The sequence below is a fragment of the Salvelinus alpinus genome, chromosome 19 (genome assembly GCF_045679555.1).
Source record: "Salvelinus alpinus chromosome 19, SLU_Salpinus.1, whole genome shotgun sequence".
NCBI classification, from domain to species: Eukaryota; Metazoa; Chordata; class Actinopteri; order Salmoniformes; family Salmonidae; genus Salvelinus; species Salvelinus alpinus.
Genome location: NC_092104.1, coordinates 35,643,625 through 35,695,935, shown reverse-complemented (window position 1 = coordinate 35,695,935; position 52,311 = coordinate 35,643,625). Strand labels below are relative to the sequence as shown.

The following is a 52,311-nucleotide window of genomic DNA, read 5'->3' as shown; positions in this document are numbered from 1 at the left end:
GTAGTATGATTCAATCTTAGTCCTGTATTGACGCTTTGCCTGTTTGATGGTTCATCTGAGGGCATAGCCGGATTTCTTATAAGCGTCCAGGTTAGAGTCCCGCTCCTTGAAAGCGGCAGCTCTACCCTTTAGCTCAGCGCGAATGTTGCCTGTAATCCATGGCTTCTGCTTGAAGTATGTACGTACGGTCACTGTGGGGACGACATCATCGATGCACTTATTAATGAAGCCAGTGACTGGTGTGGTGTACTCCTCAATGCCATCGGAATAATCGCAAAACATATTCCAGTCTGTGCTAGCAAAACTGTCCTCATGATAAACTGTAGACCATACTATTTACCTAGAGAGTTTTCATCTATATTTTTCATAGCTGTCTATTTACCACCACAAACCAATGCTGGCACTAAGACCGCACTCAACGAGCTGTATAGGGCCATAAGCAAACAAGAAAATGCTCACCCAGAGGTGACTCCCCTAGTGGCTGGTGACTTTAATGCAGGAAAACTAAAATCTGTTTTACCTCATTTTTACCAGCATGTCACTAGTGCAACTAGAGATGATTAAACTCTAGATCAACTTTACTCCACACACAGAGAAACATACAAAGCTCTCCCTCAATTTGACAAATCTGACCATAACTCTATCTTCCTGATTCCTGCTTACAAGCAAAAACTCAAACAGGAAGTACCATGTTAAACACTATTATTGAGTCCATGCAACTTACTTTGTGACTTGATCAGGACATTTTTACTCCTGAACTTAATTAGGCTTGCCATACAAAGGGGTTGAACACTTATTGACTCAAGACATTTCAGCTTTGAATTTTGTATTAATTTGTAAACATTTTGAAAAACACAATTCCTTTTTGGCATTATTGGGTATTGTGTATAGGTCAGTGAGAAAAAACATCTACATTTAATCTATTTTAAATTCAGGCTGTAACACAACAAAATGTGGATTAAGTCAAGGGGTGTGAATACATTCTGAAGGCACTGTACATAATTTACACACACAAGTCAGCTCTGGGTGGGGAACGACCAATGGGTGGGTATCCCTGTGGCTCTTGCTTTTATTTCACATCCATGGGCTTATTAACACTAAAGATAACAATTACATTATTAATACTACCTTCTCTTTTTCAAAAACAATGGCAATGGTAGCTATTCTATCTTGGAATTTGAAAGGCCTAAATTCACCTATTAAAAGTTCCAGCTGTCTTGATATCCCAGCAAGAAACCATGTTGATACAGCAATGCTCCAAGAAACACACCTGCTCCAAAATAACTCACATAGAACAGAGAACCATTTGTACAAACTGGGTGCTGTTTCATCAACCCCAAACAAAACTAAAGGCGTAATCATAATGATACATAAGAAACTCTGAATTACCATGTTGGGTAAAGGCTAAGACCAAGAAGGCCGAATCACTTCCCTTAAGTGTATCCATAATGGAAAGATTGTGAATGCTCCAAATTCATATGATTCTAGGTTTTTTGATTGTCTGAAGAGGACATTGTTAGAATTAACTCAATTCCATCTGGTTATTGGGACATATATCTATGCAATTTTGGACATGCATAATGACCAATTACAATGCGGTCGATAACCCCCCGGAGTCTATGGGATGCCACCAAATGTTTTATAAAAAATAGGCCAGGGGTTATCTTTGTATGCATTTATTTGATTGTTTTTGTACCTGTAACCCCCCCTCTGAAAAAGAAAAATGACAAAACGAAATGAAAAGTTGGTCAACCCAACAACAACAAAAACATGTGACACCAATCAAGCCAATTCAGCCATTAGGCAACACAGCCCAATCGAAGGATAACATTGGTCCCGTTCCTCTACTTAGACGTTGGATGCATCAACCAATGGTTGCATGCCACATTATCGACTGTGCCGTTGTGCACAAGATTGCTATACCATATGATGTGGTTAACTGATACTTCAAATAAGATCTGGAAGATCTGGAATGCGTTAGCAACATCTGAGCAGAGGAACACGACCATTGTGATGCCATCATGTTTTATTTTACTGTACTACTGATATTGATTACTACATTGTTGGGAAGATCTTGCATGAAAGGCATTTCAATTTACTTGTGTAAAAAGTATGTACTGTACTTACTTTTTACCCCTTTTTCGTGATATCCAATTGGTAGTTACAGTCTTGTCCCATTGCTGTAACTCCCTTACGGACTCGGGAGAGGCAAAGGTCGAGAGCCATGCGTCCTCCGAAACACGACCCTGCCAAGCCGCACTGTTTCTTGACAAACTGCTCGCTTAACCCGGAAACCAGCCGCACTAATGTGTCAGAGGAAACACTGTACAGCTGCCGACCGAAGTCAGCGTGCATGCGCCTGGCCCGCCACAAGGAGTCGCTAGAGTGCGATGGGACAAGGACATCCCGGCCAGCCAAACCCTCCTCTAACCCAGATGACGCTGGGCCAATTGTGTGCAGCCTCATGGGTCTCCTGGTCGCGGCCGGCTGCGACACAGCCTGGGATCGGATCCGGGTCTGTAGTGATGCCTCAAGCACTGTGATGCAGTGCCTTAGACTGCTGCGCAACTCAGGAGCCCAAAACTTGAAACTTGAATGCAGAAAACATAGGTTGTGTTCCTCTGCTTAGACATTGCTGACGCATTCCAGATCTTACAACGCCTGGATGGGTATGTCACTTATCAGCTAACCACATAATATGTTATAGCATGTTATATGTGCCCGACAGCACAGTCGATGACATGGCATGCAACCATTGGTTGATGCATGCAATGTCTGAGCAGGGGATCAAAACCATATACAGGGGAACTGATGACCCAGGAGAGATGACACATGGGAGGAATTACCATGAATAGGTGAGGGACGGAGAGGAATGGAGTTCAATCACAATATAATGTCCAAATCCAAATTGTACACTTGTAGTATTCAACCACATTTTGAACATCTTAATACTTATTTACATAATATACATATTGGAGACAAATAACCAACACATTTTAGTTAATTTTGTTTCTTTTGGAAACCAGGGTTTTAAAAAGTCTAATTCAGCTCATGTAATCACATCTCATTCTGGGATTGGAGCCCAGAGCAAATAGAAGATTTATACACGGACAATTATAAATTAAAACATTGCAATTAGTCATGCTACCAGTGTATGAGTTGGTGCTAAGAATAGAGCAAATGTAAAATCTTTACAATATTTTTCCTCTGACATGAAAACATGCCTTAAAGGAACAATATCAAGACATATTGTAAGAGTGAATATGAACAACAATATTCAGACAGAATAGACAGAAGACTAGAGAGAAGAAACAGTATAGTATGATGTTCCTCCCACAAAATATTTTCAAAAATCTTTAACAATGAATCCGAGAGATAACTGGCCTGCCTGTCATGCAGCCTCCCTGACATGTCTGAAAATTGTTGTTGTAATTCAACTGAACAACATTTCACTGTGATAAGGAGATAGAATGCCAAGTCATTCTTTCTTCCTTTCCCATCCCTGTAACAATTTCACTCAGCAATTTGTAAAAAAATATTTATCTCTGAAAATAAATTGTCTGGGATTCTTATTTCAGAGATTCAGATATTTTCTGCTCTAATCTTTTTCAGCAAAGTATTACAGTAAGCTGCTGTTGTGTATTTATTATCCCATGTAAAGCCAAATACACACAAAGTTTCAATTACCTCCCTAGTGTAGCCTACGCGTTCCTGTTTATGTTGCAGAAAAAATCTTACATGACCCATTTTCCACTCAAGGCTATTTCTGCGAGCATGTGATTGGGCAGTTAAGAGGATGCAAGGCATGCAGAATGATCAAAGTTATATTTGTGTATTTCCCAAAACAAGTGTTATTTCTAAGTGTGTATGGGGAGGAGTAACTTGTTGCGTGTTATTCTTTAGGCACTGGGAATTTACATTTCTAAATATGACAATAATTATAAGGAGACACATTTTTTGAGTTATCTATTTGTGTGCATCAGTATTACATTTTGTCTCAAGAGTAGGGTTGCAAAACTACTGGTAATCTTCAGTAATTTTTGTAATTTACAGAAAATCTATGGAAATCTATTGTAACTTTGGTAATCTATACCTGAATAACTTTTTAAACATTTATTCATATATAGTATAATGTTTGTATATATCTGAGTCAATATTATCCACAAGTTTATAGTAAATAAACCATATGGTTCAACAGAAAATAGCCTTGTTAATGAAAAATGCATCTAAATCAACAATGGCATTATTTTCATTGAACTCTGCAACTAATGACTTTTTCACAACTGCCACCAGTTTTATGCCAAAATATTTACAATAAATGCATATTGACATAGTTAAATAAATAAGAGTGTAAAAATAATATAAAGGATATTTCATTCCGAAACCCTCACAAACATCAATGGTACTCACTAAATTGGTGGTTTATATTTATTATGTTTTATAACTTAGCCATTCTGTTTTTTATTTCAAAAAATCATCTTATTGAATTATTTCAGACATTTTACATGTGATAAGGCCACACAGAGGGCCCAAGATAGTTAGACACATGTGATAATCTGAAGTACCCAAAAGGACCACTCAGAGAGATAAGATAACTCCCCAAGTGACATGCCTAATCAAATACATTTGATCAACATACAATACCACCTGCTAGTTTCTGGGTCAATAGTCCCCAAATGTAATGATGAATATACTTTTATTCCACATGTCACTTACTCCTCAGTCACAAGTTCACAACAAACATTTCTAAAAGCAACAAGGCCTTTTTTGTTTCCCAAAGCGACCGTGCATGCATGCTCACCTCACTCTGCGACCAGCACTGCCTCCAAATTGTCTCCCATGAAACTTTAATGACTGTCTGTGACTGAGCCCTGAATAATTGAACAAGGGAAAGACCTTTCCTGGATAATGAATCCCACTGTAACACATTATGTAAATATATAAATAAGAATACAATTAGGTTAAACAAAGAAACATTGGAAACAGTAGTGATGGGCTGCAGGAGACTGGATAAAACTGACACTCTGGCTTACTATAATTACAATGAGGGCTACTCGGACTCAGGGAATGTCTGGTTCAGGCTTGTAATTACCTTAAGGTCTCCCTTATTCTCTTCCATGTTCATACCAAGGTCTGTCCTTGTTCTCACTAATTGTGTTCCATCTTCTTCTTGTACTGCATATATGAAAAACAAACTGTAGAACACTGGCAAACTGCGTTTTTTTAACTGTTACTTCTGTTCAAATGTCAGCAGGCTCGCAGTCTCATGGCTCATTCAAAGCCAGTCAGTCATTTATTTTTAGCTGGTGCAGTCATTAGGTTATAGACCTGTACTGGATGATAAGTATGCAGGGCTTAGACACTGGAACCTGTCTCTTTGAGTACAAATTAAGCCATGCATTCCAGTATCTCTAGATCTGTCATCTTTACTTCCCTTCCGTCTGGGACCCTGTGATCAAATTACCGTTGATGTGTTACAGCACTCTCTACAAGTTTTTTACCTTGGTACCGGTCCTCCTTCTGAAGGCTCATACTCTTCTGCCCTCACAACCGAGAGAGCAACGGGAAGAACGTGAATATGGACTGTGTACCACTGTGTGCAGCACTTGGAGAAAAACAATCTCTCCAAGTTAACCTTTCTTCATTTAAATGTGAAGCCATGCAGAGGAAGTGACCAAAAGAATGTGGCCTTGGGGCAGCTACTGAGACCCGAGTCTAAGTAGACCAATTCAGGCCTCCTGTTTACCTGCACAAATAGTTGTTTAGACTAATTCAGTTTCATTCTGGCATGTAGCTTAAGGAGTAGTCCAGGATGTTTGAACTTGTTAGATGGTTCCTTGCCCTGAAAGTAAGCAGTCTGTGCCAAAATAACTGAACCATGGATTAGATTTTCTTTTAAAACCACAAACTAACCCTCAATGGAAGTGATAGGGGCATGTGCAGTGTCTATAGAAATCTACACCCATTGAACTTTTCACATTTTGCTGCCTTAATATCTTAAAAGGGATTAAATGATCTAGATTTTCCCTACAGATCTACTCCACATTTTCAGTGACTCGGGTATTCCTCTAACTTTTTCTGGGATTTGCTCCTTTCATATTTATTTAGATCCTGACAAACCTCTCAGTCCCTGCCGATGACAAGCATACCCATAACATGATGCGGCCACAATAAATACAAAAATGGAACAGCTCAACTTCTGAAAACCTAAAACTGGGATAGGGTTTATTTTTCTGCAGGACAATTACAAAAAAGAAAATGCAGAAGACAGAATGGATTTCCAAGAGGTGTTGAGTGTTCCTAGCACACAAGGCGGCTGAAGGGAGGACGGCTCATAATAATGGCTGGAATTGAGCAAATGGAATGGCATCAAACAGATGTAAATGTGTTTGATGTCATTCCACTCCAGCCATTACCACGAGCCCCTCAATTAAGGTGCCACCAACCAGTGGTGGAAAAAGTACCCAATTGTCATAGTTCAGTAAATGTAAAAGACACCTTAATAGAAAATGAGAATAAATCAAGTAATATTTTACTGGCTGAGTTTAAGTCTGAAAGTATTTGGTTTTAAATAGTACTTAAGTGCCTCTTGGTAGGCAGTCATTGTAAATAAGAATTTGATCCTAATTCACTTGCATAGTTAAAAGGTTACATTTAAAAAAAAAAAAAAAGTTAAAATGTCAGTCAAAATTCCATTTATTAATAAGAAAAGACCATAATTCTCGTTTTTAAAACGTATGGGTAGCCAGGGGCGCACGTCGACATTTACAAACGAAGCATATGTTTAGTGAGTCCGCCAGATCAGACGCATTAGGGAGGTTCTCTTGATAAGTGCGTGATTTGGACTATTTTCCTGTCCTGCTAAGCATTCAAAATGTAACGAGTACTTCTGGTTGTCAGAGTAAAAAGCACATCTTTTCTTCAGGAATGTAGTGAAATAAAAGTTGACCCACAAAAAATGTGGCTAAGGTTTAAATATTACTATCCATCAACAATCTCCAACCATATTGGAGAAATTGACAAAAACAATGGCTGTTGCCCTAAGAGTTGTGCGAAGTTGGTAGAATCTTAATGCAAATGACTCACAGCTGAAATGGCTGCAGAAGGTGCGTTCACCAAGAATAAACTCTTATCCAATTATGATATTTCAGTGTTTATTTTGTTAATTTGGAACATTATAACTTTCCTTCACTTTGAAAATGTAGGTAGGTTGTGTAGATCTGTAGGAAAAAACAATTTAATCCCTTTATAGATTTAATTAAGGCAGATTTATTTATATTTTTTTTAAGTTCGAGGTGCAGACTTTCTATGGGCACTAAGCAAATCACCTAAAATCAACTCAATATTTGGTTAGCTGTAACCTAGGTGCATGTAAATAAAAACTATCTTGTGGTGGCTAAAGTCAGCAGAAGTTGTCGTGGCTGTTTAAAGAAAACCGAACCATGGATTAGTTTCCCCTGGCCCATAGACTACTTTCAGGGTGAAGAACCATCTAACATAAAGTGGAAAAATCCTGAACTACTCCAGTAATTACCCTCGTGATCCTCCATCTCTGGAATTGTCAAAAGGGATATCAGTTAAAATTTTCAAACTGTGTGGATTTAGAAAGCTCTTACAATGATGAGTCATGAATGGACAATCTCCTCAATCAAAAACTGCAATCTTTAGTTCAAAATAGTCTGAAAATTATTAAATGGGAGAAACTGAACATCAAGACCACCTTGCATAGAGAACGTTTCAAATCCTCCATTGTCAAAACATGGACAATCTTAAACAAAATGGTGCAAGCATGCCATCTGCTGTTATATCAGAACATTTGAAACTGCAAGTCATATTACAAAAAAGAAAGCTGGTTGAGTTGAGTCTTATTCAAGAAACAGCTCTTTATTTTAAACAATAAAACATTTAATCAAATTGATCAAAGCTAAAATTGACTGACAAATACAATTGAAAACAATGAAAATATTTCCAACGTTGAAAAATAGACAATGATTAGTACAATTAGGTAAAACATTTACTGTTGTTTGCATACATCAGATTGCTTTGGTGACAGAGGCCACCATTCGTCCTTTTTATCCACACTTGCATCTGAAAAGATAAGACCAAATCAGCCAAAACAATACTAAATAAAAAACAATGCAGAACCAAAGCAAGCCTGGTATAGGTTAAAATACCAAAGATAGCGTTAACGTTAGTAACAGTGATGAAGTGTTATCACAATTTTGTTACCAACCCTTATACCTCACTCCATTACACCAGTATGTGACAAGTGACATTAACAGCCAGACGAGGTGTTTGTGCTCCAATTAGCAATAACACTTATCACAAACACTCAGATTACACCAATTACCCTCTTCTGCACTTCCAGCAGCCTCAATTTCTGATATGGGAATACCCGCAACCTCTGGTAAAACATGTCATTTCATTAAGGCCAACTGCTGTTTGGTGACTGGATACAAACTGAAATTGTAAGGTAAAGTCAAGTAAATTTGAACGTAGTTACCTTGAATGGTTCCAAGGTTGGAGTTATCAAAAAACTGCTTGGGACAGTTGATCGACATGGATTCAGAGCCTGGACGGACATCGAAGAACTTGCTCTTGGGAGAGTCTAGGAACTTCTTGGGAGAGTCAATTAACTTCTTGGGAGAGTTGAGGAACCTCTTGGGAGAGTTGAGGAACTGCTCAGAATTCATGGGAAGGCGGTGTTTTGTAGGAGTACATGGAGACAGAGGCTTGTCTACCACGTCCCTCTTCTTCTCCTTCAGCTTAATTGCTCTAGCCTTCCACTTTGTGATCTCTCCTTGCTGAGTGGACACAAGGCTGTCAAAACAGAGACAAAACAGCAGAGGTCAGTGATATGAGCTCGCAAGAACCGCCAAAGCATTACAGTAATCTTACAGATCCATATCCACCTCTCCAATTCAGAAATTTTGCTCTGTAGCCTTTTCAGTTCCTCCTCAAGTTTGTTCTTTTCAAGGAGAATGTTGCTTTGGACCGTGCGTCCTCTGGCGGTTATCAGTCTGGCATGCAGATCCTGTCCCTCATTGACTGCAATAGAATTAAACATCTCAAATTAGGGGTCATCTAAATATTAACTTGCTGTTTTGGGGTAATCTCAAATTCTATGAATAGATTTACATGACTTTTCTCCCTCCTGTTGTGATCTTCTCAGAGTCTCCTTCAGCGTCCTCAGAGCGTCCTCCTTGTGGTTCAGGACCGTCATCATCCTGAGTAACCTGAGGGGAAAAATGCAGAACGTCCTAAACATGCATCTTTTCCAATGACTCCGGGAGAGATACTCAAATTCAGCAGTGGTACAAATCAGACAAACAAAGAAAGAATACAAATTTCTATGACATATGAGGGCATGATTAAAGAAATTAGGCCCTACTCTTCTTGGTGTTTAGAGGATGATGCAGTCATCTCCAACTCCATTTTCAAAACTTTAGCATTCAGCTCTTCAAGCTCAAGAGCACTAGGTGATGCTCTTCTCTTAGCCAGAACCTATACCCCAAAAATAAAACAACTTTATACAGTATTGAACACACCCCACATAAAATACAAATAAAAGCTCAGGGGTGAAATTCCACCTTGCGCCAAACCTTACTTCCGTCTCTCTGAGTTTCTCTTTTAGGATTTGAATAGAGCCCTCCCTGTCCTTGACTTGTGCACAAGCATCCTGAAGCTCAGTTTGTAGTAGCTGGGTGGCTTGTTTGTGGTTTGAGACGCTATCAGCAGCTTTCATCTGGTCCTCTTCCAGCTGCTCAACTCTCATCTGCATTTCCTGCAAACACAAAACATACCTGTTGTAAACTTTGTAAGTCGCTCTGGATAAGAGCGTCTGCTAAATGACTTAAATGTAAATGTAAACTAATCATAGGTTCACTTAGAAAAATGGAAATCATCCATGAGATTGAAAAGTAGTTAAAATGGTACCTTGATTTCTCCATCCAACTGCTGACGTTGCAGGGCAAGTTGCTGGTTGTCCCTCAGCAGGTCAGCTTCAGTCTTGACGGAGGCACGCTCCAGTATCTGCAGTAGAGTAGAGGTCTTACTCCTCTCTTCTTTCAGCTGACTGTCAGCCTGTGCTCGGACCACGCCTAGCTCTTTGAGCAAACCACATCGCTCATCTCGCAATCCCTGCAAGGCAAGAGGAAAAACCATTCAGACAAACCATGATCAACCTCAGTTACCACATACAGAATGTCAATTGTATCGCTAAGACTGGAGAATATTGATGGGGTTAACTACCGTACCTGGAGAGCCAGTGTGTTGGCCTGTGCCAAAGCAGAGCGCCGGGCCAGCTCTCGCTCCAGGAAGTTCTCCACTGCTGCTGAGTCCGGTGAGTGGACCATGCATAGAGCATTCAGCTCCTCGTTGCTCCTCTCTCGCACCCTCAGCTCCTCTGACACTGCCGCTGGGTGAGCAGCCAGACTCTCCTCAAGCTTCTTCAAAACACTGTTCATTTTCTTATAACATGATACAAGACGATTAGTTTCACAACATAAATTATATCTTTATATTGCGTTTCATTTTACAGACAAAACCCAACTATGCAGTAATGTGAGGCCCACCCACCTGGAGGTAACCTTCTCTCCTGTCCAACAGCTCTGACAGTCTCTCATCCCAGACTCCAAGGAGGTCATTCTCAACCACCTTGACTGAGTGACTGGGTGCCTGGGCTCTACAGAGGAGCAGGTCCTGGAGTCTCCTCTCCTCAAATACAGCCAAGTCATTCTGAACCAGGGCTTCAACGTGGGTTTTGTAATCCTTGGCACACAGCTTCAGCAGCACCTAAAATGATTTCACTCAATTTAGCAAAAACTGTTTACTATTGCAGTTGAACTTTAAATAGCAACTATGACAAACATGTGATTATTCGTACCTTTGTATCCCACACTGCGTTAGTGATCTGGACAGTAGATCTATTGATATTGCTATAGATCTTTTTTGTGGGCTTTGGAAGAAGGGGCAACAGTTTCAGTATCATGACTTCTTCAACTTGTGTGACATCGACCAGGGGCCCATGTCCAGGCTTAGAAGCACCATTGATAACAAGCTGGATCCTCACGAGGGACACCTGCAATGGGATAGAATAATTGCTTTTATTATGCTGCCATCGAATGAAGCATTTGTAAAGATTTTGAAATGTACACTGAACAAAAATATAAAAAACGCAAAGGGTTGGTTCCATGTTCCAGATGCACAAAAAATGTATTATTTCATGCACAAATTTGTTTACGTCCCTGCTAATGAGCATTTCTCCTTTGCCAAGATAATCCAACCATCTGATAGGTGTGGCATATCAAGAAGCTGATTAAACAGCATGATCAATACACAGGTGCACCTTGTGCTGGGGACAATAAAAGCCCACTAAAATGTGCAGTTTTGTCACACAAGGTCACAGATGAGGGAGCGTGCAATTGGCATGCTGACTGCAGTAATATCCACCAGAGCAGTTGCCAGAGAATTTAATGTTAATTTCTCTACCATAAGCTGCCTCCGTCTTTTTTGAGAAATTGCCAGTATGTCCAGCCGGCCTCACAACCGCAGACCATGTGTATGGCGTCGTGTGGTCGAGCAATTCGCTGATGTCAAAGTTGTGGACAGACAGAGTGCCCCATCGTGGTGGTGGGGTGATGGTACGGGCAAGAATAAGCTACAGATAAAACACAATTGGATTATATCAATGGCAATTTGAATGCACAGAGATACCGTGATGAGATCCTGAGGCCCATTGCCGTGCTATTCATCCGCCGCCATCACCTCACGTTTCAGCATGATAATGCACGGCCCCATGTCGCAAGGATCTGTACACAATTCCTGAAACCTGAAAATGTCCCAGTTCTTTCATGGCCTGCTTACTCACCAGACATGTCACCCATTGAGCATGTTTGAGATGTTCTGGATCGAAGTGTACAACAGTGTGTTCCAGTCAATATCCAGCAACTTCGCACAGCCATTGAAGAGGAGTGGGACAACATTCCACAGGCCATAATCAAAAGCCTTATCAACTCTTTGCGAAGGAGATGTGTCGCGCTGCAAGAGGCAAATAGTGGTCACACCAGATACTGACTGGTTTTCTGAGCCACGCCACTACTTATATATATATATTTTTTTTTTAAAGGTTTCTGTGACCAACAGATGCATGTCTGTATTCCCAGTCATGTGAAATTCACAGATTAGAGCTTAATTTATTTAAACTGACTGATTCTCTTAGGTGAACTGCAACTCAGTGAAATCTTTGAAATTGTTGCATTTACATTTTTTGTTCAGTATAAAATCAAGTTCTAGCCCACCTGGAACTTCTGCATTGAAGCTTCGAGTCTGGAGCACAGTCCCTCTCCTGCCCTGGTGGTACAACAGCTGGTGCTCTGCTCCAGGTTATTGATCTGCTCTGTCAATATGGAGATGGTTGCGTTCGCGTCACTAAGCATCTGGAATGGGGGGGGGGAGTTAATTTGAAAAATGCCACAGCAATTTCAGACAGAGCAGAAGGAATTACTTTTTATCCAATACAATGAAAAACAAACCTTGTGTGAGGTGTCTGCTTCGACTTTGAAGTGAAACTGTCCTTCTTTGAAACCTTTACATTCCTCCTCCAGCTGCTTCATCTGAGGGAAATGCAAAGTAAACATTTAAAGCCATTTTAGCCAAAACCACATGTACCAAAACCTCATTCAAGCTTGGTTCCTGGCTCACTCACGTTATGAATCTGCTTCTGAGTTCAGAACAGTCATACAGACTCTCACCATGTCTATACTGTACTCAAGGTTGTTCTTCAGATGGCTCCTTCCATCTTTCATGAACTATCTTTGAAAGACAGCGTAGTTTCTGTTTTTGCTGAGTTTATATAGTTTAACTACGACCCACTTGTTGTTTCAGTTTGGCCTCTTGTTGTTCGCTCTCAGCCTGCTGTTGTGAGTTCAGACGTTGCTGCTGTTCTAATGTCCTCTGGACTTGTATGACCTGGGGCGAGATTACGCTTTTAAAAATTATATCTATAAAAATGCACATTTTAAGTCCTATAAATAATTCTGACTCACCATCTCCATATTTTCCTGCAGGTCTCCCTGAATCTGGGACCTCTCATCTCCCATGTGTGTGCCTTCTTCCTGTAGCTGCTGCATCTGAACAAAATGTGACAAAACAGTAAACAAGCAACTATGAGACACCATCACCTGGATGAGTAGAGGCTTTTACTGACTTGGGCTGTTTGTTGTTCCTCCTGGACTTTGAAGGACTGGTTCAAAGAAATCCCATTCATGGGTCAAATAAATTATGTTGATTTCTTGAGAAAAATTTGAGAATTTAAGTCACTCACCATCTCCACATTGTCCTCCAGGTCTCTCTTGAGCTGGTTCCTCTCCTCTCGGACTCCCTCCAGTATCTCCTGGAGCTGGTCTCTCTCTCCAGTCAGTGAGGTCACAGTAGAGAGCAGCTTCTCCAACTCCCCTGCATGATTCTGAGAGCTGTCTGTCTTCTCAGACAGGAGACGCTCTCTCTCAGCTCGCACAGACTCAAGCTCCTCATTCAGCTGCTTAGCCTTTATCAGGGGGGAAACAGGTGAAATGTTTCATCAATATGCATGTGAGCTGAAGAGGCTACATGTCAAAAAGGAAAAAGGCTATTAACCTGCTGTTCTAGAAGAGACTCCTTCTGTAAACTTTGGCTCTCAAGGTCAGAGTTCACTTGTCTCTGTTGTCTGAGCTCCTCTTGGATGGAATGGAGAAGTCCCTGAGTCTCTGCAGCCTAGAATAAAGCTAACGTGTTAGACTTGGAGCACACTTCAAAGTCAGAAGTTTGGTTAACTGAGAAACATTTGGCCATGGCCTCACCATCTCCAGATTTTCCTGCAGGTCACCCTTCAACTGACACCGCTCCTGTGTCATGGTTTCCAGTTCCTCTCCTAGCTGCTGTAGCTGTATAAAAGTTAAACATTTAAATACAAATGAAACTTATCCAGTGTTTGAAAAATATTCTATCACCACCATATAAAATTATTGACAGAGACTAACTTGCTGCTGAAGTTGAGCTTCTTGATGTTCCCTCTCAGTCTGTTGCTCTGAGTTCAGATGTCGCTGCTGTTTCAACTCCTCCTGGAATTTGATGGACTGGTTTGAAGATATAACATATTCATGGGTCAAATAAGTAATAAAATCAACAATGTGATTGTAGAATTTAAGTCAAGACTCACCATCTCCACATTGTCCTCCAGGTCTCTCTTGAGCTGGTTCCTCTCCTCTCGGATTCCCTCCAGTATCTCCTGGAGCTGGTCTCTCTCTCCAGTCAGTGAGGTCACAGTAGAGAACAGCTTCTCCAACTCCTCTGCATGATTCTGAGAGCTTTCTGTCTTCTCAGACAGGAGCATCACACGCTCAGCTCGCACAGACTCAAGCTCCTCATTCAGCTGCTTCATCTGAAGAGTAGGTTAGCATTCATATTAGAATCTACACTTCGATTGATGTGACAATGAAATCTGTTGTGCAAGTAAAAGCACATTTTACCTGACTTTGCAGCTCCTCTAGATTTGCAGTCTCCGTAGGTTTCATATTTTCCTCTTGATGGTGTATCTTTTCAAGTGCCACCCGTAGTTCCTCCTGGTTTTCAATCATCTGCAAAAATATAAAACGTAAACTTGTAATATAAAAAGCTTCTGATTGCAATTAGTGTGAGCATTGTTAAACATTGTGTAATCTATCACTCACCATCTCCACATTGTCCTCCAGGTCTCTCTTGAGCTGGTTCCTCTCCTCTCGGACTCCCTCCAGTATCTCCTGGAGCTGGTCTCTCTCTCCAGTCAGTGAGGTCACAGTAGAGCGCAGCTTCTCCAACTCCTCTGCATGATTCTGAGAGCTGTCTGTCTTCTCAGACAGCAGACGCTCTCTCTCAGCTCGCACAGACTCAAGCTCCTCATTCAGCTGCTTAGTCTTTATCAGGGGGGAAACAGGTGAAATGTTTCATCAATATGCATGTGAGCTGAAGAGGCTACATGTCAAAAAGGAAAAAGGCTATTAACCTGCTGTTCTAGAAGAGACTCCTTCTGTAAACTTTGGCTCTCAAGGTCAGAGTTCACTTGTCTCTGTTGTCTGAGCTCCTCTTGGATGGAATGGAGAAGTCCCTGAGTCTCTGCAGCCTAGAATAAAGCTAACGTGTTAGACTTGGAGCACACTTCAAAGTCAGAAGTTTGGTTAACTGAGAAACATTTGGCCATGGCCTCACCATCTCCAGATTTTCCTGCAGGTCACCCTTCAACTGACACCGCTCCTGTGTCATGGTTTCCAGTTCCTCTCCTAGCTGCTGTAGCTGTACAAAAGTTAAACATTTAAATACAAATTAAACTTATCCAGTGTTACAACAATATTCTAACATAACCATATAAAATCATTGACAGAGACTAACTTGCTGCTGAAGTTGAGCTTCTTGATGTTCCCTCCCAGTCTGTTGCTTTGAGTTCAGATGTTGCGGATGTTTAGGTTCTGTATGTACTTGTATGATCTAGGGGGAACGCATATTCGTTTTACATCCCCATTCACGGCTTGATGCGCCAATCTACACCCCAAAAATGGCCTTCCTAAGGGTACAACTCACCATCTCCACATTGTCCTCCAGGTCTCTCTTGAGCTGGTTCCTCTCCTCTCGGACTCCCTCCAGTATCTCCTGGAGCTGGTCTCTCTCTCCAGTCAGTGAGGTCACAGTAGAGAACAGCTTCTCCAACTCCTCTGCATGATACTGAGAGCTGTCTGTCTTCTCAGACAGGAGACGCTCTCTCTCATCTTGCACAGAATTTAGCTCCTTAATCAGCTGACTTATCTTTGGGAATGGTTTTGGAGATAAAAAACATCTTCAACCTGCACATTGGTTGCATTTAGGTAGTGCATCGTGGCGACAACTGACTAAGAACCTCACCTGGTTTTGCAGCTCTCCTAGACAGGACGTATTCTCTGGAACATCTATGTTGTTCAACCTTGTCTCAACATCTGCATTCTGAGTCTGAAGTTGTTGGATTTTCCCCTGTAGCGATTTGATCTTCTCTTGAGCCCCCCTTAGTTCCTCTTGATTCTCAATCATCTAAAACAATGGTTAAAAAATGAATTGCATTAACATGCACACATTTCAAAAAGTAGAGTAAGAGCAGATTACTGATTCAAATCTTTATGCAACAAGCACATTTCAATCTCACGTCTCTTATGAATAATGCAGTGTATAATATTTCAGCACCATCTCTACATTGTCCTGAAGGTCAGTCTTCAGCTGGCTCCGCTCCTCTTTAACAGCTTCCAGTCGCTCCTCTAACTCCTTCACTGCCTCTAGTTGCATCTATCGGCAACAATGTAAAGCAATAATTAATAAACAAATACAGTTGAACCATGGTGTTCGGCATCACCCGAATATACACAGTGTACAAAACATTAAGAACATCTTCCTAATATTGAATTGCGTCACCCACCGCCATTTGGGCCCTCAGAACAGCATCAATTCGTCGGGGCATGGACTCTACAATGTATCGAAAGCATTCCATAGGGATGCTGGCCCATGTTGACTCCAATGCTTCCCACAGATGTGTCAAGTTGGCTGGATGTCCTTTAGGTGGTGGACCATTCTTAACACACGGAAAACTGTGGTGCTTGAAAAACGCAGCAGCGTTGTAGTTCTTAAATATTTTGTCATGCCATTCACTCTCAATGGCACACATACACAATCCTTGTCTCAAGGCTTAAAAATCCTTCTTTAACCGGTCTCCTCCCCTTCATCTACACAGATTGAAGTGGACTTAACAAGTGACATCAATAAGGGATCATAGACTAACCAGGTGAAAGCTATGTCATGAAAAGAGGTGTTCTTAATGTTTGTGCACTCAGTGTATAAACAATGACTTACCTGCAAACGTAGGTCAGTCTCCTGATGTTCTCTATGGGGCTGGTGTGCAGAGTTCAGATGTTGCTGTCGAACAAATACATGTATTCTGTCAATCCACGTGGATACACAAAATATGATAAAAGTAGAAAGTATGGATTTCAATAGATATAAAAGTAACTCAGACTCACCATCTCCACTTTGTCCTCCAGGTCTCTCTTGAGCTGGTCCCTCTCCTCTCGGATTCCCTCCAGTATCTCCTGGAGCTGGTCTCTCTCTCCAGTCAGTGAGGTCACAGTAGAGAGCAGCTTCTCCAACTCCTCTGGATGATTCGGAAGGCGTTCGGTCTTCTCAAACAGGAGACGCTCGCTCTCAGCTCGCACAGACTCAAGCTCCTCCTTCAGCTGCTTCATCTGAAGAGTAGGTTAGCATTCATATTAGAATCTACACTTCGATTGCTGTGACAATGAAATCTGTTGTGCAAGTAAAAGCACATTTTACCTGACTTTGCAGCTCCTCTAGATTTGCAGTCTCCGTAGGTTTCATATTTTCCTCTTGATGGTGTATCTTTTCAAGTGCCACCCGTAGTTCCTCCTGGTTTTCAATCATCTGCAAAAATATAAAACGTAAACTTGTAATATAAAAAGCTTCTGATTGCAATTAGTGTGTGCATTTTCAAAATAGTGTATTTAAATCGATCAATCACCCACCATCTCCACTTTGTCCTCCAGGTCTCTCTTGAGCTGGTTCCTCTCCTCTCGGATTCCCTCCAGTATCTCCTGGAGCTGGTCTCTCTCTCCAGTCAGTGAGGTCACAGTAGAGAACAGCTTCTCCAACTCCTCTGCATGATTCTGAGAGCTGCCCGTCTTCTCAAACAGGAGATGCTCTCTCTCAGCTTGCCCAGACTCAAGTGCATCACTCAGCTGCATCATCTTTGAGGAGAGAAAAAAGGTAAGATCTAATTGTTTTTTCCCAAAACGATTGAAGAAACATACTACTAAAATGAAACAGTCAAATAAACTAACCTGCTGTTCTAGAAGAGACTCCTTCTGTAAACTTTGGATCTCAAGGTCAGCGTTCACTTGTCTCTGTTGTCTGAGCTCCTCTTGGATGGAATGGAGAAGTCCCTGAGTCTCTGCAGCCTATAGGAGGAGAGAGTAATATCACATTAATATAACTGACACTTCATGTTTTTGTTTACAGTTAGCTACACCATCAAAGCGCAGCGGTTGGATGAACAAAAACACAGACATAGCCTCACCATTTCCATATTTTGCTGCAAGTCACTGTTCAACTGGCTCCTTTCCTCTGTCATGGTCTCCAATGCAGCTCGTAGTTCCTGTATCTGTGCAAATGAGAAAGATAACAATTTAAAATCTCCCATTTAAAAATGATCCCAGGCCATAACTTGTATAAAGACACTGACTTGTAGCTGATGTTGATCATCTTGTTGGGTACATGACTGCTGTTCTGAGTTCAGATGCTGTTGCCGTTTTAGTTCTGCCTGGACCTGTATCACCTCCTCACTCAGCTGCCTTATCTGAAATACAAATAAACCAAATAAATTGTAAATACCTACTGTAAGGAGACGGCTGAAATTAGTTGTTTTGAGAGGCACTGCACCTGATCTTGGTGTTCCTGGGATAAATTGTCATATTTTTCCTTGGATGATTCACTGTCAGCAAGCTTCTCCTCCAACTCTTTCATGACTTGTTGCATTCCACACAATTGATCTTCAATTGATGCGCGATACTGTTCATTCTCCTTCAGCTAAATAAAAAAATACATTGTTGGAGGACAGCCTTATAGAAGATTCAACAAACACATTCAAGATCATGTGATTTAACAAGGACTAAAGACCAATTTACTCTCAGGCTGGACTGTTCCACAGTAGTCAGAAGCTGACTGTTCTCCAGAGAGGAGCGCGCCAAGTCCTTATGGAAAGTCTCCAGTTGCTCAGTGATGTCGGTGCACTGCTGGGTTAGGTCATTTTCCCTCAACTCTGCTTTGCTCAGGTCATCTTGAAGTTTGACTAGCTGCTCCTGGGAGCTCTGGACATGTTCTCTGAATTGATGAGCTTCCTCCTCACTGCAGGCCTTAGCAGACACCAGCATGTCTCTCTCTTTTTGGACTGCACAGAGCTCCTCCGTGAGATCACATACCTGAACAGCCAGAGGACATTAATTAAAAGATAAGACTTCTCTTAAAAAATACAAGTCTCTGTTGCTCTACGTCAGGGATCTTCAACCTATTTTTTTCTTGGGCGGATGGTCAGGGGGCCGGAACATAATTTGTAGAATACAAATTGACCGCAAGAAGACCAAAACAATCATTTAAAACATTTGTATACGATCACATACTATTATGTGTGGGAATACATTGGAACAGAATTCCCAAATTAAAATCAGTTGAACATGATTTGCTGGTGTTTTTACCATATTCTATGTCCAACATTTTCTATATATATATATATATATATATTCCCCCCCCCTTACAATACTTGAGCGGCCAAATTATAAACATTTGGGGAACTGTTCTACATCGTATCAAACAGGTTTACCTGCTTCATCAAACTGTTGACTTTATCTGGAAGATCCTGCAGTGCACTCAAATCCTCAATCTTAGCTTGTAGGGTTCTCTCATCTTCATGAGACATCTCCAGCTCTTTCTTCAGGTCAGCAACTGTTTTCTCAAGTTCAATGCGGTCTATGAGATCTAAGCAAAAAGAGGACACCCCATGTTAGATAGATCATTTAGTAACTACATGGCAAATAAATTAAAGGCTGGAGAAGAGTAAATACTATACAAAAGACAACCAACATTACAAACTTTTGGGAACTTTTCCATCCAGAAGAGTAGTAAGCTTGGTGTTCTCCTCAAAGGCTCCCTGTAACTCCCTCTGAAGGTCAACCTGCATCTTTTTGAAGCTCGATTTTTCTGTCTCCAACTGATGGCGAAGGCCATTCACCTGAGCTTCCATCCTCTCAAAGCCAGCAGTTAGAGTCACCTGAAAGCAAGGCCAGAGCATAAAGTTAGGGGTAATACAACATGATAATGGTCAATCTATGGAGTGCAGTTTGCATTTAAATACAGGCTGCAAACTGACATATTGGCACTGAAGTAGGGGAAACTTACAGCCCTCTCTTTGAGTGAGATATTTTCACTGCGCAGGTGGGCCCACTCCTTCTTAGTGTCACGGCTCAACCCCTCAGCATCGTCCAGAGAGCGTCGCAGCTGCTTCACTTCTTGGACCAAGTCAACGTCACTCTTAAGAGAAAAGTATGATGGCTATGTTACATCAGGGTGGTGCTGCAACATCACCCATTGTGAACACATCAAGAACAAATCAATTAGCAAAAATTAATGTACCGATCTTTGTAGTTCCTCTGCCCAGTCGCCTTTCTTTTTCAGCTCCTCAGACATTGCCACCAGATTAGCCTAGGGATGGATCAGATTTGGCAAATCAATCAAACAGCCATGCAACCCAGCACTCATTGACAAAACAGACCCACATACAATAAATCTTGTTAGATGCAGCTTTTTGCTTCTGCCTAAACATTTCGTAGTTTTACCTCAAGCTCTTGAGATTTGCATCCCGAGGCCTCCATGGCCTTCTTTAAGGAGGAAATGTCATTCAGTAGTTCTTTCTGTAGAGTTAATAAAAGCCAATGAGTGCAAAGCTACAAACCAGCCAGGGAGCATTTCATAAGTGCTAGTCATCTTAATGACTTCTAATAAGTCCCTAAGATATATTTATGGGCTTGCAATTGGCTTATACCATAGATAGTACATTCCAATTTGAATTACTACATTGAAATAAGGTCAACCTGTTGGTTATATAACTTTTGCCATCTCTAGGCAATCTATGCAGCAGTCTATAACCTCATATTCTCTTTTGCTCTCCTCTTCCAAAGAATTGAACTCATCCATCTCTTTCTTCTCCTCCATCTCCTGAAGAAGTGCAGCCTTTTCTTTCTTCAAGTTTTCAGTCTGTTCCATTAGGATGTTGAGCTCCTGCTTGAGATAATCACGCTCAGTAGAAACCATTTCCTGTCAACAGACAGCATGGTGAGGTGAGAGTATTCAGAAGAAAAATAATAATAAATATATAAAAATAGCTATATACCTTCTCAGACACCAACGTCTCACAGAGGTGAATGGTCTCTTCAAATCCCTTTTTCATCTGTAAAAAAAATTATAGTTATACATTTTTTGCATTTAGATTAAAGGATTCAACATTCTGCACAATAAAACAGTGAGAAGGAATTGGTGATCATCAACCTGCTCCTGTGCATCAGCAGGCATTTGAGACTTTTCTAGCTGCTTCTCCAGTTCAGCAACCCTCATCTCGAAAGTAGCAACCTTCTCCATGGCTTCCTGGTTCTGCTGAGTCTCATTTTCCAACTGTGCATCAGCAGGCATTAGTGACTTTTCTTCTAGCTGCTTCTCCAGTTCCACAACCCTTCTCTGAAATGTCTCCACTTCCTCCATGGCCTCCTGCTTCTGCTGAGTCTCATTTTCCAGCTGGAGCTCCAGACAGGACACCTTCTCAGACAATTTGTTCAGTTGGTTTGGAGATAAAAATTCACTAGAAAAGCAGAGAATGCAGGAACATGAGTATGAAGGACAACAAGCAGTAAGGAATGTGTAAAGATAAAATGGCAATAGTCCATGTTCACCTTTCTGCAAAACCACGCACGGTCATATTGCTCTGGTTCATCTCCATGTCAAAGGTAGAATCGAACTCCTCGCCATCTGTGAATACACAAACAAAAAAAACAAGCAATTGATCAGGATTCATGTACCAGTACGGCCAGTGCTTGACTTAGACTGAAATAGGTTCCGGTACTACTTTTGGGTGCTGGTACTGTTTAGGTGCAGGAGTTCCACAATATATTTTTTTGTATTTTACCTCCCCTTTCTCCCCAATTTTGATCTTGTCTGAGCGTTGCAAGTCCCCAACAGGCTCGGGAGAGGCAAAGGTGGAGTCATGCGTCCTCCGAAACGTCCCCCGCGCTCCTTAACACCCGCCAGTCAGCCACACCAATGTGTCGGAGGAAACACTGTTCAACTGGTGACCTGGTCAGCTTGCAGGCACCCGGCCCGCCACAAGGAGTCACTAGGGCGCGATGAGCCAAGTAAAAACCCACCCACCCCCCGGCAAAACCCTCCCCTAACCCAGACGACACTGGGCCAATTGTGCGCCATTCTATGGAACTCCCAGCCATGGCCGGTTGTAGCACAGCCCGTGAATGAACCTGGGTCTGTAGTAACGCCACGGTGATGCATTTCCTTAGAACGCTGCGCCACTCGGGAGGACTGCTCCACAATACTTTTGATCTAAAATTCTATAAGAGCTCAATCAGTAGAACATTTTAGGTGCTGGTACTCCGCTCCATTGAGCTCCTGCCAAAGTCAAGCACTGAGTATGGCAAAATATAGCATACTGTATAAAGCAGAGTAAAAGCTATCACTGAGATTGGTATTAAGTATATTTTTCCAATGCGTACTTACCTTCATTCTGCTCTGTCAAGACAGACATATCAGCTTTTCTCTTTTTGAGAAAAGGCTCAGCAAAGCTTAGGTCAGACTCTCCCGCATGGTGGAAGGCTGGTGATGGCAGTTTTCCACCCCACGTAACCCTACGTTTCGGCATCTTTACAAACAGACACGGTTAAACATAAAAAATAAAGTACTAAAATAAAGGAATAAAGCATCAGATACTTATCTGCAAGGCACTAAAAGTCTACCTTTTTGATGGTAACGAAGTTTGACGAAGTGACTAGAAGTTTGGTTAAATTCTTAATCCTGTCCTCTTGTTCTCTTTGGAGCTGATCCTTCTCTTGCAAAATCTGGGACAGAGTCTCCTTCTCTGTCGCGGTTGTTTGAGTGACGGATGAGACCTAAGGCAGTGTACAAAAATAAAAACGTTGAATTTACAAATACTTGAAGGAGAGCCGGCAACATTTCTAAAGAACCCCAATAGCCGGTACAGGTAGACTTGCCTCATGAAGTCTGCGCTTGAGGTCCACAATTTCATTTCTGTATCTTCTCAGAAGGGCTCCGTCATCAGAAACCTCTGTGACATGCGGGTCATTCTTCATGTTCTTTGCTGCACTAGCAAACTAGATTATAGAGATGGGCAGTTGATTAGATAAGAATGTAACATTTGTCTGATCTTAAATCCGTATTTTAAAATATTTTAATATGGAAGTCTGACACACAAAAAAGTTACCCACTTGAAGAGTGCTAAGTGTTTCTTCCAGAGTAACTGGGGTGATGGTGCAGATGATGACAGTTTTTGCATTTCCACCCAAGGAATTTTGGAGAATACGGGTGAGTTTACTGTCCCTGTAGTTAGTGAAACCCCTGAATGTATGGATAAAAATACATTAGTGAACATTAAACACATGGCATAAGTTAAACTAAAAAAAGTATAAATAACTAACACCTACTTCTGGGTTTCATCAGACAGTTTCTTGATCACTTGACCGAGGGTGAACAGGCTGCGATTTATATTACATCCTTCTTTGAAACGTGTACCTACAATATCAGATGTCAAAAGTCACACAAAAAACCACAAGCAACTGAAATCGACCACCAAATGAAGGTTGTTCAGATTCTGATATTTCACACTGTTGTTACATTAGCACAGGTATCAAACCACTTACCTTCAGCACCTGTTTGACTTGCTCGCTCAGCCCCAGCCAGGTCAACCAAATTCTACATGAAAATGAAGAGACTGGTAAGAAAAAAATACATAATTGGGGGACCCATATCTGAGGTCACAAAACACACTTGACTGTGGCAGCTTACCAAATGGGACACAATAATGGCGCCGTCTGAATTCTCACCAGATGCAGAGTCACCCCTGTCACGACTCTCCAAGATCTAAGAAAAAGCATCAGCATTATCTCCAGCACAGATACCAGAAATGCATTGTCTATTGTGATGTATAACAAAATGTCTCACCATGCGGAAAATTGTGTGCGAACGACTGCTTCGCTGGTTCATTTTTGTCTTTCCATAATGGCGATTCTCTAGCGGATACATTTAACATCAAATAGAATAGTGTCAGAATGTTATTCAAGCAATACATAGACTATACTTAGTCTGGCATGCTGGTTGAAATAAGGTAGAGTATTTTACTTTCTCCTTTTCTAATCCACGCAAGGGCTTGCTCAGGAGATGTCACCAGTTCCTCAGTTAGGTCAGCTACATAGACAGTTTTCTGCGAAGACAGGCATGTCACCATTTATTCCACCATTCAAAATACCAGGGTTGTGAACATTAGTCCAAAGTAGCAAAACGTTCTGTTTTGCAACTAAAACAAGAGTTTATATTGGATAAATTAGGGTTGGTTCTAGGTCTTGAAAACCCTTTTCTGGAGATGAACTACAATTATGAAGATGTGTTTTAATGTTTGGAAACATCAATAATCGTCGCTACAAACGGTTTTCGAAATGTATGCTGATATGCCCCTTATCTTTCATATCAGCAAGAAACAATCTCTCAAATAAAAAAGATTCACCTACTGAAGCAGTTTTGCACAGATCCATATGCTGTGTGCCTCCAGTTGACGAAGTATATTTCCTCCTCTGTTACGCTTACACAGGTGTTCGGGGCACACTAGATTGCCAATTAGCACAGGTGACCGCCTATGCCTTCTGTCAGTCTTCCATAAACAAGCGCTGTAACATGGAGATATGGCCGTGTGGGAACACTAACCATAAAAATGGTGTGTAATAATTTAACCTTTTTTTTGCTGATATGAAAGATATGTTCCTCATGTTTCCAAAACCGTACCGCAAACGATGCGTTTTGACATTCAGAAAGAGCGTTGGGACTCTTAAAAAAAACTCTCGGCCTGAAGATACTGCCATCAATAGGCGCTAAAAGGTAGTTAGCGTCTATGAATGGGTTATGTAGGTCCATCCCTGTTTCGTTCACTTTGAGAAACATTTTTCACAAGAATCAGTGTAATGAATACACCCCAGTCATATCTTTATTATCGTCTAACAGTTATATTGTCTTACAATATATCCATCAAACTTACATTGTTTCCCTCTCGGATCTCTAGAGGTTTCCTTTTCCAACTGTCACAGAGCAAATCTGTCACTGTTTCATTGTAGATCTCCAAGTACGACACCCTCAGGAGGAACTCCTTTTTTGGACACTAAAGCAAAAATGAAAGCAAACCACTTACAACACTAAACACGTGCATATTATAGAAAATAAACAATCTACTACTACTCACATTTTTTATAGTCTGGAAGACATCCTCCATGGCAAGGGGTATAACTCCTGGAGTAAGAGAACTCCCCATCATAGTGAAAGTCTTTCCAGATGAAGTTTGTCCATAAGCAAATATTGTTCCTGAGAAAATAATGTATGCCACTTAATATATGTCAACACCAAGTTAACCCAATAGAGAGTTCAAATACAACTATAGTGTTACTAAATAGTGTTCATATAGCCAGCAGCATACCACTGCTGGCTTGCTTCTGAAGCTAAGCAGGGTTGGTCCCTAGATGGGAGACCAGATGCTGCTGGAAGTGGTGTTGGAAGGCCAATAGGAGACACTCTTTCCTCAGGTCAAAATAAATATATCCTGTGTAAGGTGCCGTCTTTCGGGTGGGACGTTAAACGGGTGTCCTGACTGTGGTCACTAAAGATCCCATGGCACTTATAGTAAGAGTAGGGGTGTTAACACCGGTGTCCTGGCTAATATCCCAAGCTGTCCCTCATACCATCACCGTCACCTAATCACCCCCAGCTTACAATTGGCTCATTCATCCCCCTCCTCGTCCCTGTAACTATTCCCCAGGTCGTTGCTGTAAACGAGAATGTGTTCCCAGTTAACTTACCTGGTAAAATAAATAACAATAGTTATGGACAAAATACTATAATCTGAGAAGATAATGTATTGCACTTGTTCACAATCCCTCCTTTACCATTATAACCTTCAACAGTGGAGACAACAAGAGGTTTTGCAAGTTCCTGGTACAGCTGCAGAGTTGTTTCTTCAGCACTAAATACACGGTCTGCCAGGGAAACAAATCAGACACAGAAGTGATTGCCTGCACGTTCAGACACAGTATGACAGATAGCATTCATCCTCGCCTTTTTGAAAGCTCACCAAAACTGAAGTTCTTGGTAAGATTTCCATCGTCAACCTGATAAATTGTCTTCTTATCCGTTTTCCAATACAACTTGACTGGCTCGGCGCTTTCTGCAGCAGTTTCCTCCCTACGACGAATATAACGAACGTTAAGACAGATATCCGCAGATAAAGCTAGGCAACGTTAACTAGCAAGTTAATTTCTCAAATGTATCAGTTATTATACAATGTAAATGACATAAACCATAACATTATCCAACGTTGGCTTTGTTAGCTTATTAGCTAACATTAGATGAATAAGCTATCTGCCAGAGCTAACCAGCTAGCGAGTGTTACGATACCTAACGTTACTCACAATTGCTAGCTTATTCTTTACTAACGTTAGCTAGTAAGCCAGCTAGCTATATTTAAAAAGTTCAGAAAATAGCCTCACCTTTCTATCAGAGGTCGAACCCGTACACAGACTTTGACAGCAGATTCCTCTGCCATTGTATGTATATATATATATAATTTAAAAAAAAATTAAGTCCCTTTCACTCGATGAATAACGTTAGCTTTCTGGCTAGATTCAAAAATTGAGTTTGAAAATGTGCGCACTGTCTTATCCTTTGTTTTCATTGGACGGCGTCATAATTCGGAAGGCTGCACATTACAGGGGTGGGGGGTTCTGAGGGTATCGGGCTTTTCATAACGCGCTCACTGCATTTAAAAAATATACAAATATTGATAACACTAGTTAAAATATTAAGCTATGACCAAATAAGATAAAAAGAATAGCGATACTTACTCACAAGATATAAAGAAAACATTACCTCTTAATTTTTGAAAGTGGTCAACCCTTTTTTTTTTGGTCAACTCTTGCTAACGTCATTTTAAAGCGACTTTAAACAGGAAGACACCTCCTTTCTCTAGATAGCTCTGGGAAAACACACACGTGTGAAACAGCAAAAAGGGTTTAAATTATAATATATATTGTGGTGGAATGGCTGCTAGATAAAGTTACATTATTGAAGTTATTGCCCACATCTAATTTTTTGGCCCTTTCAACATTTGAACAATGGCTCTGTTCCTTATTAATAGGTATGTTCACTCTTTGTTGTTCGCTAACGTTAGCTAGCTTCCTTAGTTCTTGATTGATATAGTCAGCTAGCTATGAAGTGTTTATTAAGTGTAATTAAAGTGTGTTTATTGGGGACCTGAAACCAAGTACATTGAAGACTATGCTTTTCACAGATACCTTGGGGATGAAGGAGATGATGGCTCGAGCAACGAATCTCGAGCCAAAGCGTTGTTGGCTAAGCTTCAGAGGAAGGCCAAAGTCAAGGAGCAACAGAGCTTGTCATGTCAAGAAGAATACCAGTCAAAAACAACAGTTGAGAGTGACGGGGGCACCTCGGTGAAGAAGAAAAGAAAAAACAAGGGAGGCAACCTCGATGAGACAAAACACCCAAAGAAGAGGAAAGAGCAAGTTAACCAGGATGTGTCCCCACCAGACCCTGAAGAACTTTCCGAGGGTGATAATGCACGAAAGAAGAAGGATACGAAAAAGATGCAACTGACAGAAGAGGAAAAGGGTGTGTATCTATTTTATATCACACATTTACAGTTGAAATGGTATAACATTCATAAGAATTAATTTTATATTAGTGTTCCTTATTGTCTTTGCTTCTCCTTAGATGGGATGAAGCAGACATCTGTCCACAATAAGAATAGAAACCTGCAAGAGGCTGCTGCTGCTGTCAAAGCAGAGCTGCTAAAAAATGATGATGAAATGGTGGAGAAAATTCAGACTGACCAGTCAATACAAGACACAGAAACAAGTAGCTCTCAGACTGGTTTCACCATACTGGGAGGATTTGAGAAAAAGATTATTCAAAAGGTTTGGTGAATTGCACTAGCGCGTTGATATAACTTGTAGTGGGAAATGTCTTTACAGTATGTTCATGATACATTTTATATATTTAATATGTTAGGTACAAAGAGTCCTGCCCAAGTGGCTTGCTGAACCAGATGTAATCCAGAGAGACATTACAAGCAACCTAGTCCCCATCAGTGACGTCCCGGGAATTTGTACTAAACTCCAACGGAAACTTGAGAGGAATGGAATTTATCACCTCTTTCCAGGTTAGCAGGCATGAAGGATTGAAAGTTGAAATCTGTTTTGGTATCGCAATGTGGGAGGGGGAAAGTACTCAACTTCTGTTGTTTTCCATTTGCAGTACAAGTGGAGGTCATCCCAGCCATTTTAGAGAGTGTATCTCATGGTCTATTGATTGGAAGAGGGGGCTACAAACCCAGAGACATTTGTGTGTCTGCTCCAACGGGGAGTGGCAAGACTCTGGCATTTGTCATACCTGTTATTCAGGTATGAATTAAACCATTAACTATATATATAATATATATAATGTTTTTTTCATTAGATAAGTCATACTTTTCTATTTTTTTGTCATTAGGCACTGATGGAGAGAGTTGTATGTGAAGTCCGGGTTTTGGCAGTGTTGCCCACCAAAGAGCTTGCACAGCAGGTAACTAGGGTCAAACCTTCAATCTCCATGATGGAGATAACTTGTGATTATTTTGGTTAGCTGAGCTTGAAAAATGTTTAAATGTTTTCTCAAACAGGTTTGCAAAGTATTCAGTTCATATGCGGAGGGCAACAGCTTGAAAGTGGTCATGCTTGCTGGTCAAAAGTCCTTTGCCGCCGAGCAGGCATCGCTCTCCGAAAACAGGTAAAGACACATCAAGGTCTTTCTTCCTTGGTGGATAATGAATTATTATATTTGTTTAAGCTTAGTTTCCTTTCATTCAAAATAGTATTTTTTGCATAAATAACACCATAATTTTAAATAGAAAATCGATCTGAAAGAAATACACATTTTGCTTGCTTTGCAGAGGCGGAATAAGCCACAGTTTGGCAGACATTGTTGTCGCAACCCCTGGGAGACTAGTTGATCACATCAATAAGAATGATGGTTTCAGTTTGGAACACCTCCGCTTCCTTGTGAGTCACTAATACTAGTACAATGTCATTTGTATTTTTGTGGGTGTTATGACTAACAGTATTTCAATAAAGGATTCATATTTCATGATGGTCAATATCAAACCTCTGCAGATTATTGATGAGGCAGACCGGATGATTGACAGCATGCACCAGTCTTGGCTCAGTCTGGTGACCAAGGCAGTTTACAGACCCAGGAGAGTTTCTGAAGCAGTCACAATCTTCAAGAGGACAGAGCCTGCATCTATCACAGCAGCGAGGTAAGACCTCACTTCTCAGCATTCTTTTTAGACAGTACTGGAAAATGCAGGACTGGCAACTATGTGGTTTGTTAGTGAGAATACAAACTGTTCTGCACCTATGGGTTGTGTGCGTTCATACATTATTCTAGGGTATATGCATTTCAGTGATGTAATACATCTGTTTTTACTTTGTGACAGCTTGTCACCACCGCAGATGCCTCTGCAGAAGCTCCTGTTCTCAGCCACACTGACTCAGAATCCAGAGAAGTTGCAGCAGCTAGGCCTGCATCAGCCCAGACTCTTCAGCTCTGTCCACAGTCAGTCAACGACCAACCCTAGGTCTCAAGAGAGGTTTAACTTCCCACAGGGCCTGACAGTAAGTTACAAAACATCCCAATTTAAAAAATATATAATTTATCCTATATTCCAGAGCATTGTGCCATTGTGGTCTCTTTTCTAGGAATACTATGTGCCCTGCACTCTGAGTAAGAAGCCCCTCCTCATCCTCCATTTCATATTGCGCCTGAAGTTTAGTCCCATTCTGTGCTTCACCAATTCCAGAGAAGCCGCTCACAGGTTGGTGAATCTTCACTGGTTTTCTCCTTACTGCATTATTGGATGAAGATTACATGTCCACAGCAATTTGATTTTGCTCTCTGTTCTCTGACAGACTGTACCTGCTAGTGCAGCTTTTTGGTGGAGTGCAGGCAGCTGAGTTCTCCTCACGACTCTCCCCCAATGAGAGGAAGAGAACCCTCAAGGAATTTGAACAGGGAAAGATCCAACTGTAAGTATGAGTGTCTGTTAGCGGATAATTGAATATCCTATTTTCTTAGCCATTCTTTGCCAAATATATATATACATTTTTTCTGTTCAAGTTTGATCAGCACTGATGCTGCTGCCAGAGGCATTGACATCAACGGGGTGAAATGTGTTGTGAACTACGATGCACCACAGTTCATCAGGACTTACATTCACCGGTAAGCTAGCTTGTTTTATTTGACTGTTACACTTGTAACTGCATAGGTTGAATTGTATTTGTTGTAGCTTTTGTATGCAATGTTCATACAACAAAATAGGAAAACGTGTTGTAACAACATTTAGTTTGTCAATGTAAAGTACTACAAGGGATACTTCAATGTATGCAATGTTCTTTTGCCTTTCTCTGCAACAACTTTTTGTTGGCACAGGGTTGGAAGAACTGCAAGAGCGGGAAAATCTGGACTGGCCTTCACATTTCTGTTGGGGATACAGGTGAGATGGATGTATTTTTCAAACATAAGACACAAAGAGCAATGAAAATATGTCAATGTGTGGCCAAGGCTGGAATGATAGCATTGCAGAAAAGCAGTATTCTGTCAATTTCATTGCTCCTCCATAAAAAAATGCACATTTCTATTTAAATAAATTTGAGTTTTGTTTAGTTGTGATTAAACTGCCAGACAAGTTTTAATAGCTATAAAATTGCTGCTTTAGTTATAGATCTACAGTTCTTGTATGCTAATTCTGGTTGATGTTGGTCATTGCTATTCTATAGGAGAATAAATTTCTGAAGATGGTGAAGGATGCAGGCAGCCCTGGGATCCACAAACAGATAGTCATGCCTGGGAATCTGAAGAGCATGGAACCCCACTATCAACAGACACTACTGGAGTTGGGGAATACCATAAAGGTAGTGTAGTAGACTCAGATCACTGAAATTCAAACAAACGACGTGAGGACAACTGTTGTCTGTTGCTCTAGCATTATTATCATCATCATAGTCGCAAGTTGTCATTACTTTTAACAGTACATCTTTTTATTTATTTTTCCCAGGGTGAAAAGGCCAAGAAGCGCGTCTAACACGGTGACTTGAGTCAATATACTGTAAGATTGTTCCTTCTCTTGTGACAGGCAAAACCAGTGGTCAGCATGCACACAATATTTAGTTCCAGGTGCAGAATTTTGTATGAAATGTTTGTTTTTCTCAAATAAATATGGGACATGTCAATTAATCTTTGTTTTTGATGAAACAATCCATTGGCTAGATGTTAAACACTGCTGAGCATTGCAAGCAGAGTTCACATGGCCCACTGTGAACAATGACCTGTTGCAAAATGATAGGCCCATGATGTCAATCCCCAGCACATTTGTTTCCTTGGAAGTTGTGGGACTGTATGTTTTTGGTTTCACATTGGTTGTGGGAACAAAGCCATAAGCTTCCTGACTGGTAATTATTTTTTTTTAAACGTTCTTAGAACAGAAGTGAAAAATTACCTGTTTTAAAAAGGTTTATTTTTAGGTTGCAGGGAGGTTCTGAAAACATTTTACTTTGGTTCCTTGAAAGTTTTCCTGGGAGGTTTTGTTGATTCTCTGAAAAAAGAAATTCTACATTTTGATGACTTTCACTCAATGCAAGTGGTCATGACTTTAACACTGCTAGCTTATTTGGGGTTAACTTTTTTGAACTACAAGCACTGTTAAAATGCATGGAAATTCATTTCCTTGGGCACTAATCATGCAGACACATTTCTTGTGACAAGGCATCAGTGAGATACAAACCTATCATCTTTTGTTTTCTATCCATGGAATTAGTCCACCAGGAAGGAGCTAGCATGCCATGTTCTTTTTAGTTTATTCAAACAGACCCCATTTTATAGGAACTAAGCGCTCATTATGATCAGGTGTGGCCAATTAGTGGGCGTGGCCAACACACTTAACAAGATAAAGGACAGTTTTGTTGATGCTGAGACTGGATTGTATGTTTTCAAATAACATTCTTAGAATGTTCTCTGAATATTACTCAAAGTTTCTTGTGGTTTTTATGGAAAGTTTTCTTAATGTTCTTAGATCAATTTGAGAACACAGCTTTAAATAGAACCATGAGGAAACCTGTGTGAAACGTTATGCTGAAGTACTGAAATTCCCGCATAATTTAACTTTAACTTTAACATAACTTTTGAGAACATGTCCCAATGTCGAACCAGTTGGAGAAAGTTCCTAGAACATTCCCAACATTGAAATGAAATGTAACCAATGTTTGACCTTTTTTTTTTTTTGTATAGTTCCTTAAATGTGCTGAGAATATTCCAAAGCCAAGCAACTATCCTGCACCATTCACAGAAAGTTAAGGAAAGGTTGTATGCAAATAACATAGGCCAACCACGCTCTCACCAAGCTCTAAGAAACATGGTTCTCAGAACGTTATGTGCTACCTGGGTAGGGACTTAAAAACAAAAATCCATTCTTCTCATTAATAGGAAATCACAAAAGGCCAAAATACTGCATTATTTCCTTTTATCCTGCCATTAGTTTAAACAGCACTGATCTGATTTCCCAAACACCATTGAGGTATTAGGAGAGATTCTTCTCACTGTTATTGCTGACCTGAACTGCACATGATGTATGTTTGAAGGGTCCCTTGTAGTACTTTATATTGACAAACTATACATCTTTTGTTTTTACTTATAGTTGTATGTAGCCATAATGTTGTTACAACACATGTTTTCCTATTTTGTTGTGACGCTATTTGTAGATACTGTGGGCAGTCGCCTGCTATAGGCTACAACTGCGAAATTAGTCATTACATTTTTTATGTTTTAACCAGATTAGGGAGGCTACTTTTTCTTACTTATGAAAATTCGTCATGAGTAAGGTAGCTTTTGTAAATAATTATAGATCGTTCATAAATCAGAGTATGTTGAACTTCTTTCAATAAATGCGACCGATTCTTATACAGTGAAATTCTCTCTCAATTCAAAGGGCTTTATTGACATGGGAAACATGTTTACCTTGCCAAAGAAAGTGAAATAGATCACACAATTTAAATAAAAAAGTAACAGTAAACATTACACTTAAAAAAGTTTCAAAGGAATAGAGACATTTCAAATGCCGCTATGTCTCTCTCCCTCTCTTTTCGCGAGGGTGCATGCATGTGTATGTAGAGAGCGAGAAGGCGCAAGGTGTTGCAGTTGCACTTGGTTGTGCAATCCGACACGCCTGAACGGAATTGTTTATTGCGCATAGCCAGTATTTCCATTTTTTTTGCCGCGTACGGGTGAAGTCACTACCAGTCCAGTAGGCTATTTAGGGATGAGTACATTGTGCTCTTCCGCGGATATATTGAACTGTTGGAACTGCTGACGTTCTAACTTGTCTTTTATTCTGATTTAAAGTATTATTGTCAGTGATGTATACATTTAAGAGCATCTCTTGAAACTCACGAGGCAATTCATGCAATATTTTCAGTTTTCTATTGGTAGAGCAGGCGTGTGTCGAATGAAAGGAGTTAAATTCATTATTTGGACAGTTCCATGGTGCTGAAAGGATTGCTCATATTTCACTAAGCAGCAATGGGTAAGTGACCACCAATGAAACCCATGAAGATACATATTTCTATTTCATGAAAGTTTATGGTGCTTTGAAGCTTTGTTACATAAAACTCCTTGATGCTTGCTTTTCTTATGCAGTGTACAACCAGTATTGCATTATATAGGGTTTATAATGAGGGGTAGTTTGGCTGCTCTAAAACCCAACAAAAGATTGGTCACTGAGTAATATACCTGCCCTTTTATATATTTATGAATATGCATTATACATTATTGAGCTCATAAGTGGTATGAAATGTGAAAGTTATTCAGTGTCTGTTCTGTTTCTATGCATTTATGTCTTAGAAAGACCCATCACCCATAGTTGACAGGATTTTCACTTCACAGAATGCCACAAAAAAATAAAAATCTGCCTGAAATATCAATCTGTCATGGACATTGCACAGTGACAGGGCACACATGCTGAAATGGAGGTGTGCTTTGGTAGCCCCATGCACTCAAATCTCTTCTCATCTACAGGTTCCCTAGTTTGGGATAGGCATCTTTCATGTCTTCTTCTCCTGTCATCTTTTCTTCTGCTGCTCAGCAAGGGGGAGAGGATGTGCCCAGCAAGTTGTCGCTGTGAAGGGAAGATTGTTTATTGCGAGTCTGGCATCTTTCAAGATATCCCAGAAAACATCTCTACTGGATGTCAGGGTCTGTCCCTGCGCTACAACAGCCTACTGACTCTGCTGCCTTACCAATTCGCTCATCTCAACCAGCTCATCTGGCTTTACCTGGACCACAATTCCATCACTGCCATAGATAGCTTAGCCTTTCAGGGTGTGCGTAGGCTCAAAGAACTGATTCTCAGCTCTAACAAAATTACACTTCTACAAAATAAGACTTTCAATGCTGTACCAAACCTGCGTAATCTTGATTTATCCTACAACCAGCTACAGTCTCTGCAGCCAGGTCATTTCTATGGTCTGCGTAAGCTCCAAAACCTTCACCTACGATCCAATGGTCTCAACAGGATACCTGTACGCACTTTCCTGGAGTGTCGCAACCTGGAGTTCCTGGACCTGGGTTACAATCACCTACGCACCCTTACCCGCACCACCTTCTTGGGGCTGTTCAAGTTGAAAGAGCTTCATCTGGAGCATAATCAATTTTCAAGGATACATTTTTTTATTTTTCCACGCCTTAACAATCTACAGGTCCTCTACTTGCAATGGAACCGCATACGAGCCATCAATCAGGGCCTGCCTTGGATCTGGCATACGCTGCAAAAATTAGACCTCTCAGGAAATGACATCCAGATCTTGGACCCAGCTGTTTTCCAGTGTATGCCAAACTTACAGATACTCAATCTTGAATCCAACAAGCTGAGCAACGTGTCTCAGGACACGGTTTCAGCGTGGGTCTCCATTACCACCATCAGCCTGGTGGGTAACGCCTGGGACTGCAGCCCTACTATCTGCCCCCTGGTGACCTGGCTGAAGAACTTCAGAGGCTCAAAGGACATCAACATGATATGCAGCAGCCCCAAGTCAGTTCAGGGAGACAGAGTAATCGACATAGTGAGGAACTACACAATATGTGTGGACATATCAGTTGTAGACCAAACCACAGCTATGATCATGAGGCAAACCACAGCCTTAGTTGTGGACACCAAAAAGCCCACCACACCTCTCTCTAACACGACCACAATAACCCAAGGTCTACATGCATCAACTGTACAAAGACTCACTCCACAACCTGTGACAGAAAAAGACACAACAGAGTCCATACTCATGACCTCCATCTCTCCAGAATCCTCCTCATTTTTCCCAGAACTAGAGTTTGAGCATATGGCCTTCCATAAAATCATTGCAGGCAGTGTAGCCCTATTTCTGTCTGTGTCATTGATCCTGCTGGTAATTTATGTCTCGTGGAAGCGCTACCCCAATAGCATGAGGCAGCTGCAGCAGCACTCAGTCAACCACAAGCGCAGAAAAAAGGCCCGGAAGCAGGAGCTTAACCTTAACTCTCAGTTGCAAGAGTATTATTTGACTTACCATTCAAACTCTGAGACCATGGATGCATTGGTAAATGAGACAAGGGCCTGCCCCTGCACGATTTCAGGATCCAGAGAATGTGAGGTATGAAAGTCCATCTGAAAAACGCACTCTGCCTGGGGGTCAGAGGTAAATGTTTTCCATAGGGATGCACTGTAAACCTCTTTAGTGAATGGAGACTGAGTTAAACTTCCATCCTCTGACTCTGTTCTTACTGTTGTTTTAAATTCAAGTTATCCATCCTAAAAACGCACTTTACAGCTGCTTGGGAGTCAGAGCTAAATGTTTTCCATAGGGATGCACTGTACAGATCACTGTGTGCATGGTGACTGACAACTTACATCCTCTGTTTGACTCCTTTTATTGTTGTTTTAAATTAACGTTATCACATTAAGAACAAATTGATTGAATGAATTAATCCTGTTTGTGAATATAAACCTAAACCTACTTTCTTTCAGCAGGAAAATAATCCTGCAGCAACAGGAAATTTGTGGATTATAATTAATGGCCATTTTTGTAGGGGTTGATACATTTTTCCTTAGGGCAAATCAAGTTTTAAGCTAGTAATAATAAACGTTAGAAGGCTTTTTAAGCCTTGAATACACTAGAAATGTGCATTTCCTGCAGTGCAGGAAAATTCTCAGCAACAAAAGAGGGATCAAATTGAGATGGCACATCTGTATCTGCTGTTGATTATATAATTACCCCACTTTTCACTTTACTTATCCTTGAGTAATATTGAGATCTTCGTGTTAATACTTGTATACAAGTAACTGATAGACTTTATGTGTAGTATTTTCCAATATTTAGCTCTTGTTTGTTTTATGGAATTATGGTAACTGTATGTAAAATTGAATTATGTCATTAAACTTGTGAATGGTAGTTGCTAAATAATGGGTGTCATAAACATGATTACATTATTTTGTCCTGTTTTTAGTCTTCTTACTGGCATGCAATATACCAAAAAAAGCCAACAGCATTAGTATGCTTTCTATTGAGGCACTTCACCATGACATAAAACATGGTGTAACAAGACAATTTCAAATTTTATGAAAAATGCATAAACGTTTTTATCCTGTCTGATCCAGCACCTGGGACAAATGTTTTATGGATGTGTGGGGTATACCAGCCCACTAAGGCTATGACAAATGTTTTATGGATGTGTGGGGTATACCAGCCCACTAAGGCTATGACAAATGTTTTATGGATGTGTGGGGTATACCAGCCCACTAAGGCTATGACAAATGTTTTATGGATGTGTGGGGTATACCAGCCCACTAAGGCTATGACAAATGTTTTATGGATGTGTGGGGTATACCAGCCCACTAAGGCTATGACAAATGTTTTATGTATGTGTGGGGTATACCAGCCCACTAAGGCTATGACAAATGTTTTATGGATGTGTGGGGTATACCAGCCCACTAAGGCTATGACAAATGTTTTATGGATGTGTGGGGTATACCAGCCCACTAAGGCTATGACAAATGTTTTATGGATGTGTGGGGTATACCAGCCCACTAAGGCTATGACAAATGTTTTATGGATGTGTGGGGTATACCAGCCCACTAAGGCTATGACAAATGTTTTATGGATGTGTGGGGTATACCAGCCCACTAAGGCTATGACAAATGTTTTATGGATGTGTGGGGTATACCAGCCCACTAAGGCTATGACAAATGTTTTATGGATGTGTGGGGTATACCAGCCCACTAAGGCTATGACAAATGTTTTATGGATGTGTGGGGTATACCAGCCCACTAAGGCTATGACAAATGTTTTATGGATGTGTGGGGTATACCAGCCCACTAAGGCTATGACAAATGTTTTATGGATGTGTGGGGTATACCAGCCCACTAAGGCTATGACAAATGTTTTATGGATGTGTGGGGTATACCAGCCCACTAAGGCTATGACAAATGTTTTATGGATGTGTGGGGTATACCAGCCCACTAAGGCTATGACAAATGCAGCCATGCAGGATTCACAGGGTAGAGTTCTACCTAGGCTCTATGGAAGTCTATATTTCCATTTAGATTGTATTTACATTTCACATTACAGATTTTTTTGTCCTTATCCTTATAATAGTTGCTAATTGTTCCAGAGCAATATAGCTGTCTGAATATTTGCTTCTCTCAGGCTTTTAAAGCATGTGTTCGTTTATGATCTCAATGACATTGAAATGTTTGCTTCAAGATGCAGAATCACTGAATTGCATTCACTTGATCACTATTATGCTTTTAACAGAGGTCTTAGTTTAAGGGAATATTTATTTCCCCAGATCACACGTGTTCTCAAGGATAGATGCTATGTATCTAAAAGAGTGAATATCATATATTCTACAAATAGTCCAAATAGGTGATATTTGGCTAAACTACTACTTATGAGGAGAACACTCATACTTCCTCTGGGGCAGCTTGATATTGTCTAAAAATGGGGCCGCACTCTTTTAAAGTAGCGTGGGCCAAATCACTCCTAGCTGTGGAAGCAGTTTAATTAAATGTCTTGCTCATTATGATTTTTAGACCAAAACAATTGTTGTACAGGAAATGGCTATGTTTATTAATTGCATGTTTTTGATTCAGCTGCGTAAGAACTCATAGGGAAGCAGGCGTGCTTTTTGTGGAATATTAGATATGGATTAAGGATGGAGTTATAAAATGTTCACTGTAAAAATTGCCATAACTACTCATCATTGCTTGTATATGTACAGAAGTACAGTACCAGTCAAAAGTTTGGACACACCTACTCATTCAAGGGTTTTTCTTTATTTTTACTATTTTCTATGTTGTATAATAATAGTGAAGACCTCAAAACTATGAAATAACACATATGGAATCATGTAGTCACCAAAAAAGTGTTAAACAAATCAAAATATATTTTATATTTGAGATTCTTCAAAGTAGCCACCCTTAGCCTTGATGACAGCTTTGCACACTCTTGGCATTCTCTCAATCAGCTTCATGAGGTAGTCACCTGGAATGCATTTCAATTAACAGGTGTGCCTTCTTAAAAGTGAATTTGTGGAATTTCTTTCCTTAATGCGTTTGAGCCAATCAGTTGTGTTGTGACAAGGTAGGGGTGGTATACAGAAGATAGCCCAATTTGGTAAAAGACCAAGTCCATATTATGGCAAGAACAACTCAAATAAGCATGGAGAAATGACAGTCCATCATTACTTAAGACATGAATGTCAGTCATGCAGAAAATTTCAAGAACTTTTAAAGGTTCTTCAAGTACAATTGGAAAAACCATCAAGCTCAATGATGAAACTGGCTCTCATGAGGACCGCCACAGGAAAGGAAGACCCAGCATTACCTCTGCTGCAGAGGATAAGTTCATTAAAGTTCATTAGAGTTACCAGCCTCAGATTGCAGCCCAAATAAATGCTTCACAGAGTTCAAGTAACAGACACATCTCAATATCAACTGTTCAGAGGAGACTGCATGAATCAGGCCTTCATGGTCAAATTGCTAAAAAGAAACCACTACTAAAGGACACCAATAAGAAAAGGAGACTTGCTTGGGCCAAGAAACATGAGCAATGGACATTAGACCAGTAGAAATCTGTCCATTGGTCTTATGAGTCAAAATTGAGATTTTTGGTTCCAACCGCAGTATCTTTGTGAGACACAGAGTAGGTGAACAGATGATCTCTGCATGTGATGTTCCCACCATGAAACATGGAGGAGGAGGTGTGATGGTGTTTTGCTGGTGACACTGTCTGTGATTTATTTAGAATTTGAGGCACACTTAACCAGCATGGCTACCACAGCATTCTGCAGCGATACGCCATCCCATCTGGTTTGCGCTTAGTGGATGTCACAACTTCCACCAAAGTAATTTCCTCTCCTTGTTCGGGCGGTGTTCGGCGGTCGGCGTCACCGGTCTTCTAGCCATCGTCGATCCACTTTTAATTTTCCATTTGTTTTGTCTTGTTTTCCTACACACCTGGTTTCCATTTCCCTCATTAAGTGTTGTGTATTTAACCCTCTGTTCTCCCCATGTTCTTGTGTGGAATTGTTTGTTTGTAAGTGCTTGTGCACTATGTTACTGGTGCGCGTCGGGTTTTGTACCCATGTAGGTTATTTTTTTATTGCCGTTGGTTTTGAAATTAAACTGCTCTGGCTATTACCTATTTCTGCTCTCCTGCGTCTGGCTTCACTGCCACCAGTTCCGCAACCCTTACAGTGGGACTATACTTTGTTTTTCAACAGGACAATGACCCAAAACACACCTCCAGGCTGTGTAAGGGCTATTTGACCAAGAAGGAGAGTGATGGAGTGCTGCATTACAAGACCTAGCCTCCACAATCACCTGACCTCAACCCAATTAAGATGGTTTGGGATGAGTTGGACCGCAAAGTGAAGGAAAAGCAGCCAACGAGTGCTCAGCATATGTGGGCACTCCTACAAGACTGTTGGAAAAGCATTCCTCATGAAGCTGGTTGAGAGAATACCAAGAGTGAGCAAAGCTGTCATCAAGGCAAAGGGTGGCTACTTTGAAGAATCTAAAATACATTTGTTTAACTTTTTGGGGGTTTCTACATGATTCAAAATGTGTTATTTCATAGTTTTGATGTCTTCACTGTTATTCTACAATGTAGAAAATAGTAAAAATAAAGAAAAACCCTTGAATAAGTAGGTCTGTCCAAACTTTTGACTGGTGCTGTATGTTGCGTAGCTATATGAGTTGGGACAATGACAATATCAGGTACTGTCAATAGTAAAAACGAAGCGTGAATGGACATACTGGTTGTCAACTTATGTTTACGCAGAGTAGGCATTGTATGCCAGTACACCAATTTGACTGAACCATTCATATTACAGATACTGTCATCTGCACTATAGAAAGAAACTGTAAGACTGAGTAACTTGGCAACATGCCCCTCCATTACCATTCACTGTATTCTGTGATTGTCCTCTTTTCTCTCCCTCTACTGGCAAATGCCTAAGTTAGCTCTCTCCATGCTGTGTCTGTTTGTGTTGGTGTGGGAGGGCCATGTGTTCCTGCTGTGTAACAGGCAAGGGAAAGAACAGGGGCAACAGCCACTCAGCAAACATGGTCCCAAGGGTCAGGTCACTTTTGCGATTAGAAAAATGCCACCCACCTCCATCTGTCTTCCCCTCTCCTCCTCCCTCCCTAGTCAACTCCATACGGTCAACTCCCTCAACAGAAAGGAAAATAAATTAAAGTGGGCAAGGAGGCATGTGTTAAGCCAGACAGGATTAGGGGAATTTGGTGCTAGCGTTCAAAAGCTATTTACATCGGTGATATATCCTACCTAATCAAAAAGGGGTGGAATTCAGTCACAGTCTTCAATTGAGGATAATAATCCACTGTGTATTATCATCCTTCTACTGGTCCAAACTAGAAACATGTCATTTCTCAGACTTGGAGACTCTCCTCATGTGTGTTGTGTATAGGCTGGTATAAGCAGCTACTCGACAGCTTGGTGTGTATCGAGTGTAATATTCATAATGATCACTGCTCTTGAGGCCAATAGAGAAAGTTATAACGATCTAACCACAGCTTACTCATACTAAACAGCATGTCTATACATAAACGCCATATAGTGAAATATGGCAGGAGGGTGATGTGTCCATGGCCATCATGTGATGTAAAGTGAATGCAAACAAACATTGATAATGGTTGATGTCCATTTGATTTCAAAAGGATTTATGTGCCCCATCACTTATTTCACTTTCTCAGCATGAGTCATGACGAGGAGGTACTGCTGGCAGCAAGATTTATATACCCATTTATTATGCTTTCAGCTGCTGCATTTATGATGAATTCCTGTTTGGAATACAGATGTGCCTTCGTATGTGTAGAAAAGAGCAATGTTGTAATTATGTGCATTTTAATCTGCCTATTTAAAATTCTGATAGATGAAACATGGTTTACATTGTCTTGAAAACTCCAGATGGTTATAGCACTGTATGGCTGCTGTATCTGGGAAAGGAGGCAGTGAGAGAGCAATCCGAGGTTCATGAGTTAGGTGTTTTACTGTAGATGGGAAACAGTAATTGATGCACAGTTAACCTATGCTAGCTATGATTTCAAATTTTAGTAAACTACAGTATGTGCTTAAATTATCCAGGCTGTACTGCAATACGCCTATATAGATCTTTCCTTCTTCTTTGTATTACTGATTGTGTAGAGCTGGTGTTGAACATGTCAAATTAATTACCCTAGACAATACCCTGCTAAAAGGCAGAATTTATTGTCTTAGGTGTCAAAAACATTCATTCACAGCCTCCAACTTGTGAATCCAAAATGTTATAGATAGAGCTTTGAATTTACACTTGGGGCAAATGCATTTTGATAGGCTATTAGTAAATAGAGAATTGTATTTTTAGAAAGGGAAAACAATTGTATTTCTCAATAACTGAGTAAGATTAACATTCCATTGCATGTTGTGGTATACTCTGGCCGATATATCTTTCCTTCCAGACCTACCCATACTGCAATATTCTTAACACTCGCTGCAGATGACATGACAATTAGCATTGATAGTACTGCTTGTAATTAATGTAACATTGCCTAAACACTATGTCCATTCCAGAGGACTCCGAATGCCTACTCGGAACCAGTACAGGCCCAAACCTACCGTGTCCTTCATTTTAAACTGTACTACATAGATTCCAATGTCCTCATTAAATCATTTGGCAGAAAATCAGTCAACGTGTCCAATGTTTCATATTAGGAACTAATGTCGGACCACCATAGGATCTCTGGAGTTTGGAATTGTTTTAATTTATTTTATTAACCTCTGTTTAATGGGGGTTTCATAATGCATGGAGCAACATCATGCCTCCTGGTCACCTCTGTGGCATTCACTACTCCAGAGGTTGGAAATGAACATTCTCCACTGACGCACTATATGTGCAGCACAGAGGCCCTGGTTCTAGTCCAGTGGATCTTCATCTCCAGCACAGCTTTTGCTGTTTGATGTTTCTTTTTGAGTTGGGCCAAGCATTGTTTTTGGTTGTTATTTTTTTTACGTGTTAATGGGACCTCAAGTGAACAGGACACCCTGATTCAGTCCTACAGTCTCGCCTTCTCTCCCATCTCGTTATGAACTGTGTATTGTTCGGGACGGCAGGTAGCCTGGTGGTTAGATCGTTGGACTAGTAACCGAAAGGTTGCAAGATTGAATCCCCAAGCTGACAAGGTAAAAATCTGTCGTTCTGCCCCTGAACAAGGCAGTAAATAATCTCTTAAGGATCAGACACTTTTTTCCAATTTCTGCCTAAAATGACATACCCACATTTAACTGCCTGTAGCTCAGGACCAGAAGCAAGGATATGCATATTCTTGATACCATTTGAAAGGAAACACTTTGGAGTTTGCGGAAATGTGAAATGAATGTAGGAGAATATAACACATTCGATCTGGTAAAAGATAATACAAACAAACATGCGTTATCTTTTATTTATTTTTTCATCATCTTTGAAACGCAAGAGAAAGGCCATACATTGAGATATAATTATAGGTGTAATTAGATGTTGTCCACAAGATAGCAGCAGTCTGTGTGCAAAGTTTCAGACTGATCCAGTGAAAAATTACATCACTACACAATATTTTGTTTCAAGTCTGCCAGGAGTTTGTCCAAATGTGCCAAATTGGTCAACTTATAAATTTTCAAGTACATAACTATAGAGAACATACAAAAATGCTATGGTAATAAAAAAATGGAAGTTTGCACACTCCCAGGAATGTCATACATGATGGATAATTAGCTTCCCTACAGAAAATACACTAACCTTCACATATCTAGATGGCCGGGCGGGGTGGGTGTGGAAACAGAGACAGCAGTGGGGTCAAACTGTAGAACCCAGTTCCTACATTTGAATATAAAAATTTCAAACAAAACTACACTAAATTTAGATTAACAAGAATTTAAGCTTTCTACTCTTATAAGACATGTCTATGTCCCGGAAAGTTGGCTGTTGTTTACAACGTCATTCTAGTCACATTATTGCATATTGAGCAACAACTGTCCCGGTTTAGGGACACCGATAAATTCTTCAATGTCATGTTGTCCAGTGCCAAATTTTCCTAAAGGAAACTCTGAAATGGCATATTGTTTTTTAAGATTTTAGAATATTCACATGAAAATGTTTTGCCAATTGGATAGAAACCTAGCTGTAGACACCCTAAAGACTCTGGCAGACACCATAAAGACACTAGTCCAGTGTCACTTTGATTATGTCTGCACATCATGGTTCACCAGCAGCCCCAAACATCTAAAGAATAAGCTACCAGCCAAACAAGCTTGTAAGAATATTACTTAAACTCCCCCCTGATACTCCTCTGGAGATTGAAAATATTTTTGTGTCTATCACTGTAATGTGACTATATCTCTGTAATTCGCTTTGTATTTTATGTTTAAAAAAATAGGGACCACAATGGAAATTACAGTTGAAGTCGGAAGTTTACATACACCTTAGCCAAATACACTTAAACTCAGTTTTTCACAATTCCTGACAATTAATCCTAGTAAAAATTCCCTGTCTTAGGTCAGTTAGGATCGCCACTTTATTTTAAGAATGTGAAATGTCAGAATAATAGTAGAGAGATTGATTTATTTCAGCTTCTATTTCTTTCATAACATTCCCAGTGGGTCAGAAGTTTACATACACTCAATTAGTATTTGATAGCATTGCCTTTAAATTGTTTAACTTGAGTCAAACTTTTCGGGTAGCCTTCCACAAGCTTCCCACAATAAGTTGGGTGAATTTTGGCCCATTCCTCCTGACAGAGCTGGTGTAACTGAGTCAGGTTTGTAGGCCTCCTTGCTTGCACACACTTTTTCAGTTCTGCCCACAAATTCTATAGGTTTGAGGTCAGGGCTTTGTGATGGCCACTCCAATACCTTGACTTTGTTGTCCTTAAGCCATTTTGACACAACTTTGGAAGTATGCTTGGGGTCATTGTCCATTTGGAAGACCCATTTGCGACCAAGCTTCAACTTCCTGACTGATGTCTTGAGATGTTGCTTCAATATATCCACATAATTTTCCTTCCAAATGATGCCATGTATTTTGTGAAGTGCCCCAGTCCCTGAGGCAGCAAAGCACCCTACAACATGATGCTGCCACCCCCGGGCTTCACGGTTGGGATGGTGTTCTTTGGCTTGCAAGCATCACCCTTTTTCCTTCAAACATAACGATGGTCATTATGGCCAAACATTTCAATTTTTGTTTCATCAGACCAGAGGACATTTCTCCAAAAAGTACAATCTTTGTCCCCATGTGCAGTTGCAAACCGTAGTCTGGCGTTTTTATGGCGGTTTTGGAGCAGTGGCTTCTTCCTTGCTGAGCGGCCTTTCAGGTTATGTCGATATAGGACTCGTTTTACTGTGGATATAGATACTTTTGTACCTGTTTCCTCCAGCGTCTTCACAAGGTCCTTTGCTGTTGTTCTGGGATTGATTTTCACTTTTCACACCAAAGTACGTTCATCTCTAGGAGACAGAACGCGTCTCCTTCCTGAACGGTACGATGGCTGCGTGGTCCCATGGTGTTTATACTTGCGTACTATTGTTGGTACAGATGAACGTGGTACCTTCAGGCGTTTGGAAATTGCTCCCAAGGATGATCCAGATTTGTGGAGGTCTACAATTCTTTTTCTGAGGTCTTATTTCTTTTGATTTTCACATGATGTCAAGCAAAGAGGCACTGAATTTGAAGGTAGGCCTTGAACTACATCCACAAATACACCTCCAATTGACTCAAATGATGTCAATTAGCCTATCAGAAGCTTCTAAAGCCATAACATAATTTTCTGGAATTTTCCAAGCTGTTTAAAGGCACAGTCAACTTAGACTTCTGACCCACTGGAATTGTGATACAGTGAATTATAAGTGAAATAGTCTGTCTGTAAACAATTGTTGGAGAAATTACTTTTGTCATGCACAAAGTAGATGTCCAAACCGACTTGCCAAAACTATAGTTTGTGAACAAGAAATTTGTGGAGTGGTTGAAAAACCAGATTTAATGACTCCAAGTGTATGTAAACTTCCAACTTCAACTGTCGTGGCTGACTTTATTGTGCAATCATAGTCACTTTAAAAAAGATTTGTGTATATACAGTATGGATTTATTTTAGCTGACAAATAAAATCAATCATTCAATCCAAACTGTGCAGCGGCCAATTGATGAATGGAAAGAGACATCTGTTACAAAACACCAAAGAGTTTAATGACATTTGGAGCTTGTCAAGCCAAGCCTTCAGAACTGAGTACAATGTAGGGAGGGATCTATTTTATGTTTGTCGAGCTTGACATAGTCTATGTATTGTGGTGTTGGAAACGCAAACAGTACAAGGGGAGGGTCATGTGAGAATATTTTTTACGTTGGGGCACCTTGAGTTGGACCAGCCCCTCCTTCCAGTACATTTCCATCTGTCCCTACGTGATGTAATGTTGCATGGCTTTCAGAGACTGGCCTGCAACAGCCTCCACTCCTCACCAATCTCACAAATTGCACTTGGATGTTTAAAAAATTTCAGAAAAAAGACTCTCCTGTGGCTGTCTTCACTGTTTAAAGATGGATTGATGTGATTTGTGGCTCTGATGATGTTGGGTACAGGGTTGATTGATTACCATGCTGGTTGATGATGGGTGAATTAGGTAGAGAGAGGGGGATATAAGCCAATGGACTAAATTGGTCAGGGCTGAGGATAACATAAAATTATGCAGCATCGATCTACAGGGAATGCATTCACTTGATCACACTTTGGCTTCAGAACAGGATATTGGCCATTAGGAATTCTCAAAGTGCTTGCTAGAGCAATGCCGTCATATCTGTGCATATTAATTAGAATGAATAACAACAAAAATTTAGTAACTTATCAGATGCTGCATCAAACATGACTAGAATTTAGATGGGATTGTACACATCCCCGTAGACTCTCTCTCTGGTTATTTTTTCTCTATATGTACTACATATGTGTCTCTCTTTAAATCACATTCTCTCTCTCACACACACACACACACACACACACACACACACACACACACACACACACACACACACACACACACACACACACACACACACACACACGTGTGTATGTGCGTGTGTATGTGCGTGTGCGTGTGCATGTGAATGACTCTGACTCTCATGAGAGCAGGTGTTTAACTGCCCCAGTCTTTCCCCCTGGTGTAACATAGCTCTCGGACAACAGATTGTTGTGTGCTGAACAGCATGTGACAGGACAGAATGAGCATAGAGGGAGGGCACAGCACTTCAGCACAACAGTTCAACACAGGACTTAAATTACTTATTATCAATACTTTTAAAACTGAAGCATTATACAGCAAATGGGTGATAGTATTATAGTGCATGAATGTGTGTGTGTTGCTGTGTTGTTGCCTGCACTGTGTTTCTATGGCATGGAGACTCCTGTTCACAGCATCTGCCTGGACATCCTATCCTTTGTTAATTGTCCTAACAGGCCTAACAGATGAAAAGCAGCCAAAGTGAATTTGTCCACCAGCCAAGCCTTTGATAACACCATCTATCTTAGTACATTTTACAGGGGGGGCCCTAATGACACTGCATGGTAGCAAACAAGCCACCTTGACAGATGTCGAAATTACAAGTAAACAACCTAACAGGGGAAGCAAACAAATTACCAAACTGGAGAAGCCGGGGAGGCTGCAGAAACATGGGCCTTGCCAACAGCCATACCTAAATAGCATGGCAGCGTGAGTCACGGTGTGTCAATGTCAGAGAGGCAGTTAAGCACATATATTTGTCTTTTTAAGGTGGGACGTCACTGCGACGAGGAGGGAGCTCCTTGCCAGGGGGCTGCAGTCAATCACTGCCTCAATGGCTTACGTGACTAGAATTCTGCACACTCAGGCTTGCTCATATCTGTGTATTCAAACCCTCTCAATTAAATGTAACCTCTGGCAGCGATGATTTGTTTTTCGAGATATTCCTTTTCCTGTGAGTTGCAAATTGGCATTATCAAGGGACCACTTTACTGCCCTAATTATAAGCTAGTCCCGGGAGCCTTTTTACATACAATTATGCTCTAATATACACAGAAGCAGCATCATTGTCTTGTAGGCTGTCTATCATCATCACTCTCACCTCAACCTTCTCCCCGTGGAGCTAATTCTCCTGCATGATGACAGTTGTCTCCTTTCCAGCCATGGTGACTCATTTTGTGCCCCCACACTGTGTGGTATCCATGTGGCCACATTATAAAACCAATTATCAGCAGCCAAGTACAAGCTCAGGGCTCCTTTCCCTCTCCGTGACTTCTTTATCTCAGAGGCACAGACAGCTGCAGCAAAGGGGAGCATTGCATATTAAACCCAGGACCAGCTGTACACAGCATAGTATGACAGGGACAGGAATGCTGAAGTAAACAACATGGAACAATAAGCCTCTATAGATGGTGGATTACTAGTCACTGCTCTAGACACACTAATCCTGATCATGTTGATATTCAGTTGGCTTTCACAATCACAAAGTATGTGTACTTCAGTATCAGTCATCATGTGTGCCTATTCAAGTCTTTTCATAAAGGTCACTGGATCTGATTTGAGGACTGATCATAAACTTTAGAGTGGCATTCCCTGACACAATGCAGGGGGGAAGTGGGAAATTAAGTCGTTCCTCCTCCACAGCCACTAAAATATCAGACCTGATATTGTTGTCTTAACTCCTCCTAACACGTTCTCCCCTTCATTCTAAGGTGTTCTCTTTAAATTATTTAAGTCTATTGTTCCCTCTCCCTGATGCTCCTGATTGAGGATAAGGAAGAGGAGGGGGTGAGTAGAGGAAAGAAGGTGAAGGCAGGGTATGTAGAGGAGAAGGAGAGTTTAGGCTTCTTCTGAACGATACAAACTATTTCGCAACATGTAATGCTTGTTGTTGATTGATGTATTTTGAAGGATAATCTCATTGCACCTATGTATTCAGCTATGCCAGGAGAATTTAACAAGATAGGACAAGGTACATTGAATTAGGGGCTAAAATACAAATAGTGTTTATCTGTGCCAATAAATTGCTTCCGTTGTGTTTTAAGGACTGCATGGACATCGATTGAGTTGTTTTTATCTCATCAGATGAGATTACTCTGAGCTTTACCCAGAATATGTGCCAAGCCTTATCCTCCCCAGACAAGTCACGAAGGACAGAAATTGGAAAGTTGTGGTAATTTGGAATAAGTAAAAGTCCCATACCATATGGACCACTCCATTATCCCCTATGGATAGTTTTTCACTTCACTGGCCTGGTTCTGCATCTATTCAGGATGGTTATATCTTACAGACCTCTAGTCTATTTGCCCTCTAAAAATGTTTACCTCACACAACTTCATCAATATTTATTTATTAAATCATCAAAGATGGCAGTGAACAAAAATGCAAGAACCTTACTATTGTTCATGCATTTTATGTTCCATCCCTTTTTGTGTAAGAACAGTATTTCAACGTTCAACCGCATGGTTGTAAAAATCAACACCCATCATAAGCATACAGTATGCAATATGTTCACCAGACATGATGACCTCTGACAAAAGAGCTCTGCCTTGAAATTAGTTGCCAATATTTATCTTTCTCTTCTTCTATTTCTACACACATCAAAATAAACACAAAAACAACACAAACATGCATTCACACACACACACACGCACGCACGCACGCACAGACACACACACACACACACACACACACACACACATTGCCTCCAGCTACAGTATTTCAGCTGAGATGGTGGACACCATAATCCAAGAGGGTATGCTTAGTCTGCCAAAGGCACTATAGTTTGGCAGAGAGGGAGGGTCCATGGAGATTGTAGTCTCCCAAGCCCTGGAGAAGAGAAGGGGAAGAATCTAAGGGCTGCCACTTTCTGATAAACAACTTCACATGACTTTCTCCAACTGTTTTAAGCTCACATTTCCAAGATACAAAATACCATGGCTGTCCATTTCCAAGATACAAAATATCACAGATTTAAGGGAGTATGTTGAAAAGTGGACTGTTTATTAATCATGTAAAATGTTTGGCTCAGTAATAAGTACATTCCTCTTTACTTCTCGTTTACAAAAGGCATTTGGTTTCCTATTTCTAGCTAAAATGTTCTGGTTGTCATCGACCACTGCCAACTAATGTGGGACATCTGGCAACAACTGAATATGAAAGTGGCTCTATGTTATTGAATGCAGCTCATGTTGCATAATGTAGAACTGTTTATGCTCCAACACAAACTAAATCATTCATATGTATCCATAGTCTTCTTGTTATTGTAATTGAGAATGCAGAAATCTATTTTATTCCAAACTAAATATTAAATATTTGAAACATTATAAAACTGTCACTTGCTTTTCAGGGGTGTCTAAAGGATTATAAAATGAGGATATTTATTTTCTTTAATAACTCTTTTGTGTATTCTCAATCTATTCTGTTGTGCTGTATAATTACTTTCAGTGTGTAGACAATGTACGACAAAATTAATGAAGGCAATTTTCATCAAGAGTAATTACAATTTTCTAAATCAATTTATCATTTTGTTGAGTCTAGTACTCCATGCTTGGTTGACAGGGCTTCCAAATGTGTGAATATTTACTGGATGGATTTTAGATTTGTACCATTATGGTAATCCCAACAAAACAAACTAAAAATAACTGAAATGTTACATAATTACAAATTAAGAATAATTTGAATAGATCAATGTTGAGTAAGGTGCCCTACTATTTTATAAAATTTTACATCCATGTAAATAAAGGATATTACAGTGTAAATTCCATATTATACAGAGCTTGCTTTAAACTTTGAGTACAGTGGCTTGCAAAAGTATTCACTCCCCTTGGCATTTTTCCTATTTTGTTGCCTTACAACCTGGAAATAAAATTGATTTTTTGGGGGGTTTGTATCATTTGATTTACACAACATGCCTACCACTTTGAAGATGCAAAATATTTTTTCTTGTGAAACAAACAAGGAATAAGACAAAAAAGAAAACTCGAGCGTGCATAACTATTCACCCCCCCCCCCCCAAAGTCAATACTTTGTAGAGCCACCTTTTGCAGCAATTACAGCTGCAAGTCTTTTGGGTATGTCTCTATTAGCTTGGCACATCTCGCCACTGGGATTTTTGCCCATTCTTCAAGGCAAAACTGCTCCAGCTCCTTCAAGTTGGATGGGTTCCACTGGTGTACAGCAATCTTTAAGTCATACCACAGATTCTCAATTGGATTGAGGTCTAGCTCATTCCAACACATTTAAACCACTCGAGTGTTGCTTTAGCAGTATGCTTAGGGTCATTGTCCTGCTGGAAGGTGAACCTCCGTCCCAGTCTCAAATCTCTGAAAGACTGAAACAGGTTTCCCTCAAGAATCTCCCTGTATTTAGCCCCATCCATCATTCCAACAAATTCTGACCAGTTTCAAAGTCCATGTCGATGAAAAGCATCCCCACAGCATGATGCTGCCACCACCATGCTTCACTGTGGGGATGGTGTTCTCGGGGTGATGAGAGGTGTTGGATTTGCGCCAGACATAGCATTTTCCTTGATGCCAAAAAGCTACATCTGACCAGAGTACCTTCTTTCATATGTTTGGGGAGTCTCCCACATCCATTCTGGTGAACACCAAACGTGTTTGCTTATTTTTTTCTTTAAGCAATTTTTTCTGGCCACTCTTCTGTAAAGCCCAGCTCTGTGGAGTGTACGGCTTAAAGTGGTCCTATGGACAGATACTCCAATCTCCGCTGTGGAGCTTTGCAGCTCCTTCAGGGTTATCTTTGGTCTCTTTGTTGCCTCTCTGAATAATGTCCTCCTTGCCTGGTCTGTGAGTTTTGGTGGGCGTCCCTCTCTTGGCAGGTTTATTGTGGTGCCATATTCTTTCCATTTTTAATAATGGATTTAATGGTGCTCCGTGGGATGTTCAAAGTTTCTGATATTTTTTTATAACCCAACCCTGATCTGTACTTCTCCACAACTTTGTCCCTAACCTGTTTGCAGAGCTCCTTGGTCTTCATGGTGCCGCTTGCTTGGTGGTGCCCCTTGCTTAGTGGTGTTGCAGACTCTGGGGCCTTTCAGAACAGGTGTTTTTATACTGAGATCATGTGACAAATCATGTGACACTTACATTGTACACAGGTGGACTTTATTGAACTAATTATGTAATTGGTTTCACCAGATCTTATTTAGGGGCTTCATAGCAAAGGGAGTGAATACACATGCATGCATCACTTTTGCATTTGACATTTATTTGAATTTTTTGAAGCAAGTAATTTTTTTCATTTCACTTCACCAATTTGGACTATTTTGTGTACTGTATGTCCATTACATGAAATCCAAATAAAAATTAATTGAATTATTTTACCGAACATTTTAGAAATTGAACAGACATCCATATATATTTCGATCCAGCGTCACCAATAAATGAGGGATGTTGGCCAAATGAGCCACATTTACATGCCCTTAAAAACAGCCTATAACAAAAACACTATTCCTTGTGTAGCATATGCAAAACTGTATAGCCATTTCTTTTGGGGGGGGGGGGGGTTCGGCTAATTTCCTAAAACAATAATTGTCCACTTGACGGTTCAGCTGTCAGAGATTAACATACTAAATGTTCCAGCGCATTGCATGCAAAGGCCTTAGGTGTCCAAAGTATTTGTGCCACCCAGTAATGAGAAACCTATGTCAAGTATAGACCATATTGTGTGCAATACAGGTTATAGAAAAGAGCAGAAGCTCTGATCTATCCATTTAGACCCC

General features: G+C 40.6%; 3 protein-coding genes across 8 annotated transcripts; 2 read left to right on the top strand and 1 right to left on the bottom strand.

Moving 5' to 3' along the window:
* Nucleotides 1-7,863: 7,863 nt before the first annotated feature.
* Nucleotides 7,864-26,564, bottom strand: cenpe (centromere protein E). 6 transcript variants are annotated; one of them, XM_071353232.1, is made up of 60 exons: nucleotides 26,412-26,564; nucleotides 25,997-26,106; nucleotides 25,812-25,901; nucleotides 25,115-25,233; nucleotides 24,914-25,033; nucleotides 24,007-24,088; nucleotides 23,830-23,897; nucleotides 23,674-23,748; nucleotides 23,529-23,580; nucleotides 23,313-23,400; nucleotides 23,097-23,226; nucleotides 22,863-22,982; nucleotides 22,608-22,760; nucleotides 22,372-22,513; nucleotides 21,537-21,612; nucleotides 21,139-21,445; nucleotides 20,984-21,040; nucleotides 20,740-20,907; nucleotides 20,430-20,504; nucleotides 20,227-20,295; nucleotides 19,993-20,124; nucleotides 19,687-19,864; nucleotides 19,418-19,572; nucleotides 18,726-19,019; nucleotides 18,481-18,627; nucleotides 18,284-18,397; nucleotides 18,119-18,202; nucleotides 17,883-17,999; nucleotides 17,568-17,789; nucleotides 17,359-17,466; nucleotides 17,049-17,270; nucleotides 16,882-16,944; nucleotides 16,222-16,320; nucleotides 15,910-16,071; nucleotides 15,592-15,813; nucleotides 15,403-15,498; nucleotides 15,223-15,306; nucleotides 15,020-15,136; nucleotides 14,709-14,930; nucleotides 14,508-14,615; nucleotides 14,198-14,419; nucleotides 14,019-14,114; nucleotides 13,839-13,922; nucleotides 13,636-13,752; nucleotides 13,325-13,546; nucleotides 13,047-13,130; nucleotides 12,874-12,969; nucleotides 12,534-12,614; nucleotides 12,300-12,437; nucleotides 10,886-11,080; nucleotides 10,579-10,794; nucleotides 10,257-10,469; nucleotides 9,937-10,140; nucleotides 9,608-9,784; nucleotides 9,392-9,504; nucleotides 9,139-9,236; nucleotides 8,913-9,048; nucleotides 8,504-8,820; nucleotides 8,351-8,404; nucleotides 7,864-8,088 (listed from the first exon to the last, which is right to left on the bottom strand). In XM_071353232.1, the coding sequence occupies exons 1-60, from the start codon at nucleotides 26,465-26,467 to the stop codon at nucleotides 8,015-8,017; spliced, it is 8,040 nt and encodes a 2,679-aa protein (XP_071209333.1). In that variant the 5' UTR covers nucleotides 26,468-26,564; the 3' UTR covers nucleotides 7,864-8,014. The 6 variants fall into 6 exon arrangements, with proteins under 6 accessions (XP_071209333.1, XP_071209334.1, XP_071209335.1 ...); XM_071353233.1 differs by having other exon boundaries at nucleotides 13,047-13,124; XM_071353234.1 differs by having other exon boundaries at nucleotides 14,019-14,099.
* Nucleotides 26,565-26,629: 65 nt separating this feature from the next.
* Nucleotides 26,630-31,212, top strand: ddx51 (DEAD (Asp-Glu-Ala-Asp) box polypeptide 51). Its single transcript, XM_071353239.1, has 16 exons — nucleotides 26,630-27,058; nucleotides 27,212-27,552; nucleotides 27,655-27,857; nucleotides 27,952-28,102; nucleotides 28,198-28,343; nucleotides 28,432-28,503; nucleotides 28,601-28,707; nucleotides 28,871-28,979; nucleotides 29,091-29,236; nucleotides 29,417-29,594; nucleotides 29,679-29,794; nucleotides 29,889-30,005; nucleotides 30,097-30,198; nucleotides 30,409-30,472; nucleotides 30,756-30,890; nucleotides 31,034-31,212. Exons 1-16 carry the CDS (start codon nucleotides 27,036-27,038, stop codon nucleotides 31,058-31,060), a joined length of 2,037 nt encoding a protein of 678 aa, XP_071209340.1. The 5' UTR covers nucleotides 26,630-27,035; the 3' UTR covers nucleotides 31,061-31,212.
* Nucleotides 31,213-31,360: 148 nt separating this feature from the next.
* LOC139545453 (leucine-rich repeat transmembrane neuronal protein 4-like) lies at nucleotides 31,361-36,484 on the top strand. Its single transcript, XM_071353240.1, has 2 exons — nucleotides 31,361-33,553; nucleotides 34,045-36,484. Exons 1-2 carry the CDS (start codon nucleotides 33,550-33,552, stop codon nucleotides 35,652-35,654), a joined length of 1,614 nt encoding a protein of 537 aa, XP_071209341.1. The 5' UTR covers nucleotides 31,361-33,549; the 3' UTR covers nucleotides 35,655-36,484.
* Nucleotides 36,485-52,311: the final 15,827 nt, after the last annotated feature.

What these genes read in the sequence shown, in the direction of transcription:
- cenpe (XM_071353232.1), bottom strand. Translation starts at nt 26,467, where the DNA reads ATGGCAGAGGAATCTGCTGTCAAAGTCTGTGTACGGGTTCGACCTCTG. An exon ending in GTTCGACCTCTGATAGAAAG is followed by an intron (nt 26,107 to 26,411) that starts GTGAGGCTATTT and finishes TATTCGTCGTAG; the next exon opens with GGAGGAAACTGCTGCAGAAA. An exon ending in CTTCAATGCAGAAGTTCCAG is followed by an intron (nt 11,081 to 12,299) that starts GTGGGCTAGAAC and finishes ATCCCATTGCAG; the next exon opens with GTGTCCCTCGTGAGGATCCA.
- ddx51 (XM_071353239.1), top strand. Translation starts at nt 27,036, where the DNA reads ATGGCTCTGTTCCTTATTAATAG. An exon ending in TTGTCATACCTGTTATTCAG is followed by an intron (nt 28,344 to 28,431) that starts GTATGAATTAAA and finishes TTTTGTCATTAG; the next exon opens with GCACTGATGGAGAGAGTTGT. An exon ending in CATTTCTGTTGGGGATACAG is followed by an intron (nt 30,473 to 30,755) that starts GTGAGATGGATG and finishes GCTATTCTATAG; the next exon opens with GAGAATAAATTTCTGAAGAT.